The 72,089-nt window shown below is 38.3% G+C and overlaps 3 protein-coding genes and 2 pseudogenes across 5 annotated transcripts in view; 3 read left to right on the top strand and 2 right to left on the bottom strand.

Moving 5' to 3' along the window:
* Positions 1-751, top strand: part of LOC143549885 (protein GRAVITROPIC IN THE LIGHT 1-like) — a 4,681-nt gene extending 3,930 nt beyond the window's left edge. Inside the window, exon 3 of the mRNA XM_077040665.1 lies at positions 1-751. This exon is cut by the window's left edge and continues 652 nt beyond it. Coding sequence (XP_076896780.1) covers positions 1-717 — 717 coding nt within the window. The 3' untranslated portion in view covers positions 718-751.
* Positions 752-49,818: 49,067 nt separating this feature from the next.
* On the top strand, positions 49,819-51,279 carry LOC143549893 (proliferating cell nuclear antigen-like; annotated as a pseudogene). Its single transcript, XR_013138223.1, has 4 exons — positions 49,819-49,953; positions 50,502-50,654; positions 50,731-50,828; positions 50,909-51,279. The product of XR_013138223.1 is annotated as a proliferating cell nuclear antigen-like (transcript).
* Positions 51,280-52,396: 1,117 nt separating this feature from the next.
* LOC143549889 (cytosolic enolase 3-like) lies at positions 52,397-56,844 on the bottom strand. The gene is made up of 13 exons (XM_077040667.1): positions 56,632-56,844; positions 56,274-56,428; positions 55,998-56,172; positions 55,703-55,774; positions 55,456-55,572; positions 55,257-55,337; positions 53,853-53,929; positions 53,670-53,773; positions 53,461-53,559; positions 53,287-53,372; positions 53,116-53,202; positions 52,713-52,910; positions 52,397-52,518 (listed from the first exon to the last, which is right to left on the bottom strand). Exons 1-13 carry the CDS (start codon positions 56,734-56,736, stop codon positions 52,450-52,452), a joined length of 1,425 nt encoding a protein of 474 aa, XP_076896782.1. The 5' UTR covers positions 56,737-56,844; the 3' UTR covers positions 52,397-52,449.
* Positions 56,845-57,859: 1,015 nt separating this feature from the next.
* On the bottom strand, positions 57,860-63,128 carry LOC143549888 (neutral ceramidase 2-like; annotated as a pseudogene). The gene is made up of 10 exons (XR_013138222.1): positions 62,980-63,128; positions 61,701-62,090; positions 61,348-61,556; positions 60,942-61,268; positions 59,679-59,944; positions 59,338-59,608; positions 59,133-59,258; positions 58,969-59,032; positions 58,733-58,878; positions 57,860-58,641 (listed from the first exon to the last, which is right to left on the bottom strand). The product of XR_013138222.1 is annotated as a neutral ceramidase 2-like (transcript).
* Positions 63,129-71,165: 8,037 nt separating this feature from the next.
* LOC143549892 (uncharacterized) lies at positions 71,166-71,660 on the top strand. The gene has a single exon (XM_077040671.1). The coding sequence runs from the start codon at positions 71,166-71,168 to the stop codon at positions 71,658-71,660; it is 495 nt and encodes a 164-aa protein (XP_076896786.1).
* Positions 71,661-72,089: the final 429 nt, after the last annotated feature.

The raw sequence follows: 72,089 nt of genomic DNA, 5'->3' as shown, positions 1-72,089 counted from the left end.
TTGTTTGAAGCGTACATGAACTCCGTCAAAGAAGGATCTAAATCGTTTTCTTTACTACTTTTATCACTAATGAAAGCCGCACACTGGGACATTGCCGCCACCGTGAAGTCCATCATCTCCGCCAGCACCACCGTTGTCGGACCAACTCACGCCAAATACTCACTCGAGTCGTACGTCAACCGGAAGTTCTTCCACGGGTTCGATCACGAGACGTTCTACATGGACGGAAGCTTAACGTCGTTGCTAAACCCGGCCCAGTTCCGGTCGGAGTGTTTTACGCAGCACTCGGATATGAAGTCGATGGATCCGATGGAGCTGTTGGGGATCATGCCGACGTGTGAGTTTGGTAAGTTTTGTTTTAAGAAGTACCTGTCGATTGTGCATCCGAAGATGGAGGAGTCGTTGTTCGGAGACTTGGAGCAGCGGCGGCAGGTGTTGGCCGGGAAGCATCCGAGGAGTAGGTTTTATGCGGAATTTTTAGGGGTGGCGAAGGCGGTGTGGCTGTTGCATTTAGTGGCGTTTTCGATGGAGCCGTTGCCGAGTCATTTTGAAGGGAGTAGAGGGGCGGAGTTTCATCCGGAGTATATGGAGAGTGTGGTCAGGGTGAGAGCGGGTGGTGGGTATGTGGTTGGGTTTCCGGTGAGTCCGGGGTTTAAGCTTGGGAATGGGTATGTGGTAAAGGCTAGGGTGTATCTTGTACCTAAGACTGAAATGTAAGGGGGTGAAATGAATGATTTTGTTTGGATAATGTAGCTTGTAAATTGTAATATTCTAGCTCTATATCTAGAAAAATAATAATAAGACTTTTCAAGCTATCAAGTTAAATGTTTTGAGGTAAGGACATCCAAATATTTTTTGCTTGTAAGAAACATTTATCCCCTCTCATATTTATTATATAGTTATTTAAGTTAATAATTATCCACTTATTTTTAACTAGTAAAGATTTCTTAAGCATGAAATGAACGATTTTGATCATTAAAACACCAAGTCAATGATGATAGTTAAGAAGACGTCAAAATAATTATCTATTTTTAACAACAAAGCTACTCCAAAATACTCCTCTTATAAGCTAGTTATATCAATAAATTGCAACATTTCTACGTTCGACATCTAACATAGAGAGAGACACATTACCACCACACCATAATAAATGTGAGGTTAAAAATAAATAAAAGAGAGTTAATTGTCTAACTAGTGAGCAACGTTTCTAATTCTCAAAGTCTAAATGATTTATGTGATTACAACGTTAATCCATTAACTACATAAATGCAATCTAAAACTCGTCTATGCACATATATCGTAATTAAATAAATATGATTAAGGTAACCAAGGGTGGATCTACTTCATAATCAGGGGCATCATCCGCTACCCCTCAACTTTTCGTCATTAGGGTAACTTTTTTCATTTTTGGTTGATTTTCGTATTTCGCTGCCCCTGAAAAAATATCATGTTACCCCTATGTGTTTAAAAGTCCAACCAATTTAAAAGTTCAAATCAAATAAAGTCCAAACAAAGTTTATAGTCCAAAGGAAATAAAAACCGTTATTTTTTTCTTTCGTTTGAACGAGAAACATTAAACAGAAACAAACTCAAACAGAAACAAACTCAACAGAATCGTCATTTTTTAAAAGTTCAAATCAAATTAAGCCTAAAGCAAATAGAAACCATTAATCTTTTTTTTCTTTCGTTTAAACGAGAAACATCAAACAAAAATAGTCTGAACAGAATCATCATTTTGAGTTTAAAGTTTTTAATACGGTTTTGGATATGCAAATTCAAAAACTTGGAAATAAATTTAGTGAGGCCTTAACTAATTTGTTAAAAAATATGTCTGGTTTAAATCTATGAGATTCTTTTATTATATGCTGATCGTTTTTCTTGATCAGATAAGACCTACCAAAAAACAACACAAACAGGTTTATTTTTGGTTAATCAGTTGTAAGAGAAGGTAATTGGGCGTAAGCGGCTGAGACAAGCCATGCTTCCTTCCACTAGTTTCTGTTTGGAAGTCACACACACCTTGTTTTTTTTGTTTAGATTGTTTGTAGGTTTCATGTTTCTTTTAATACCCGAACAAATCCAATCCGTTACCCAAATAAGTGAAAACAGGTTTTTATTAGAGTCAGGTTACGGTTAAACTTTCTAATTACATAGTCTTCTTTTTAAGTATTCCGATATGAGTTTCATTTTAAACCAAGTAGGTTTCAAAATACATTATTTTATTGGTCGTTACATGGCTGAAGAGGTAGGTCCCCGCAAAGCCCAGTTGGACCGCAAGACACACCTTGAAGAGGTACGTCTGCGCAAAGACTAACTGGTCCCGCAGGACCCACCATGCTCAGAGAGATGAAGACCTTATACGCAGTATGCCAGCTGTTCCCGCAGGAAAGCCTCCCTTGGTACAGTACCCTGCCTGTTCCCGCAGCTATGGGTACAAGCCAAGAAGGAAGGCTACCCGCACTAACGGAAAGGCTACACGCATAAGGCACTAACTCATACTTCAGCAATGTCACCTGAAGAAGGAATGAGCAAGGCGGGAATATTCCCGCCCAAAAGAGCCAGTCCGTACGCTTCTGGAAGATCTTTTGTACTATACCTGCCAAGGTATGGACAAAATAGACAAGATCTGACCAAAGCAGCCCATGAACCAATCACAGGGTGACAGCTCATCGACAATAGTACGAGGAGGAGCACGCTCTAGTACAAAATGTCACTATCAGCCGCTGCCTACCCACCAACTCCCATCGTGGCACGTACATAGCCCGTAGTTGGTGGAAAAGGAATAGTATACAGCCGGCCATGTCACTATCAGCCGCTGCCTACCCACCAACTCCCATCGTGGCACGTACATAGCCCGTAGTTGGTGGAAAAGGAATATTATACAGCTGGCTGTACCTGCTTGGAAACCTACCTTCGGCTATAAATACTCCAACACCTTGGAACGGTATCATCATCTTATCTTATCTTCTCTCTAACTATTTCTCTCAATATACACTTATATTCAGAGCAATCTAGTCTGATTCTCACGCCGGAGGGTGGTCACAAGGAGGAACCCCCCCCTTCTCAGTGACGAGCTCACGGTGTCTGTTTTGCAGGTCAAGAAGAATAACCATCTTTGCCGGACCTAACCCTCGTGGGAAACATCTACTTAACCCTAAGATTATCCTTAATCTGCCGGGGTTATCTAGTGTTTCTTCATTGGCGCCATCCGTGCATAAAAGCTAGAACTAATTCTTTTTCTCAGTTTTTTCAAAACCTCTGGAAAGATGGTTAAGGTTACTCCGATGCCAAGGCCAGCGAGTGACCAAGAAACTCCGGTAACCACAACCCCAGCTACTGGGGGGAACACCAGCGAGTACACAATTTTTACGAACACTACCCCGGTTACCCAAGCCGGGGCAAGTGCAGTAAACAATCCCCCCCTGGGATTAATTGATACCCAGTTGGAGAAACAACAGACGAGGCTCCCCCGCCAAACACTTGATCAAGTTAAAGAGTAGGCAGAAGCACGTCAAAAAGAATTCCAAGCTGAGTTGGATGAACGTTTACGTTCACTCCAACAGGCTAATGACGAATTCGGAAGCACTCGACAACAGCTCAACATGAGCAATGATTGCGAGTACTTAGACGATGATTGGGAGGAGTCCGACAGCGACGCAAACCCTCGTCATAGGGCGAAAGGGAAGCGTAAAGAAACGGACTTCCAGCCGAGAAGAAATTTTGGAGAAACCTTTAAACCAAGGAACGCGGGGGGAAACCCCCGTGACTTCTCCAAAACTTTCAGGCCAACTGTTGCAAATGCGGGAACGTCCAAGTTTGCAAGGGACATTGCGGAAGCAATCGCCCCGAAGAGTGCCAAACAGATGTCCAACATCGGCACTTATGATGGCATATCCGACCCAGACGATCACTTGAACAGATTCATAGCGGGGGCAACCGTCAGCAACTGGACGGAACCCACGTGGTGTTATATGTTCCAGATGACGCTGGTCGGAGCGGTCAGGGCGTGGTTTGATCGTCTACCGGTCCACCACATCTACGATTGGGCGGACTTCCAGCACAAGTTCAGCCAACACTTCAGTCAACAGAGAAAATATACTGAAGAGCAGTGGACGATCCTCAACTGCGTTAGAGAGGAGGATGAATCTTTGCTAGACTTCATCACTCGCTTCAACTCAAAGAAGCTGAGTCTGGGCACCATAAGTGAAGATCTTGTTCGCGCCGCTTTCATCCAGGGCGCCGAATACCCAGAGCTTATCCGCACGCTGACGGGTAAAGACAGCATGCCATCCACATGGGATGCCATCATGACGGCAGCCAAGCGCTTTGCCGAAACGGAGAAGCAACTGGGTAGGAATCTTCCCCAGAGTACAAACCTCTACACGCAGAGGACCAGAGAAAACAACGTCCGTACCGCCCGGCAAAATAAAAAGAGGAAGCTTGGTATTTGGCAGTCAAGGGTAAAATTTGACACCTCATCCAGCTCTCGCCCTCTATTAGGCGGAAGGGATAACACGCACCCATCAAACCGGAACCCTAGATGGACGCCACTCACCAAAAGAGTCACAGAGATATTTGCCACCGAGAAACTCCCATGGCCAAAAGCTCCAATGATCCGACAGCGCCATAACGAGCAAATCCTGTGACTTCCACGGGACAAAGGGCCACACCACTAAGGAGTGTACATCTTTGAAGGATATTATCGAAACATTCGTCAAAGATGGAAAACTTACACACCTTGTGGCATCAATCGAGAATGGAGGGAGGAATGATAATCGGTACAAGGGCAACGGACGAAAGCCCGTCGACATCAGCATTCACATGGTTCATGGCAACGTCAGAGGAAGAAAACGACGAATGACAAAACCATGTGCGTGGAAAGAAGCTGAAGTTCGCTTCCCGCGAGTGCCAGGAGGGCCCAACAAAGAAGGCCCTATTGTCATCAAAAGCCAGCTGGGGCACTACATCACTTCCCGCACTCTTGCTGATAACGGCGCTTCGTCAACGGTCATGTACAGGCAGTTCTTCGACAAGCTAGACGACGAAGACAAATAACGTCTGGAAACGGTCTACGCCTCGATGGAAGGGTTCGATGGCAGCACAAACACCCCCTGGGTATCCTATCTTTCCCTGTCACTCTCACAGACGGGAAACACTCCCCCACAGAAGACGTGGACTTCGTCGTAATGAGGAAGCCACACCACACATACGACATTCTCTTCGGGAGAGATGGGATGGCAAGATTCAATACCGTGGTGTCTTCAGTCCACGGCATGATGGGGTGGCCAACAGCTGAGGGTGTAGCGATGATCACCGGTATTCCCCAGGTATGCATCGCATCTGTCTTATCTAAACCCAAATCAAAGATGGCTAAACCAACCATTACCGAACCAGAAGAATGGGCCTTCAATGGCAAATACCCTGACCAGGCTGTTACCATTGGTCCAACAATCACCGATCCCACACGCACCTTACTCACGCTTACTGCAGAAAAACGCTGACATCTTCGCGTGGACACCAGCTGACATGACTGGTGTACCTCGAAGTAAGGCAGAGCATAAGCTCAAGTGTGACCCGGCTTTTACGCCGGTCATACAAAAGCGTCGAGTAATGGGAGCGGAACAGGCTAACGCGTGTAGAACCCAAGTCAAGGAACTCCTTGACGCAGGCATCGTACGCGTTAGTAAATATCAAACATGGGTTGCAAATCCCGTTATGGTACCGAAATCTAACAAACAATGGCGCATGTGCATAGATTTCAAAGACCTAAACAAAGCATGCCCCAAAGATTGTTACCCGTTACCCGAAATTGACCTTAAGGTAGATTCGTTAGCACCGTTTCACCTTAAATGCTTCCTTGATGCGTATAAGGGATACCATCAAATCCACATGGCCGTTGACGATCAGGACAAAACCGCATTTCGGACGCCCGATGGCACGTTTTGTTATCAAATGATGCCATTCGGACTTAAGAATGCCGGGTCCACATACCAACGCCTGATGGACAAAGAGTTTCATGCCCAAATTGGGAGGAACTTGGAAGTTTACATTGATGACCTAGTCATCAAAAGCCTTGAGCCAGAAGCGATGTTGAAATACATCGAGGAAACTTTCAACACGCTCAGAAAGATAAACATGAAGCTCAACCCGAGCAAGTGTTCTTTTGGAATGGAAGAAGGGAAGTTCTTAGGAGTCATCGTTACCAAAGATGGCTTCAGAGCGAAGCCATTATCAAAATGGAATTACCTACTACCATCAAACAAGCTCAGACACTGAATGGACGACTAGTCGCACTTAACCGCTTTTTGGCGAATCATGCGGATAGGTCGTTCCCATTCGTGTCAACATTGAGAAATTGTTTAAAGAAAACGCACTTCCGCTGGACACCAGAAGCGGAAGCAGCTTTTCAAGAGATCCGGTCACGCTTGATCGAACTCCCAACGCTCACAGCACCAGAAGCGGGGGAGGAGTTAATCATATACCTCTCCGCCACAGATAGAGCAACCGGGGCAGTCCTGCTAGTAGAACGAAAAGGCATCCAGATGCCCATATACTATGTTAGCCGCGTCTTAACAGACGTAGAAACCCGGTACTCTACTTTGGAAAAATTAGTCTTAGCGCTCGTACAGGCTTCACGCAGGCTAAGACGGTATTTCCAAGGTCACCCAATCACCATTCTCACCAACTTCAAACTTGCAAACGTTCTAGGCAAACCCGAGTTGTCAGGACGCCTAGCCAAATGGGCAATAGAATTGGGAGAATATGCGATAAAGTACAAGCCAAGACCAGCCATAAAAGGCCAGGTCTTGGCCGACTTTATTGCAGAAGTCCCCGCTTCGCGGGAAAAAGAGTGCCAGGAAGAGGCTCAACCCTCTCCAGCACAAGACATTGATGATGTCTGGCGACTCTACACTGATGGAGCAGCCAACAACGAGGGTTCAGGCGCAGGGTTGAAACTAACTAACCCAGCAGGCCAAGAGTACACTTACGCTATTCGGCTGGATTTTCCAAGTACGAATAACGAAGCGGAGTACGAAGCATTCCTGGCCGGTTTGAGAATTGCGCGGAAGATGGGGGTGAAAAACCTGGAAGCCCACGTGGATTCCATGTTAGTAGCCAACCAGATAAACGGGACGTACACGGCCGTTAACGACACAATGGCCCTGTACCTCGCACAAGCAAAAACCCTTATGCGCGATTTCAACGATTGCAAAGTCATGCACATCAAACGAAGCGAAAACAAATCTGCGGACGCGTTAAGCAAGCCTGCATCGTTAGCCTTCACCCACTTGGGAAAGGACATCCGCGTTGAACTCCTTAGAGCACCGTCAGTCCCGCACAAGGAAATTTGTGTCATCCAAACCGGTACGGAAACATGGATGACACCAATCATAAATTACCTTGCGGCGAGTATACTACCAGAGTCAAAAGCACAGGCAAGAAAGATACGCTGTAAAGCACTGAACTATCAACTCGTTGATGACATACTTTACAGGCGTAATTTTCTTGGCCCACTCCTAAGATGCGTAGACGACCAAGATGCTGATTACCTCCTAAGGGAAGTACACGAAGGCATCTGCGGAGTACACGCAGGCCCACGCGCTGTTGTAGCTAAGCTAAACAACGCGGGATACTTTTGGCCGGGGATGCATACGGATGCGCTGGCATACATCAGAAAATGTATGTCCTGTCAGCTCTACGCACCCAACACGCATCGCCCGAAAAATGAACTCGTTCCAGTCACTTCTTCATGGCCATTTCAGAAGTGGGCCATTGATGTGACGGGCCCATTTCCCACAGCAGCAGGGAACGTTCAGTTCCTAGTGGTAGCTATCGATTACTTTACCAAGTGGATAGAAGCAAAACCCTTAGCCCAAACAACCGCAAAACATATCAAAAAATTTATTTGGGAATTTATTATTTGTCGTTTTGGACTTCCACAGAATTTGGTGAGTGATAACGACACCAACTTTGCTGACAAGAAGCTACAAAAGTGGCTGGAAGAACTTCAAATCACCCACACCTTTACCTCAGTGGCACACCCGCAGGGTAATGGTGAGGTGGAAAGAGCAAATAAGAGCATCGTCGACGGCATAAAGAAAAGACTCTTGGAACATAGATCCGGCTGGGTGGACGAAGTTTCACACGTCATTTGGGCAAACAGAACGCTAAAAAAGGCAAGTACGGGAGAAACCCCGTTCAGCCTCACCTACGGCACTGAAGCCATGGTCCCGGTCGAAATTGGTCTACCCTCACCAAGGGTCTTGACTCAACCAGAAGACAATGATGCGGAAAGACGGTTAGACCTTATGCTAACCGAAGAACGCAGAGACTTAGCCGCAGCGCGTGAAGAGAACTACAAGCGACAAATGCAAAAGTACTACAACACGCGGGTAAAACTCTGCAACTTCAATGTCGGAGACTACATACTGCGTAACAACGAGGCTTCGAACCAAGAACGCCCAGGAAAGCTGGCCCCGGTCTGGGAAGGGCCATATATTATCAAAGAAGTTTTGGGAAAGGGCGCATACCGGCTCGAAAGGCTCGATGGCACCCCCATCCCAAGAACATGGAATGGAGCTCAATTACGCAAATGTTACATGTAGATCAATTCCAAACTTGTAAAGAAAAGGCCTAGAGCCACTTCTAATGGAAATGATTATCCTTTCACATTGTGTTGATAGCCTTACCTTCATACTTATGAACTTTCCAGACTGATATGCCGGTATTCACCGCATAAATAAGTGTGGAAAGAAGTAAGTCGTTGCGGTGGAAGGCGGCAAAACCCGCATAAACATAAAAACGGTAAAAATTTCTAAGGAAAAGATGAGGAAAACCTTCACGCAGGTCAGATGTAACACCCCGACCAAAGGCGGATTATACATCGGGGCGCCACATATTGTTTCATTACTCGTGACACTATTGGGTGTCAATATTTAATAAATACATTCATTCGCGCACGCGCAAAGTAGACATAAGATAACATAAATCATCATAAATCAATATATTATAAATCATAATAATCGAACAGCAATAACTTGTCTTGATACATTTTAATCTAGGTCCAAAATAAAGAAAACTTCCTACGTGTCCACAAGCTTCAAAACAGCTACTGCAAACCTGAACATGTGTTAAAATAAAACGTCAAACACTTGCGTGTTGGTGAGAAATCAAGTTTAATACAATACATAGATAACAATAAATCTGCGCGCAACATGTGTATGTCTGGTTTTCAACAAGGGTGTAATCCGATCGGGACCAACTCTAAGATTCATAGACTGCCAGTGCTCACAATTGAGCTCACAAACAAGAAAGACTGTGCAAGTGTAAACAAAAGAGAAAATCATAAACGATTGTTCTCCCGTGTTCATCTAATGGTACCATGAGAACTGCGGAATAGACCGACAAGACGGTTAATGATCCACACATACAAATAAACAGCCAAGTCTACGTCCTCAACACATGGATACTGCGCGACTAAAGTTCATAAACAGTTTAAGACTCTAAGTTTGTATGAACACATGAACATCCCAAAACATTAAAAGCAAAAAGGGATTAGGTACGAGATTACTCACTTGATAAACGATGCGGTGAAAGATAAAGCAAGAACCAACTTTAAACAAGCACAAGTTAACCTATAATTAAAGATTATTGTTTTAATGATTTGATTTAAGTCTTGATTATAAGTTAGCATAATTAATAAGTAAATTATTATATATAATATATATTACCGGAAAAGCAGGGCAGAACAGGGAGGAAGACGGAGGCAGAGAGGAAGACGGCAGAGAGAGCAAGGAGGAGGTTAAAATAAGTGTTTGTGTGTGTAGTGTTAGAAAAAAATAAGATTATTATTTATAGAGAAACCCTAGGGAACACAATCCCTAGAAAAGGGGAAAAAATCTCAAAAAGCAAAAGATATCAAAAGATATGGCAGCTGCAGGGGACAAGGGAAAAGCTGACAGGTAACAGTAAAAGCATGGGCGGGTCAGATAAAGGTACTGGTCAAGCATGGAAAAGCAGATCTCAAAAGATAATGTCAGTCACTTTTTCTGCCAACCAATGGGGTTGGCGCGCATGCTGCGCCAAAAGTGGCTTTTCAGATATAAGACAGGTCAGGTCAACAGCACAGAAGAATAGACAACACAAAAGCAAACGGCTAGATTAAACAGAAGGAAACTCAAAGGGTTTAGCGCGAGAAGGCTCGAGCGCACGCGCGAGGGCGAAGGCTGACAGAACAAACCTTAGCGCGCTGCGGGAAGAACTATTATCCTTAGCGCGCCGCGGGAAGAATTACAATTCTTAGCGCGTCGCGGGAAGAACTACCGTTCTTAGCGCGCTGCGAGAAGAACTACAATTCTTAGCGCGTCGCGGGAAGAACTACCGTTCTTAGCGCGCTGCGAGAAGAACTACAATTCTTAGCGCGCTGCGAGAACAGTTCGCCTCGCGTATCGCAGGAACAACTGGTCTTCGCGCAGGCTTCCTTGTAAGGAGTCTGGCGCGTGGAGCTGCACAGACAACCTTAGGCGGGAAGAAACAAATGACACAAAAATAAGAGAAGGGGTTCAAGGCTTAAGGGCGGGACGGCGACAAGAGAGAGAAAGAGGCGGGACGGCAACAAGAGGGAAAAGAAGGCGGAGAGAAGAAGAGGGACGGGACGGAGGAAAGGAAAAGAGAGGAAGAGGCGGGAAGGAAAATATTATTATTAAAAATAAAGTATAAGTACAAATAAATATTAAATCATAAAAGAAAGAGATCGGATCGGAGAAACGGGTACCTGGGTCGGGTCGGATCGGGTCAGATGTCACAGTCTCCCCTACTTTAAGAAATTTCGTCCCGAAATTTATCTCGGAGTAGGTTGCGCAGAGAACAGGTGCGGGTACTTGATCTTCATTTGATCTTCCCTTTCCCATGTAAACTCGGCTCCGCGCTTGGACTCCCAGCGAACTTTCACGATAGGGATGCGACTGCGCTTGGTTTGCTTAACCTCTCGATCCATAATCTCAACAGGCTTCTCAACGAAATGCATAGATTCATCAACTTGAACTTCATCAAGTGGAATGTGAAGGTTCTCGTCAGCTAAACACTTCTTGAGATTGGATACATGGAACGTTGGATGCACATTGCTGAGCGCGGGCGGCAGGTCTAGTCTGTAGGCAACTTTTCCTACACGCGCGAGAATCTTAAATGGACCAACATATCGAGGAGCAAGCTTACCTTTCTTCCCAAAGAGGACAACACCTTTCCAAGGCGACACTTTGAGGAGAACAAGATCACCAACTTGAAATTCGAGAGGCTTTCGCCTGCGATCTGCGTAACTCTTCTGTCGGCTTCTGGCAGTCAGCAGATGATCACGGATCTTGGCAATTTTATCGGTTGTCTCTTGAACAAGTTCGGGTCCTGTGATTTGAGTTTCACCCACTTCGCTCCAACAAATCGGGGAGCGGCACTTACGACCGTAAAGTGCTTCAAATGGGGCCATACCAATACTGGAATGATAGCTGTTATTATAAGAGAACTCGATCAAAGGCAGGTGCGAATCCCAATTACCTCCAAAATCAAGAACACAAGATCGGAGCATATCCTCAAGAGTTTGAATAGTTCGCTCAGACTGACCGTCAGTCTGAGGATGATATGCCGTACTCATGTCCAAGCGAGTTCCTAGCGCAGATTGGAGAGATTTCCAAAAGCGAGATATAAAACGGCCATCGCGATCGGATATGATGCTCAAAGGAGTACCATGGCGGCAGACAATTTCCTTGACATAAAGCTGCGCGAGTTGCTCAACACGGTAGTTTTCACGAATGGGCAGAAAGTGGGCAGACTTAGTCAAACGATCCACTATTACCCAAATGCTATCATGTTTGCTTGCTGTCAAAGGTAACTTGGTAATAAAGTCCATCGCTATACCTTCCCATTTCCACGTAGGAATTTCTGGTTGTTCGAGCAAACCAGATGGGCGTTGGTGTTCAGCTTTTACCTTAGAACAAGTCAGGCATTTAGCTACGAACACAGCAATATCCTTTTTCATACCGGGCCACCAATAAGTAATGCGCAAATCCTTGTACATCTTATCAGCGCCGGGATGAATAGAATACCGAGATTTATGCGCCTCACCCAGGATATCAGCGCGAAGATTCTCATCAAAGGGAATCCAGATGCGATTGAGATAGCAGAGAATTCCACTCAGATTAGGGACAAAGTGCGCTTCCGCGCCACACGCTAACTCGGTGCGAAGGTTACCATTACTGATGGATGCGCGCTGTGCGTCACGAATGCGTGATTCAAGATTGCTCTGAATCGGCGCAAAGTGAAGCTGCGTGCGCGGCAAGATACAGTTAAGCTGGCAGGGTTTTCGGCTGAGCGCATCGGCTACCACATTAGCCTTACCAGGATGATACCGGATCTCACAATCGTAATCGCTGATGAGTTCGTTCCATCGGCGTTGCCTCATGTTGAGTTCCTTTTGATCAAAGATATGTTGAAGGCTTTTATGGTCAGTGTAGAGGATACACTTAGTACCATAAAGGTAGTGTCTCCAGATCTTCAAGGCAAAAACAATTGCGCCTAGTTCGAGGTCGTGAGTTGTATAATTCTTTTCATGAACCTTGAGTTGCCTTGATGCGTAAGCGATAACCTTGCCTCGTTGCATAAGAACACAACCGAGACCTTGGTTGGATGCATCGCAATACACGACAAAATCTTCATTACCCTCAGGTAGCGCAAGGACAGGAGCTTCACACAACAAACGCTTGAGCGTCAAAAAGGCTTCTTCTTGCTTCGAGCCCCAAATATACGGTTTACCTTTGTGCGTTAGAGCTGTTAAAGGCAAAGCGATCTTCGAGAAGTTCGAAATGAATCGCCGGTAGTAACCAGCTAAGCCCAAGAAGGAACGGATTTCGGTAGGAGTGGATGGCGTAATCCAGTTCTTGATTGCTTCAATTTTGGATGGGTCGACATGAATACCCATCTTGTTCACAACATGGCCAAGAAACTGTACTTCATCCGACCAAAATTCACACTTGGAGAGCTTAGCATAGAGCTGCTCGGCTCTAAGCTTTTGCAACACCAACCGGAGATGTTGCTCATGCTCGGCCTTGGTCTTAAAATAAATCAGAACGTCATCGATAAACACAATCACGAATTTATCCAAGAAAGGCCTACACACCCGATTCATTAGATCCATGAAAACGGCGGGTGCGTTGGTTAAACCGAAGGACATGACCAAGAATTCAAAATGGCCATAACGAGTTCGAAAAGCAGTCTTCGGAACATCTTCATCGCGGATACGCAACTGGTGATAGCCAGAGCGGAGATCAATCTTGGAAAAACAAGAGGCACCTTGGAGTTGATCGAAGAGGTCGTCAATACGCGGTAAGGGATACCGGTTCTTAATGGTGAGTTTGTTCAACTCGCGGTAATCAATACACATGCGAAACGAACCATCTTTCTTTTTAACGAACAACACCGGAGCACCCCAGGGCGAAGAGCTAGGGCGAATGAATCCTTTAGCAGTCAACTCTTGAAGTTGGCTTGCCAATTCTTGCATTTCAGCGGGTGCAAGACGATAAGGAGATTTAGCTACGGGGGAAGCACCAGGGACAAGATCAATACGGAACTCGACTTCACGAGCGGGAGGGATACCAGGAAGATCATCAGGAAAAACTCCAGGGAAATCACGCACAACAGGGATATCACGAAGCTTCTTCTTTTCTTCAGCAGGTTTAACCACATGGGCTAAGAATGCAATACACTTCTTCCGCATGAGCCTTCGGGCTTCGGCGCAAGTTATAAGTTTAAGACCGCGGGAGGGTTTCTCGCCGTAGATATGAAGATCACCATTATCTCGAGGTATGCGAATCATCTTCTTGGCGCAAATAACTTCGGCGCGATTATTCGAGAGCCAGTCCATACCAATAATAACATCGAAACTTCCAAGAGGCATGGGGATGAGGTCGATTAGAAAATCGTTTTCGTTAAGGTTAAGCGTGCAATCCTTAATCACGGAGTTAATTAAAACAGTTTCACCATTAGCCAATTCAACTGAAAAATTTTCTTTTAAATCGCTGCGCGGTCGAGCAAGCTTCTGCTCAAACGCGCGAGAAATAAAACTTCGATCGGCGCCAGTATCAAAAAGTACAGAAGCATAAAATCCGTTAAGCAAGAATGTACCATTAACTACGTCATTATTCGCTTGCGCTTGGTGCGCGGTTATGTTAAAAGCTCGTCCGCGCGTCACTTGGTTCGAAATCTGGTTCACCGGATTCGCTTGCGTAATCTGAACTTGTAGTCTCGGGCACGCGTTCCGGAAATGACTGGGATCACCGCAGTTAAAGCACGATCTGGGTCGTGGGTTTTGGTAGGTTGGTTGTGGGTTCTGCGGGTAGACTGGTGGCGTTGGCGCAATTGGATTGGCGGGAAAAACTCTACAGTTTTCCGCCATGTGACCAGCGCGGCCACATCGGTGACAAAGTCGACACGGGGTTTGGGTTGGGTGGTGAAATCTACAGGTTGGGCAAAAGGGTTGGTTTCCTGTGTAAGGTTTCTTAGTTGGCGGGGCAGGGAGTACGGGATTGGTTAGGGCATAGTTGTGGGCTATAGGGGGAGTTGGGTAAGCTGACAGTGGGTTAGGAGCGTAAACTGGAGGTTGGTAAATGGGTTGCTGGACAATGGGCGGGTTGGTAAGCGCATAGGCTTTGCGCCTGCGCTTGAGGTTGTTACGGTTAGAGGGTTCAGGTTTGGTTTCTGTTGGTTCTGGGACAGTCTTGGTGGGTTTAGTCTTCTCAGCTCCCCGCAGGAACAGGGTTCCTGCTCTGACATGGTTGTCGCTGAGCACAGCGGCCAACTCGATGGCGTCAGAGAGGGTTGCTGGGTTTCTGGCCCATACAGAATCTTGAATTTCCATGGGGAGACCCCCAAGGAATTTCTCGATGGCTCGGCGGGAAGGGGTAACAAGGTGAGGGACAAGCAGGCTTAGTTCATGGAAACGCGTCGCGTACTCGCGCGCTTCGCCACTGTACTGCTTAAGATTCCAAAATTCTTCTTCCAGGCGCTTAACTTCGTTGGGAGGGCAGAATTCTCGCGTCAGAATTTCTTTAAATTCCTCCCAGGGCATGCTAGAAGCAGCTTCTGCGCCACGCGCATGAGCTATTCCATTCCACCATGTAAGCGCTCTAGATTCCAGGACACTGGAAGCATATAAGGTTCGTCTGTCTGAGGGGCATTGGGTGTGGAGGAAAGTGTTTTCAATCTTCTCGAGCCATTGGAGCATCACGGTGGCTCCTTCAAGACCTGTGAACTTTGGAGGGTTACCCGCGTTAAAGTACTTAATGTTATAACTGGAGGTATTGTTTTGGCTCAAGGCTTGGGCTATCGCGGCGGCCATTTCCTGGGAACGTTGCTGTCTACGCATGCGCGAGGCTTCTCTTCTATGAAATCGGCGAGATAGCGGAGGCATTCTATAAAAGTTTTAATTTTTGTTAATATCTTGGTTTTAGCGCAAAGTATAACCTCGAAAAGCTTGGTTTCGCGGAGTCAGTTACTGTCAAAAGTTAAAGTAAAATAAATGACCCTAAATGCAGACTTAATAAAGGTAACAAATTCGAATCAAGAATCGACAATTCATGTATCACCATGACTTTCCGAATTCCCAATTTAAAATATACGAGCAAACGAGTATTGGGGATTGACGATTCATGCATCACCATGACTTTTCAAGTCTCCAACCTCAGAACATAATCGTAATTGGAAATTGAAAATCAACTATTCATGCATCACCAACAAACGAATATGCAAGAAAAATCAATAAAAATCGAAATTCAGCAAAAATCGAAATATCGCGAAATAAATCATAAAATCATATACTGCGCAAGCGCGAGCATATTTATAAACGAGTAATTAACAATAAGCGCGCAAACATGAGATTTCTCTCATGCGCGAGAAGGGACTCTTAGGTATTCTAGGCCGTTACGTCTAACCACCTATCCTAAAGTCAACGAGCTCTGATACCAATCTGTAACATCCCGACCAAAGGCGGATTATACATCGGGGCGCCACATATTGTTTCATTACTCGTGACACTATTGGGTGTCAATATTTAATAAATACATTCATTCGCGCACGCGCAAAGTAGACATAAGATAACATAAATCATCATAAATCAATATATTATAAATCATAATAATCGAACAGCAATAACTTGTCTTGATACATTTTAATCTAGGTCCAAAATAAAGAAAACTTCCTACGTGTCCACAAGCTTCAAAACAGCTACTGCAAACCTGAACATGTGTTAAAATAAAACGTCAAACACTTGCGTGTTGGTGAGAAATCAAGTTTAATACAATACATAGATAACAATAAATCTGCGCGCAACATGTGTATGTCTGGTTTTCAACAAGGGTGTAATCCGATCGGGACCAACTCTAAGATTCATAGACTGCCAGTGCTCACAATTGAGCTCACAAACAAGAAAGACTGTGCAAGTGTAAACAAAAGAGAAAATCATAAACGATTGTTCTCCCGTGTTCATCTAATGGTACCATGAGAACTGCGGAATAGACCGACAAGACGGTTAATGATCCACACATACAAATAAACAGCCAAGTCTACGTCCTCAACACATGGATACTGCGCGACTAAAGTTCATAAACAGTTTAAGACTCTAAGTTTGTATGAACACATGAACATCCCAAAACATTAAAAGCAAAAAGGGATTAGGTACGAGATTACTCACTTGATAAACGATGCGGTGAAAGATAAAGCAAGAACCAACTTTAAACAAGCACAAGTTAACCTATAATTAAAGATTATTGTTTTAATGATTTGATTTAAGTCTTGATTATAAGTTAGCATAATTAATAAGTAAATTATTATATATAATATATATTACCTGAAAAGCAGGGCAGAACAGGGAGGAAGACGGAGGCAGAGAGGAAGACGGCAGAGAGAGCAAGGAGGAGGTTAAAATAAGTGTTTGTGTGTGTAGTGTTAGAAAAAAATAAGATTATTATTTATAGAGAAACCCTAGGGAACACAATCCCTAGAAAAGGGGAAAAAATCTCAAAAAGCAAAAGATATCAAAAGATATGGCAGCTGCAAGGGACAAGGGAAAAGCTGACAGGTAACAGTAAAAGCATGGGCGGGTCAGATAAAGGTACTGGTCAAGCATGGAAAAGCAGATCTCAAAAGATAATGTCAGTCACTTTTTCTGCCAACCAATGGGGTTGGCGCGCATGCTGCGCCAAAAGTGGCTTTTCAGACATAAGACAGGTCAGGTCAACAGCACAGAAGAATAGACAACACAAAAGCAAACGGCTAGATTAAACAGAAGGAAACTCAAAGGGTTTAGCGCGAGAAGGCTCGAGCGCTACGCGCGAGGGCGAAGGCTGACAGAACAAACCTTAGCGCGCCGCGGGAAGAACTATTATCCTTAGCGCGCCGCGGGAAGAATTACAATTCTTAGCGCGTCGCGGGAAGAACTACCGTTCTTAGCGCGCTGCGAGAAGAACTACAATTCTTAGCGCGTCGCGGGAAGAACTACCGTTCTTAGCGCGCTGCGAGAAGAACTACAATTCTTAGCGCGCTGCGAGAACAGTTCGCCTCGCGTATCGCAGGAACAACTGGTCTTCGCGCAGGCTTCCTTGTAAGGAGTCTGGCGCGTGGAGCTGCACAGACAACCTTAGGCGGGAAGAAACAAAGGACACAAAAATAAGAGAAGGGGTTCAAGGCTTAAGGGCGGGACGGCGACAAGAGAGAGAAAGAGGCGGGACGGCAACAAGAGGGAAAAGAAGGCGGAGAGAAGAACAGGGACGGGACGGAGGAAAGGAAAAGAGAGGAAGAGGCGGGAAGGAAAATATTATTATTAAAAATAAAGTATAAGTACAAATAAATATTAAATCATAAAAGAAAGAGATCGGATCGGAGAAACGGGTACCTGGGTCGGGTCGGATCGGGTCAGATGTCACATCAGATATAGGTAAAGTTTGGCCATCCTACTAAGTGAAAGTGACGGTTTTACCCGCACAATCATGATATAGGAAGCAAAACTTGAACTTATTATCTACCACGTTGACAGGTTAACTTATCCTAAACACTTAGAAAATTGCTAAGTTAAACTAAAATATGTATAAGCACAACATATAAGGTTTACAAGGCAAGGCATTAACAAAACATTTATATTCCATAAAAATTCAAACATTACAAGAATGGCTGGGTATCTACCTGCCTACAAATATATAAGTCTATCCTAATGGTGGGAAGGGATCTCAAGGTTCAAACTTCAGGACCACTCCCTCCAAACCTACTTTAACCCGCACCATCAGTTGGCTGTGGCGGTTCAAGGAAAGCCTTAAGAATAGTTAGCCCATCATCAGCAGCAGCAATCTCGTTCACCTTCTCCACCACCGGATGCGGGAAGGCAGCATACTGGTTCACTTCTTGGTCGTAAGCAGCTTCAGTGTCCACGTCATATAGAGGAAAGTTGGAAGGCGGGATGCCGTTCTCAACAAACCCCAGACCAAGCAGGAAACCAGCCTTTTCCCCATCCTCATGAGAAGCGTTGAGGGCTGTGCTCATGGCATCGTCATAAGATGTGTTCGTGAAGATCCGATGCACAACCTACAAAAAATAAAAATATATGTATCAAAAACTTTTCTAAGTATAAAGAAAAGCGTAAAGAAATTACGGAACTACGCATACCTGCGACAACGCTTCTCGTAGAAGCCATTCCTTGGTGACCAGAGCTTCCTGGAGGGCAGCTTGAGCTTGATCACGGGCGCGTTCGGCTTCATTTTTGTTAAGGTTGGCAAGCAACACATCCTTAGCAGCAGCCTCTTCAACGCCCTTCAGCTTATGCTCAGTGCGGTCAAGCATACCCTTCTGGTCCAGGAGCTCTTGGAGTTTCTTGGCATCTTCTAAGGCCAAAGCATCATGAGCCTGCTGAAGCCTCTCTAGTTTAGCTTTAAGCTCCTCATTCTCGGCGTGCAGAGGCTCAGCAATGGCTTCAGCTTTGGTGGCCCTCTCAGTCGCGTTCCGCGCAGTTTCCTTGGCCAACCTAAGTTGTTCGTTAACAGCTTGGGTAGCCTTGGAACAGGCCTCATGCCTGGCCTGGACCTCGACCTCAAGGTCCTTGAAGGCCTTCTCCTTCTCCGCAGCAATCGTGGCAAGCCTTTTGTTCTCCTCCAGCAATGCACGCGCCTGAGCCACTTCCAGGCTACGCGCCGTCTTTAACTTGTCGTTTTCACGACAAAGCAACTCGACGCGCGGCTGCATTCGAGCAAGGAGAATTCTAAGCTCATTGGTTAGCCTACCCTCCTGGTAGCTAGCCATTGCCTCCCCCAACGCACCGCTTGGGGCGGCGTGGCGCGCCCATTCGACATAGTCCACAGCCGTTCGAAGGGTTGTTCCCCGGCGGATGTTCCACCGTGGAACATACACCTCATTGGAATCTGAAACTGCAAAAACAAAAAACAGTTAGGAAAAAATGATAAAAAAATGCCAAAATAACCCCGCGCACCCGTAGGGTCGACAACAGGCCGGTAGCCGCCAAACCCATCACTCGAACCTAAGGGATATCCATCCAAGAGGTCAGGGAGATGGGAAGGAGGCAAATATTGGCTAGAAGCCCCAACCCTGAACATACCTGATGAACCGGCCATGGACGAGGTAGTCGCCGGTGCCGGAGGAGGCATGGTTGAAGCCGCCGCGGTAGAGACCATCGGAGGTGAACTCACTGGAGGTGAACTCACAACCGTAGCCGCCGCTGCGGAAGAGCCCGCAGAAAAAATCAGCGCCGGCTCAGTAAAGGATGCGGTGAAGATGGCACTGACAGCCGGCGGAGATGACGTCACAATTGGAACAGTTGCCTCAACGGGATGAGCAACTGAACCAACACTGCAAACAGGCGCAGCTGCCTGGGTCATCGCCTCGGGTAGGTTGACCAAACCTACCGTCGTGGGTCCAGAACTGCTCCTTCCCGCACCACTTTGGAATGCGGTTGCATCCACGCCTGCATGAAGATAACAATATTAAAAACAATGGCGGAAAGAAATGCGGGAAAGATAAATAAAAAGTATACTTACGGGTTTTCTTAATCTTGAAGGTTCTGACGGGTGGGGATGAACCCGATGGAACTGGCCTCTTCACGCCAGTCACCGTCGTAGAACTTGGTTGCTCGGAGGTGACAGCTGTCTCAACCTCCGAGACAATTGTCTCACCACCACCAGGGTTCCCCGCCGCCTCCTCGCTTTCAGTCTCGGAGTCAGACTGATTTCCTAGGTCGACGGCGGAGGTAACCTTCGCCTTGCCCTTCATGGCGGCAGCTTTCTTCTTCCTCACGAAGAAAGGCCCATCTGCAGATTACTCATCAGAAGATGACAAAATTAGAGGAACTCCAGCAGAAGTCTGAGCATGCAGAGAGTGAGGATTAAAGAATCCCTTACCTGGCCGCGCGGCGCTCAAAATCTCGTGGCCCAGCGGATAGACCTCCACGAATCTGTCCGCCGTTTGCTCCAAAATGGGCAACTCGTTCTCGTCGAGATCACAAGTACCCAGTCGAGCGGGACCACCAGTCTCCCGCGGTTGCAGAAGCGATTGCAAGTTGTTCCCCTCTGAAAATAAAAAGAAACAGTTAGAAGAAAAACCCTAAATCAGCAAACAAGACGGAGCATACCGTAGGGAGTAGAATTCAAACCGTATTCAAGGATGATAGGTACTTGCGGCGTCCCAGAACCGGCATCCTTCCATACCCGGCTCATCCCGAGCATCACCATCCCAGACTCCGCAAAGCGGTAAACCGGAGTCTGGATCTGGGAGATCTTGGTAAACCATTCCGTCTCCTGGTAGTTGGAGGCGTGAAGGTTGGGGAGTGCTCTCCCGTTCTTGAATGTCATCGCAATGGGGACGACACGGGCAGAGATGTAGAAGAACTCCCGTTTCCAAGACCGAAGACTGCTCTCGGTAGCGCAGATCTTCAAACCCTTGATCCGAGTGACCAAGGTATACCAGCCTTGGATGCACCTCCAGGAGTAGAAGGTCATCAGGCGGTCGACACGGGGCTCGATGCCCAGAATGTGGCACACCCATTCAAAATGGCGGACCTTAGCAATCGCCATTGGGTGTACCTCCGTCAAGTGTACATCGTGTTTCTCCAAAACACGGTATACAAACTTCGTTAATGGGAATCTGAGATTCCCATACATGAAGAATGAGGCATAAACCCCTATCTTGCCCTTGGGGGCATCATATACCGTCTGGTGGGGCTCCGGAAACTCAGGCTCATAAGGATCGAGCATGAACTTCTTGACGATATAGTTGTATAGATCGACAGAAAGAGCACACTGGCACTCGCCAGCAGTACTCTTGTCGTCCTTGTCAGATGCGGACATCGGGTTCTCAGGGTATACATCGGACTCTTCAACAGTAACCTCACGATCATGAATGGAAGACATGTTTTGGGTTTGAAGAACGATTTCAGGAAAATGCTCGACAGAAAAGTTAGAGTATTCGCCGGAAATCACTTAGAAGAAGAAGAAGGAGGTGAAGGTGTGAGTTGAGATGCACCCTCTTCCCCCTTTATATACTCAACGCAATAAATGCGATGAATTCAATGCGGAGGAGAGAGAGAAGCGCAGGTGCAATGAAACGGCGACACGTGGAAAGCGCAAGCTGGCAACAGCCGTCGACAGGACGCGTGCCGTAAAATTCGCGCCCACGCGCCCGAAAACTCGTGCCCACGCGCCTGAAAAAGCGTCTGGAATGACCATATACTGTCACGTCGCCATAACTTCTTGCATGTCCTGAAACTGTCAGAAGAAACCGTTAGGAGACGCTAACGTCACTTCAACCGTTTGGGCTGTTCTTATCCTTTCACCAACTCTTCAAATTTCAAAAAGATTTAAAAAGATTCAAGAATAAGAGAGAATATACCCCCTTACCTTGGGAAGCAAAAAACCATAAGACAAGTGCGAGTACAGTGTCAAGGCGAAACCCTTCACATACTTAGCACTTGCAGGGAATTGAAGCCAAGAAGGATCTTATGGGCCATGCTTGCGGAAAGGGAAATAACACCTCCGCATGGCGGGAACGTTGAGAACTAGATTGTTTGAAACTTCAAGGTGGAATTGGTAATTTAACATAACTGATCACTATGTCCAAAACTACCAAAACCTCGTGAAGTCTATACAAGTGAAATGCAACGCTCCCGACTTGCGAAGAGGTTAAACACCTACCCGCATCATAACCAAAGATCAGGCAGAAAAGTCGGGAATTTCTGCAAGTGACATTAGGAATACCGCGGGAAGAATCCCCACGGAAAACCTTAAAAAACAAAAACCTCTTTAAAACCCCTTGTTTAAAGTCCAAAAGTTCACCTCACTCATTAACAATTCATGAGAAGAACAATGGACTGGGGGACTTGAAGAGGTAGGTCCCCGCAAAGCCCAGTTGGACCCGCAAGACACACATTGAAGAGGTACGTCTGCGCAAAGACTAACTGGTCCCGCAGGACCCACCATGCTCAGAGAGATGAAGACCTTATACGCAGTAAGCCAGCTGTTCCCGCAGGAAAGCCTCCCTTGGTACAGTACCCTGCCTGTTCCCGCAGCTATGGGTACAAGCCAAGAAGGAAGGCTACCCGCACTAACGGAAAGGCTACACGCATAAGGCACTAACTCATACTTCAGCAATGTCACCTGAAGAAGGAATGAGCAAGGCGGGAATATTCCCGCCCAAAAGAGCCAGTCCGTACGCTTCTGGAAGATCTTTTGTACTATACCTGCCAAAGTATGGACAAAATAGACAAGATCTGACCAATGCAGCCCATGAACCAATCACAGGGTGACAGCTCACCGACAATAGTACGAGGAGGAGCACGCTCTAGTACAAAATGTCACTATCAGCCGCTGCCTACCCACCAACTCCCAGCGTGGCACGTACATAGCCCGTAGTTGGTGGAAAAGGAATAGCATACAGCCGGCCATGTCACTATCAGCCGCTGTCTACCCACCAACTCCCATCGTGGCACGTACATAGCCCGTAGTTGGTGGAAAAGGAATATTATACAGCTGGCTGTACCTGTTTGGAAACCTACTTTCGGCTATAAATACTCCAACACCTTGGAACGGTATCATCATCTTATCTTATCTTCTCTCTAGCTATTTCTCTCAATATACACTTATATTCAGAGCAATCTAGTCTGATTCTCACGCCGGAGGGTGGTCACAAGGAGGAACCCCCCCCCCCCCCCTTCTTAGTGACGAGCTCACGATGTCTGTTTTGCAGGTCAAGAAGAATAACCATCTTTGCCGGACCTAACCCTAGTGGGAAACATCTACTTAACCCTAAGATTATCCTTAATCTGCCGGTGTCATTTAGTGTTTCTTCAATGGCTTTAACATGTACTTTTATCGTTAACTTTGATTTTACGTGCTTAGACTATCCGACACCAATGAGGATTAATATATTTTTATGTTCTGTAATTTACGTTTGCATTATTTTTTTGTATTTTATTTTTAGAGTTTGTGTTTTTTAATTATTGTGCAATGTTTTTATCTATTAGCGTAAAAAATGACATAGGCAGTTTCCACGCGTGTGGAAAGTGGAACAACACTTCATATGTGGTTGTCTCTTTGGAAAATGTATGCAATCTAACATGGCAGCTTCCATGAGTAAGGAACGACTCAATAACACACTCCACCAATGCTTATTACATAGAATCTATGTTTTCAGACCCGGCCCGGACATCGACCCGGACGTCTTACCGGGTCAAAGGTCGGACCTGCCCGGGAGGTCGGACCGAACATTAACCCGGATGACGTCATAAATATATAAATAAATATATATGCATATATACCCTATTTATATATTAAAAAAAATAATAATAGCCAACTTTCAACTAACTTTCATTTTCATTTATAATGATTTTGTCAATATATAAGATATTTACGATATCCAGCTCACGTAAATATGTGTTGGTTGGGTTGCTAGTGGGGGAATTGGATAGTCATTTAAGTTTGGTGTTCACGAGGGTTCGAATCTATGCTATAGCAAGTGTTTTTTATTTAATAAAATAGGCTTTACCGGTTAGACCGGCGGTTCACCGGTTCCGGTTGGACCGTGAACCGTCAAACCCGGCTGGGCTAATAGAAAACGGATATAACAAGCGAACCGGACCGGATTTTCCAGCAGGTCCCGGTCGAACCGGTCCGACCGGCCGGTCCGGTCCGGGTTTCAAAACACTTGATAGAATTATAGAAATATGATACAAATATAAGAAAGTTAAATAAACACTACTTATAAGAAATATGATACAAATATAAGAAAGTTAAATAAACACTACTTATAAGAAATATTTGGGTTCTCATTTCTTACCACATTAACAAACACGCTTTTGTATATACTCAAAATTGAAAAGAAGAAAAAACATTGATATATGATATAAGCAATATTGGTGTCATTTAAGGGCCATTTCATGACACTTTCATTATGTTATATTTTTCACTGTGTGTCTATTGGAACTTGTAACTTAATTCTAGTTGAGTCTTGCGTCCATTGAAACTTGTTACTAATGTGGTGCTCAATGACGATCCAATTTTAGTTTTCACGTATAATAATAAAATGATGTTCCGATGTTTAATTTAAGTTTTCGTAAACTATTGGAGGCTATTTCACAATTAATATACATTTATTGTCTTTTCTCCTTATTTCGTTTTTTTATTTGTTTGTTATGCGGGTTAGTCCATCATTACTACTAAATGGAAAAGAAATACATGAGATATTCTCTTCGTGTATTGACCGCATGTGAATACACAAACACATCAACACACCGGTACAAAATCTTGCTATTGTTAAAAACTCGCTATGATGAAAAGTATAATTACTATAATCATTTATAACACAGAGAAAAGTTTAAGGTGAATATAACAAAACCAAATTCAATTAGAAAACTAAGAAACTCGTAAACGATTATACACGTATATACAGTTACATAACAGCCACAGTTAAAACTTATTATATTTTGCCTGTTTTGAAACTTTCTAAAAGTTCATAACTGAAAGTTACACAAAACCAAAACCACTAATTAATTAAGGTTTTCTTTCAATGATACCGGAAAATGTACCAAACCATAATAGGCGAACTAAAACTCTAAAAGTCTAAAACGTATAAATCTCAAACTGTCCGATTTGCTATGGTTTGGTCAGCTTCAATAGTTTGCAAATGAATTGTGTGTCAATGACCATCAAACCATACCAAAGAACTAGAATTTAAAAGGATATTTATGAAACTGGTGATACATATAGCAAACTACATAACATGATAATGCAAAGTGACCTATTGAACTTTGAATAAACATTCAGTTAACACTTGAATAGTTCTTTATGTTCTTCATACCCACATATTACATGGCAACTGAGAATTCTAGTATAAACTTGTTTATTACAAAAGATAGGCTAAAACTAGCTGCTAGAGGTGCCAACGAGTCGAGCTGCTGGAGATGGGCTCGTTCAAATCTCGAATCGAGCCGAGCCTGAGGTTCACATATCAAGCTTTTACTATGACAGAAATATACTTATCAAGTGTTGATACATACATACATATTTATCAAGTGAATATTTTGTTAAAAAGTACTACATATAGAGATAGAAGAGAGGAACTGACAAAATGCAATTAAGAATTTTCCAAGCGAGATCGTATGACTCCTATGAATGCTTCTCCTGCAATGCAATATCATATTATTATCATTATTATCAAGATTGATTTAGTAGTATTATCCAATGAGGAGCATAATGACAAGATAATGAATGAATTACTTAGGAAAAATAGCCGACCATCACAGAGCACATAATGTGTTAGGTATTAAACAGAGTCGGTACGCAGCGGAAAACACCAACACACGCACAAACGAAAGCAATAAATAAGAGACACGAGATTTTACGTGGTTCGGTCAAGGCGACCTACGTCCACGGGCTGCAACTAGGGTATTTTTATTAAGCACGGTACAAAATATTACAATACATGACTAGGGATATATATAGATAACAATTAGGTTTAGTAGAGTATGGACCAAGAAAACTCCAAATGGGCCATCCACCATAATTGAACGGGCCACCCCTTTTATCTTCTAATTGTCAACCAACGAACTCGACCCAAAGGCCTTCACTAATCCTAACAATCTCCCACTTGAAGGCCTTGCGATAAACTCTAGCCCACCATTCAAGTACAAAGCAACCCAGTCATCAGTAATATCAGTAATCTTTATAAACAAGCCTTTCAAGCTTCCAGTTCCCATAAACAAGCTAAGACTTACCACCTAGTTGCAGCAACCCCCTTCAACATCAAGTACCAGAAGGGCCAGTTGAAGCTCCTCCGAGCTCCAAATCGTCAGTAAAAACTGACCCGTCCTCTATCTCAACTGATACGCACGATCCATCAGTTCCAGAGATAACCCGAGAACCACTACCACTCTCCTCTTTCAGCAAGAGTTCCCCAGGAGAGATTTTATCAATCGGAATAATGGTCTTCAAAACCCAACGTTGTTTTGTAACTGTTCCCAGAACACAACCCGCGCTCCCACTGTCACCAAACCCCTGACTTGTTTTAGACCTCCGACCCCGCTCAGCTTGAATCACCTTGGCACCAGGCTCCACTCTTGCAAATTGAACCTTATTTTGCCCCCTTCGACTCAGCGAACCCGACTTTGTTTTGAGGGACGGTCATACTTCCCTCAGTAGGCACCTGCACCATGTATAATGAACCATACATGTTTCCACGAGCAATAACCAGATTACCTTTAGTTATCTTCCATTTACCTCCACCAAACTTTACTTCCATGCCTAGTTCATCCAGTTGACTAACAGAGATAAGTCTTCTCTTCAACGCTGGAATAACCCTAACATTCTTCAAGTTCCAAACGGTTCCCAATGGAGTTACCAAATTAACATCCCCTATACCCGTAACATTAAGAACATCACCATTAGCAATACGTACCTTCCCAAAGTTACCAACCTTTAGATTCACCATCGTCTCCCCGCTGTGCGTAGCGTGAAACGAAGAACCGGAATCTATGACCAAAGAGTCCACCATGCCATCCACACTGCAAAATAATGCCTCGTCATCACTGACGCCTTCATTAACCTGTTCAGCAGTGTTCACCTTAGCAGCCTTTCCTTGTAATTTGTTTGGACAATCACTCTTAACATGTCCAACTTCATTACACCTCCATCACTTCACATTCTTCCGAGTTCTAGACGAACTCCTCCCTCGACTCCCACTGCTTCTGCTATTTTCCCTTCCCCTGCCAGCATAAAACATACCAGAAGATGATCCGCCACTCGTGCTTTTCCGGCGAACGTCTTCACCCAACACAATATCTCGGACCCCCTCAAATGTCAAACCATCGGCCCCCGCAGAACTAGTAATGGCCGTTACAATTCCAGACCAACTCTCAGGCAAAGAAGATGACAATATAATAACTTGAGTCTTATTATCCAACTTCATGCCCACAGAAGTTAACCTGGACATAATTGAGTTGAAATCATTAATGTGACCAGCGACTGAACTTCCCTCGTGCATCCTTGTCATAAACAATTCCCTCATCAAGAACACCTTATTGGCTACAGACTGTTTTTCATACATATTTGACAGAGCTGTCATCATACCACGAGCCGTGGTTTCTTTCATAATATTAAATGCAACGCTCCTCGTCAAAGCCAATGTAATTTTACCTCTAGCCTTCTTGTCCTTTGAGTTCCAAATTGCTTCTTCGGCTTTATCCATTTTATCCGGCTTTTCCTCCAATACCATATCCAAATCATGTTCACCTAACAACGCCTCTATTTTCATTTTCCACCATGCAAAATCAGTCCTGTCAAACTTTTCGATTCGAACCTTCCCGTCTTCAGACATCGCAAACGAAAAAACAGAGAAAAAACCAACAAACAAAACTCTGACCCAAAACCGAAACCTTTCTTGCACCCCGAAACTCTTGTCAACAAATACCCGAACCACACAATCAAAGTAAACCCGAATAACAATACCCGAACAATATCCCGATACTTAAATCACCCAAACCAAAACAAACAAAACCTCACGAACAGTACTTTAATTAGAAAACAAGAATGAATACACCTGTCTCTTGTCTCTCCTAATATTGGCTGAAAAAAGGTTGTTGTTGAGAAGATTCACGGTGATGAACAAGCGTCGATATTCGAACAAATGAAATCACCTTGACGACGGTGGCATAATTCCGCGACAGATTCAAACGGCAAATCCAAGGTTTGTCAAAAACCCTAAAAGCAAAAGAAAAAAAAAAGCAAACGTCTTCTGCTTCTTTCTTTCTTTGCGTGACACAGCCCCACTCCAAAAACAAAGAAAACCTATTTGTTTGATAGGTTGTTGCCTTTTTATTTTTTTCTTGCAGAACACGAAAAAAAAACAAAACAAAAAAGAAAGGTGGACCTCCTTTTTCACCAAGTGAATTATTTCCAAATCCACTCCTTGATTATTGTGCCAAATCAAGAAAAAACTCACCAAGGGTTTTACGAAAACAATTTATGAACTAGAGAAAGGTCATCGTCTCAGTGCAGGCATGTGTTTAACGAACTTCGGCTCTGATGTCATTTGTTAGGTATTAAACAGAGTCGGTACGCAGCGGAAAACACCAACACACACGCACAAACGAAAGCAATAAATAAGAGACACGAGATTTTACGTGGTTCGGTCAAGGCGACCTATGTCCACGGGCTGCAACTAGGGTATTTTTATTAAGCACGGTACAAAAGATTACAATACATGACTAGGTATATATATAGATAACAATTAGGTTTAGTAGAGTAGGGACAAAGAAAACTCTAAATGAGCCATCCACCATAATTGAACGGGCCACCCCTTTTATCTTCTAATTGTCAACCAACGAACCCGACCCAAAGACCTTCACTAATCCTAACATAATGTAGAAACAAGTCGACATCATAGTAGAGGGTCTTGTGATCAAGAAACAATTTTGCCAAATAACAAAGATTTTGCCCGTACACCTTGTTCTTTAACCTGCCAACCAAAAACACAATTAATATGCAATTTTTCCAACACAAAATTTAAGCATCATCATATCCTAGAACTTTACTTTTGCGTACAAATTTTAATTAGATGAAAATCTGACACATTTAAATTGTTTAAAGAGAGCCTCACAATTTACACGTACGTGCAAGTACTTTAGATGATTGACAAACAAGTGAAGTAATGTTGTATATAAACTAAGTACTAAGTAACATAGTCTTAAAAAACTACATACCTCAAACATTCACAAGGTACCTCTCATCACCAGGGGGATGCTTGAGGTCACATTTTTTCTTCAACAACATAAACAAACAATCGTTGCTATTTAATGCACACATGGACGACCAATGAAAAGAAGAGAAGAAAATGTAGTCACCATATCTCTGAAGTTGTTTTCCTTTCGGACAAAACTCGCAAAATTAGAGATTGAGGCAGTCATTGTATTCTGGTGAACTCCTAGTATGTATACAACTTTAAACTTCAGTTATTGTATCGTCGCAATATTTTTAACATTCGTGAACTCTTTATGTTCACGTAAGCTCGCAGCATCAAGCTCTTCATGCCCCTATATATAAAACCATCTTTTCTAATTTACCAAATTCTTTTCAATTTATTTGACATATTTTCCCTTTCTATATTCTTTTACTTTGACCAATTTGAGAAAAAAAAACTTAATCGACCCGTTTTCTAATCGACCCGCTTGATACGAGCCCAGCTTGCTGTAAGTTAAACAAGCCGGGCTTGAGCCTAGTCGAGCTATGGCTTGGCTCGTTTACACCCCTTAACAATAAGAAGTGGGAAAATAAATATACCTTGTTTGAAAATGCTTATCGGTCTTCTCATTTCCTGTCTCGGATTTCTTCTTCGCGTCTTCGCTTCGCATCATCTTGAGAAAGAGAAAAAAACAATATATCAGGTGATTTTTAACCTGTTTTGACATAATTTCCCTTTCTATATTCTTTAATTTGACCAATTGAGAAAGAGAAAAAAACAAAGAAATGAAAAAAATAAAACTGAATCAACCCGTTTATAGAGTTATAAATAAACTCATTTAAGACTATCATTACCTTTGGAACTGCATCAACACCAGTAGCCAACATCTTGCCTTTCGGCCAACTTGAGCAGATGAAGCTGAGATGTAACAAGAAAAGTTTACCCTTTCCCCAAGGCCATTTCTAGTAACAGGAAAAAACATTTGTAAGCAAAATAAGAGTGTTGAGAATCTCCAGTAGACAGCAAATGACTACAGTTTACGCGTTGACTATTAGGGTATCTGTAATTGACAACAATCCATGCATGTTTCCTTCCACATTCCGTCCCACTTAAGATAAATGTGGCTGGTTTCGTCCTGCCATGGACTCATCAGGAGAGCGGCAATAGCTCCCGACCAGTGGTGCTTTAGACGTGTAAACACGTCTAGGCACCTACACTCTACAAATCACTGCGACCGATGCGACCGACGCGACCGACCATCCCCGATGAAATCCGTACTAGCCAAGATTTCAAGCACAAACAAGCATCAGAGTGTTCTGGTGTACATCATTGTTTGTTTATTTATTATTATTATTATTATTGTTAAGGGGAAGGATCATGAGATAGCCCCCCACCCCCCCCCCCCCCCCTTCGTGAGAGAACTCGCGAGAACTCTATCTAACCATTACTAAACCCTAAAAGCTAAACCCGAAACCCTAAACCCTAAACCTTAAAAACTAAACTAGACCCTTAACTCTAAAACTAAACCCTAAACCCTAGAAAAAGATCTACGCTTAAACCAATGGTTAGATAGAGTTCTCTCACGAAGGAGGAATTCTCTCATGATGCTTCCCCTAATACTTAGTGTGTTATTTATTTAAAATAAAACCAACAAAACACCGGTATACTATGCTGTTTGGCTATCAAACAGACTCGTAACGGTTTCTGGGTAGGTATAGATCATACAGTGTTAGCCCCAAAAAGGGAACATGTAGAGATCTGGCCCACCTGCAAAAAAAAAAACAAAGTAAAATTGTAATTTGACCAAGTTACGAAAAAAGAAAAGACTTAGAAAACGGGTATCAGAAATCCCACTCCCTTTTTAGCTAATTTACTAGATGCTGGATAGCCATTGACGGGTACTTGTTACACCTGCAAATAAACATCTTGTAGTTTGTTATTCATATGGTTAAATAATATCAATTAAAGTAATACTAAAAAGAAAAAACTAAAACCACAACGCATGCTCACTATTGTCGTATCATAAAGACTAACTGGTTCGATGCACAGTCATGGGAGCTAACTTTCCAAGCTGCTTTAAGTTGTGTCCAACTGCAAGAAGAGCATACGATTAACATGAGTATATAAATCTTAAAAACTGGTTACTGCCCAAATCTACCAATGCAACAGTGAAGACATATGCGCTATCCTGAGTTCATTAGTGCTACTATTTATAAGAACAAAAGTATAAAATGCATTTTTTTTGTTCAATTTATTTATTTGGTACCACCTTATGACATACTGTTCTGAAGTTTATGCCTAAACATTATAATCACAAAGAAAAAAAGGCATTTCTAAACTTTTAAAAGATAGATATTGTTAAGTAAATGCAAAACTCACAGCTTAATTTTCATAGTGATGTGTGCATTCAAGTTATACTTCTCGATTATTCTCGTAGCGTCTTCTTTGTTATTCCCTTAACCCGACCACTGTCAACATGGATCCCACAAAACAAACAACCATCACCCTGATACAAATAAGCTTTATTTAAGCAAACAGCTCACAACTTAAAAGAATGAACCAAGTTATGTGAAAATAATGTAATGAAACTTACTTTTTCATGCCAACCCAGATGGCTTTTAAACTCCCACTCGGGCAGGTTCAAACGTCTTTCCATAATACTGCTCTAAAACAGACCTAAACTTTTCAATCCCCCACGAATCTATCAAATACTTCATTCTGCTGTACCTGCGTTCATCTCGTCTACCATTTTCTCGTTGTGTGACAACAATAGCCTTTACTGCATACAAAATATCCTCTTTAGGCACATAACCTATCGGCTCCGCCAAACGAGGAAAAGTGTTTTCCATCCTATGTGTCATTCCCATCCCACCAGCAACCTGAAAAACATAAATAAATACTCAAATATACAACAAACCGACAATATTAAATGAGTATAATGCTTAATAGAAGTGACATACGTATATATTGAAACCCTGTGGTTCTCCATTTTCATCAAAACAACCACCACACCAATGTCGTTTGTGAAAAGCTCAACCGAGTTATCGGTAACTGCAATCTTAAACTTTCTTGGCAAGAACTGAGCAAAAATTAATGTCATATGTATATGTATATATCATGTATTGAGATGCCCATACATATGTGAGCAAAAACCTAACGCTAAGAACATGTATAGTTTTTTAGTGTTTCTATAGGTTATGAAGCATACCTTTGTCTCTGCACACTTCTTCCTCACCCTCTTACTTTTCCCATCTACATATCCAAAACAAAATACATAAATGAACTTTTTTATGAAGATATTACAACAGCTAACATACAAAACATGCCTCGTTACTTAACTTTTTAGGAGTATTTTCAAGCATAACACTTGATGTCAGCGAGCTTCAGCATTTTCTCCAATAATCACAAGAACCTACATTTTGTACGCTACACAAAAACAAAGAACACAATGATTCAATACAAATGTTGAAAAGTGTAAGAATACCTGAGAATAATCCTCCAGACACCCATAAGCAGGTAATGTGACAGAATATATGAAACATCAAAACTTCCACCGAGAAGCAGGCGCTTTAAGTTTAGCAACCTAAAAGAGAGAATATAAATTAACAAGCAAGAGATTATACAAACAACAGGAAGAAGCTAACTATTAACGAGAATTCTTACAAAATCATTTTTTGGTTTAGTTTCGGTTTTCACAAGGATTTGTTTCGGTTGCTTTGTCACATATGCACAGTGGCGGATCTAGACTCGAAACCGATCTGTAGCGCTATAATTCCCCCCCCCCCCCTATATTTAATACAATGTTAACGAAACAAATATAAACAACACGACAACAAATAAATTTAAACTGACTGGGTTAATGAACCAACAGTGGCGGATCTAGGTTGGGCTGTAAATATCTCCTCTTCGGTTTTTGATAGCTTGAAACCGAGCCATTACATCTTCTTCATTTACTTTATCAAACGTTTCTCTTTTGACCGCACAAACTAAAGCATTGTTCAAATACTCATTACCCATTTGATTGTGCAAATCCGTCTTGATAAGTTTCATTTTAGAGAAACATCTTTCAACGGTTGCAATTGCAACCGGTAAAACCAATGCTAGCTTCAATATTCGATAAACCAAAGGAAAAGTTGTGTGTTCTTCGGTTTCCACCATTACACGAGCAAGATCACCCATTCCACCCGGTTTTACAAATTTAGCATCTTCCTTTAAAGTGTAATAAAAAGTCGTAAGATCACCCGGAATACACCCTCTTTCTTCGTTAGTAAAATCCTGATACATCTGTGAAATGCCACTATCTTAGATATGTCAAGCTTGGAAAACGAATCACAAGGATTTAAACCCGACATATTTCTAACAAACTAGTTGAGACCTCACAAAATCTATTTCCAAGTTCTTGAATTTGCATATCCAAAACCGTGTTAAAAACTTCAACCTCAAAATGATGTCGATTAGTAATGACATACTTCCGGTTTCTTTGATTACCATAACTTTCCTCCATATCTAACATCTTAATCTTGTTTTTTTCACAAAAAGATGTAACTTTTGCTAACATCTTGTCAAATCCGGTTTGTCTTAGATTATTCAATGCTCGATTTGTCCCGTTTATCAACTTAGACGCTTCCAGCAAATCTTGACTCTCTTTTTTTTAAGATGTTTTGATAAAGCATTTGTGAGGCCTAAAATTTCGTCCAACAAGTGTATATAAAACACAAATTCAAGAGTCTTAAAATATGATAGAATATCTTTCGCATTGTATTTTTGTTGTACACTATCACCATCTAATTTAATAAATTGAAGTACCTCGACCAACTTCCGGGAATAATTTTAACAAACTTGTGATTGTTCTATGATGAGAACCCCATCGCTTATGTCCGGCTCGTGCAAGGGAAACCTCTTGATTTAATCATTTTCCTGTTTTAATCTTACCAAGAAGAATTTTATTTTTCACCCTCTCTCTTTTTAACTCCAACATCATATCTTTTGTTTTGCAAGAAGCACCAACCGTATTAACAACCATGCCAAGAGATTCATAAAATTCTTTTAACACTGGTATGTTTTTTTTGCAACAACCACAATCACTAACTGAAGTTGATGAGCAAAGCAATGTATGTAATGTGCTGATGGATTATCTCTTAAATCAAAGCTTTTAATCCATTAAACTTTCCTCGCATGTTGCTTGCACAATCATAACATTGACCCCTGACCTATGTGAACAATTATAAACTATAAGTATAAGATACATATATAATATATTTTATTAAAGTTTATGTAACAAAAGTATGATACGTATTGTCGTATTACTTACTTGATCAATCCTCAACTGGTTATTTGATAATAAAGAAACGATGGTTTCTTTAAGAGTTGCAGAAGATGTATTATTTACGTGAGCAACTCCAATTAAACTTTCTTTAACAACTCCGCGTTTATCAACATATCTCACAACTATGGCCATTTGTTCTTTTTGAGACACGTCACTAGACTCATGGGCTAACAACCCAAACACGTCATCTTTAAATTCTACACAAAGCCTTTTGGTTACTTCTTTCGCAAAACAATCGATAATCTCTTTCTGTATTGATGGAGCTGTTAACTTATTATTCTTTTTTGCATTCCCTAAACAATACTTACCAATATCCGAGTTGTTCTCACAAATCAACTTTAAAATCGCAAGAAAGAGCCCTTTAGAAAAAGAGTCTTCAGATTCATTATGACCACGGAATGATAACTATTTTCTAACAAGAATCTCGAACTATGAACAGAACCCAATAATCGATACCAATTTGCAATCTTTTCTTTATTACTATGCTTAGTGACATTCGCCTCATAGGATTGCTTTTGTTTCAAAATATCACATTTTTGCACCGAATTATTATAAGCACTATTAACTTCCCCAACTTGTCCTTTAAGGCACCGTTGTTTGCGACAGACCGATTGAGACAGATCTAGAGATAGAGCTGCAAGGAAACACCGGTTTACTCCAATTACAAAAGCCTCCACTAACAAAAATGATGTATATAAAATTATACATCTTTTAAGTATCAAATAATCTCTAAAATCTGCAACTTCTATCAAATAATAGACGTGGTCGTGCTTAATGAAACACGGGGCCGTGCTTTTCCTTCCAAACAGTCTATAAATAGTGGCTCTTGTGGCATTTAAGAGGTGTGCTTGAAAAAGAATTCTAAACGTTTTCACTTATAAAACACCCACATTACACTCATATTGAAGATCTTGTGAGGAGCTTAAAGGCTTGGAGGTCATCATCATCAACACCATCATAATACATCATTAAGAGAGGAGACTCATCCACATTTGGTTAGAATGTTCTAAGTTTAATCATGTGTTTATTATCATCACCTCTTATGTTCATAACAATGCTCATTATGAGCTAAACTCCTATTACCATCTATAATCTATGAAGAAGCTTTGTTCTACTTAATGATTACATAAAACATGTGGTTTAGTTTGGTATAGTATATGGTTATTTTGCAATTATCCATTGGTGAAGAAATATTTTATCACTTTAATTCAATACATCAAGGTTGATGATTTATAATCATTCATGGTAATTCATGTTCTTGGAAACTAGAAATGGTAAAAAGAATACTTTGATACTTTATTCAAGATAAAATATGGATCCTTATGTTGTACTTAGAAATGATGAGATATAAGCTATGGTCTATTTCTCTAGTTTTGATAATTCTAAAAATAACACTGTTAACACGATTGCTTAGGTTATCATGTTAGTTAAAGAAATCATGTCAATGGAATGTGTAATTATAATCTAATCTAATCAACCAAGGGGAGGTTGTGTGAGTTAACTACAATCACTCGAAGTTGTTAGGATTGGTATTTGAGAAATCAAAGTCAATTATAATCGTTCTACGATACCAAACTGCTTGTCTACTTAAATTGACATTCTCGTGGTAACATAACATTAGGAAATGATGGACTTTAAAATGCGCATGTTACTTTCTTATGTCATAGAATATGTTCACTTAGAAAATGAGGGACTATTCTATCATATATTATTAGGACAAGTTTACCACATGTTTAATTATTAATCATAAAGGAATAATGGAGTGGATTCTTGATAATAGATGGTAAACCTTCATATAATTGAATTACTCATTTAGAATTTCTATTCTTGTCACCTATATATTATATATTTCTATTTTATAAAAGTTTAAAAATCAACCTCAAAATAATTAAAACTCTCCGATTAAACTAAAACAAAGATTTATTATTAGAAACATTTGTGTCCACGGATCGATACTTGGTTCTTACCAATACTATTCTACATATACGATAGGTACACTTGTCTATTTTGTGTGTGTTTAGTCTTAGTAGAAATCACTTTTATAAATTTAAAACACGATCTTGTGCAAAAGCTAAAATATCCAATCTCTTATATCTTTCAAGCTACACGCATCACATCAAGAAAACCTCTCTTCCACCTTGATTACCAACACTTCCATTAAACAAGTAACAACATTAGCAATACGCTTTTTCTTGTTTAGTGCTATACTCCAACCAATCATATTTATCAAACCATTTGACATTAAAACGTCTCCGGCCACTAGAATAGTTAAACCATTTAAAGTTATGACCTCGTGGTTGAAAAGTTTTTTTTAACAAGATTTGCTCTTCTTACGTCATCTATTTGATTAGGATGATAACTAGTAATAGGTGGTCTATCGGTAGGATCCGAAGGAAGATCATCCAAATTGATTTTTGAACGTACTGAAGGACTTGAAGTCAAAGGAATATTTGAACTTGGACCGATATCTTCATTTTCTTGCAAATCATCAATCATATTTGAACATAAAGTTGGAATATTTAAACTTGGTGAAGATAAACCAATGTCATCGTTTTCTTTTCTTTGACGTTTAAAAATGTTGCTAATAAGAGCTTGTTTACTCATCTTCAAAGATTCAAAGTTCCTAAACAAAATTTGAAACAAAAACCTAATATCAATAATCAATAACCAATATTCAATTTCAATTTGGCAATTTGCACATAAAACTAAAAGGTAATCAACTCCAATTTAAACATAAACCTTAAATACCTATTCAATTCCAATTTAAACCTAAACCCTAAATCCTAAATTAATTTTAATTTAAATAAGAAATTGAAAAATCTTACCTGTGGGCGGTGGTGTGGAGGTTCGTCGGTGGTGACGTGGTGTGGAGGTTCGTTGGCGTCGGCGGTGGTGGTGGTGTGGACTGGAGTCGGCGGTGGTGTTGATTGGAGGTGTGGAGGTTCGTGTGCGCTGCTGCCTGCTACTGTATTATTATTTTTTGTTTGGGTTAATGGTTGGGTTGGGTTTAAGTGGTGAAAGGTGGTTTGGCTGGGTTGGGTTGGGTTAATGGATTTTTTTGTTTGGGCTTTGGCTTTTGATTGGGTTTAAAACATAGATTGGCTGGGCTTAAAATCTTAGCGATAACGTTTTTTTCAGCGGTAACGAAACACGCAAATCAGCCAAATTTTTTTTGTTTTACACTCCCGGAAAAAAGTTGAGTCATAGCGGAGGCTACCCCTTGTATGTATGTATGTCCGCCACAGTAGATGCAGCAGGACCAGATCTTTTCACACCTTTTGTGGAATTCTTCGTATTATCATCGATTTTCTTTCGAGTTTGGTATGATCCAGTGACCACCAATGAAGGCTGTATGGCATAACGAAACCACATCAATATGTAATTAGATATCAGATATATAACTTGAGAAAAAAAACATTTATGAAAAAATATGAATAAAGTCATCACCTTTCGAGCAGTATCCAGCAGCTTTACATCTTTTCTTTTATCACATTGAAGTGTAACAACCTAAAAGAGAACTTAACAAACAAGAGATTAAACAAACAACAACATGATGATGCTAATTATTATACCACATAACAAAACATTATTAATAACTAGCAAAAGTGTTTGCGCGTTGCTGCGGGTTTGAGTAAGGTATCGCCTCGTATTGGTTTGTAGTGTTTAGTGTGGTGTGTAATGGGATATGTGAGTTGATTGTGCACATGCACAATGGTGGATGCATATATATTGGATCGATGGTGCTATAAACCAAGTGCTACTTAGCTTGCAAAAACCATTTTTTTTTGGGTGTTACAAACTGACAAGTAGGAATCTGATGGGATTTAAGAAAACGATACGACAATGACAGACTTAAATAGCGGGAGAGACATTACGACGATGAAGCACTGAATTTGTTTTTAATTTCGTAATAACGATTGGCCTTACATGATGTATGCGCTAAGTGGGGTGTACATAAATTTAGGCCACCTGTAGTGATGGCGTTTCCCTGGCGTTATGGCCTAAAACGTCGGGGGCACCCCCCGGCGTTATTGGGTGTTTATGTTGGTTGGCGTTTTGTGTGAAACGCTATGTAGCTCGGATTTAAAAAAAACCTTTTTAATGCCTAGCGATCATATAACCCAACTGGAACGATCAACAACGTCTTTACAAAGCCCATGCAAGGGTGCATGGTTTACCCGACATGATAGGGAGTGTAGATTGTATGCATTGGGAATGGGCTAATTGTCCAACTGCATGGCGAGGTCAATACACACGAGGTGACCAAAAGGGACCAACGGTCAGCCTTCAAGCGATGGCTTCATACGACCTTTGGATTGGGTCGGCATTCTTTGGTGTTCCCGGTTCCAACAATGACATCACCGTCTTAGAACAGTCGCCTGTGATAGAGAGTTACATATCTGGGACCGTTCTCGTCGCTTCGTTTTGGGCTAACGATAACTTCTACCATTATGGTGACTATCTGGGTGATGGAATATATCCAGAGTATGCGATTATCGTGAAAACATTTAGAGACCTGTTGTATGAAAAAAGACAGTATTTTAAGAAAGTACAAGAGTCTGCGAGAAAGGATATAAAGAGGTGTTATAATGGGATTTATACTGGATTTGCAAGGATGGGGCATAATGACTACACATGGTCTTATAATGGGATTTATACTGGATTTCTAATGCAAAAGATGTATTGAATTCGATCATTTATTTTTTTATACATGAAGCATTAGATTGATGTGTCAGTGAGGCGGAACATTTTTTTAGCAATTGATCATGTGATGATTATATATTTTTAGTTCCTTGTAGGTCGTATATAATTAAAGATCTTAATGCATTGGAATCGTATAAGTAGTGGTAAATGACGTGTTAGGTATATTTATTTGTTCAGATCAACTGTAAACATAAAAAAAATACATTGTATCCTTTGTTAAACCAAATATAACATAATAAACAAAAAAAAAATGAAAAAAAAAGGATAATTTGAGAACACAAAATTCAAATTTTGCATGATTAAAATAAAAGGGACGATAATAAAGCTATAAAGCCAACGTTTGTAAGGTAATAAAATCTTTATTTTGGGGTTGCTAGAGTATCGGTATAAACAATGGCATGTTGTCCTGGATAGTACAACAAATGATAGTAGGATTTGTCGCCATTCTTACTTGTGTCTATCTCATTAGTAAATCCATCATCTGATACGACCATAAACTTGCCGCTGATGTTTGTTATGGTAAACCCTAATAGTATAGGCCTTATTGGGGGAATACTCATACTTTTGTCCATGTGTGACCTATCGTCTTCCATAAATATACGGTCAAATATGTGAGGTCGTTGTGAATGACAACCAAATATCCATCCAAGGTTTTGTTGGCAGTCTTGGGCAGAATCTGTTACTGAATTTCTTCGTGTAAGTATCAAAAGCCAAAAACAAAACTTGTCGCCTTAAATATGTGGATTTCACAAAAAAGTACATAACTCCGTTATTGAACGTTCCGCTTTTACATTTATGGTTGTTTGTTACTGGTGTATATCCGTTTAAGTCTTCAACTATTTTCCAAACCCATGGTTCTGATGAGTAGTTGTATAATTTTGTTTTCTCATGATTGTGTTTTACATGTAGGAGGGTATATTCATTTGAATGTTGTGAGTACAATCCAACAGTGTCAGATCGTGTGTTGGAAATGCCTTTAGTGGTTGTGGTAGGTAGAATTGTATATGTGCTTGTTAGGTTCCAGGTGTTCAAGTTTCCAGTATTTTGACTACATAAATATACGAGGCCATTAAGAGTTGTAACAAATGTTGCCTTCTCGAGGATTTGCCTCGAATGGTAGTGGAACGACAATATTTGTCATAGGATTTGGGTATGCTGAAGTAATGGGATAGCTTGTGGTGTGCTATGGTCAAAGCACTATGACTTTTTGTTGTAAATTCTTTGTAAGTAGCGACAATGTGTTATCGTAATTTTTTTTGTTGAAAGTAATGAGAGTCATTGTTTGTATATGGTTTTACATCAGCCTACACACCTAGGCTGGAGCCTTACTAATATGTCAGACAACAGTATATCCATATGGGCATCTTGAATCGAAGTCGTAAGAAGTTCGTACGTAGCTTCGGGACATGTTTTTGCCCTTTTAGGCATGCCATCCACGGAGATTTGTATCTACATCACAAGGTGTTATACATGAGCCATTTAGACGAAAAATAATTTTTAAAAAGCATGGTGAAACATCATTTAATAGATATGTGTGCGATGTTGTTATATTATGAGTTAGTTACTTACAAAGTATGATAGAAGTGGCGGGTGTTTGGAAGGGTGATAGGGTGATACACAAAAATAAACGATAGACTTAATGGCAGTTTAAGTCGCGTGAAGGCAAACAAAAAAGGTAATAAGAAAATTAGACTTTAATTTTTAGATAAAATAAATAAAATAAATCAAATAGACATCATAAGTTTGGATGAGTTGTTTTTGGGAAAAACAACTACACTAGTTTTATTGTGTTCGGAATAACACGGAACCGACACCGGGTAACGATCGTCAATAATTTATTAACGGAAATTATAAGCTAGCGAGATAATTTTAAGTCGAGATTGAAATAAATATTTTCACAAAATATATTTAGAAGGAAAATATAACGTCACTTGAAGTAGCAGGTTCGTTGGAGCGAGAGACCGAAACACGATCGCAAAATGCGTTTAAAATCGCACTATATAAGTGGGCATACCCCCACTTTACATTTATTTTAACATATATATCTGCATTTTAGAGAGAGAAAGTTAGAGAGAGGTTAGAGGATTCCAGCAAGGTGGCTAACGGCGGTCCGGCGGTCGTGGCCAGTGGTGGTCCGGCGCGGTGGTCCGGTGGCGGCCGAAACTCGTCTTCTACCCATAACCATTTTTAGACGTCCCGATCGCGATGGTAAGCTCCGATCGTCCTAGTTTTAAGCTTAAGTTCGTTAAAAACATGTTTAAAAATCTGGACATATTGTATTAGTTTTGCATGTCTGCAAAGATCGGTCTATAACAGAAGATCTAACGGTCCGATTATCTTGATTTTTGTACAGAGGGTTCATAACCCATAGATAATGATTTGGAAAGGTGGATATGAGGATTGAAGTTGCTTAAGTTGGGTTTCTATACCCGTTTTTGTGTTCAGTTCGCTGGTCGAGTTTTGAAAACACAGCTATAATGAAATGCAGATTTCCGGAGATCTACCCATCGAATCGAGCTGAAAGTTTCGGTGAACCTTACTAACATAAAGATATTTGATTTCACTTAATGAATCTTTGATCAGATGTCCGGATGGTGAGTTATAAGCTTCGTAAGTTACTGGTCAGATTTTAAATCAAAAATACTCTTAAAACAAGTTGCATGTAGGTTTTGAGGTGTCGTACGGACGATCCGAGACATAAGAAATGTCCGTGCCGCAAAAAAGAACGCGTTGTTATATCCGGATTGCATTGCATGCGGGTTCTGAGCAGATTTATAGACTCAAACCATAAGTGAGGAGGTATATCTTTTATTTAGAAAAGCGGTAGATAATATCGAGTGGTAAAAATGATACAATCGAGACTTGGACGATTTCGTGTGTTTGTGTATATAAATACATGATATTTGAATTGAAATAGTTTATCCTGATAGTGACCACCTATTAAAAATAAATATACTTTTAGAAAATATTAACTTTTATATAAAATATGAAAACAAAATTTTTATATCAAGTATATTAATATAACGTGTTTCGAGTAGTATCCAACAACTTTAAATCTTCTCTTTTATCACATTTAAGTTTAGCAACCTAAAAGAGAAAATAACAAACAAGAGATTAAACAAACAACATGATGATGCTAATTATTATAACACATAATATAACATTATTAATAATATTAACGAGAATTCTTACAAAATCATCTTTTGGTTTAGTTTTGGTTTTCACAAGGCTTTGTTTCGGTTGCTTTTCACACATTTTGAGGGATTCTTAGTATCATTGATCTTCTTTTGAGCTTGGGATGATCCAGTGACCACCGATGAAGGCTGTATGGCATAACAAAACCGCATCAGTATATAAACAAATACCATGCAGATATATAATTTGAGAAAAAAAACATTTATGAAAAATATGAATAAAGTCATCACCTTTCGAGCAGTATCCAACAGCTTTAAATCTTGCCTTTGATTAGCAATATAAGCAGTAAATGATGATGGTGTGGGGTTCAAATCAAGATAGCCCATTCCAGATTCTAATTCATCTTCAGTGACCACCTGTATGGCATAATAAAACATGTCAGTATATGATGATAATAACTAACTAACCTATGTACCTCTCAAAATTGAAAAGCACAAAGACAAAACATTAATGATAATTCTTACATCTGTGAAATGCGATCTTAATGCGGTAAATGCCGTCGCATCAAGCTCCTTTTGTAGAGCAGCTAGGCGGTGCATTGCGTCCTCACGAAAGTTTTGAAGTTGTTAATTACAAGCAACCTAAAAGAAGATGAGAAACAGGAAATGAAACAAGCATACTCCGTATTATTATTATTATTATTATTATTATTATTATTATTATTATTATTATTATTATACGATGATAATAAATCAAGATTTATAATAAAGTCAGGCGGTGAGTCATGTGCATCACAGACAATGCATAGATTGCTAAAAGCGGCGGTGAGTCATGTGCATCACAGACAATGCATAGATTGCTAAAAGCGGCATGTTAGCTACAAATTAGTATAAAGAATATATTAAAAAAACATATTATTTATAACATGTGCATACTTGTGCACCACTGATCTTTGGTTGTTTATGGTGATTCAACGTCCACATCAAATACACAATGACACTACGAACAACACACTACTATGATAGTCACGATTATTTGAGAAGTCTTTTGAAACCTCTATAAACAACCAAATATTTAATGTCCACGGTCCACCCAGAGCCAAAATTGATATTTTTTAAATCACCCGAATTTATTTTACATATAAATGTTTTAACATAAACCAAAACTAATTTTTTTAAAGACGATTCAAACTCATTTTGCTTATAACATGTTTTAACCATAACCAAAATTGACAATTTTTTAAATGACCTGAACTCATTTTACTTGTTATTCACTTTGACCTAACAAAATTTTAAACTTTTTTTATAATGATCTAAAGTCATTTGGCTTACATCTCTTTATAACTTGAACACGTTTTGACCCGTCAAATTCCTTGATTGTTGACTCGAAAAAATTTTGAAAATGATCAAATCTCATTTTGCTGGGCATTTTGACCTAAACCAAAATTGATATTTTTTTAAATGTCACGAAATCATTTTTCTTATAATACACACATCGATATTTAATAAATCAAACATCAAGACGTCAACAAAAATAAACACGTCGTGATTGTATGTTTGAAATTTATTAAAACGTATTATATTCAAAGATATAAAAAACGAAGTAAAAAGAAAATAGTTGAATATTTGGGTAAACTTAAGGGGATGAAAGAGTAATTATTAATTAAATTTACAAAAGTTGAGTATAGTTAAAGGTTAAATTTGTAATTATATTTTAGGTTCATAATTGCATATTTGAGTTGTACTCTTATGCTTAATTGACTTGTATATTGTAATAAACACCTCAAAATAAAATAAAATTTACATTGAAACGTCAACAAAAATAAGCACGTTGCAACGGTAAGTCCGGTTTTCTTAGACATAATATATAAAAGATATAGAAGAAACAAAAATTTTAAATGAATTTGTCAAATAAATGGGTAAAGATTAGGAGTTTATGTGTAACTACATTATAAATTAACAAAGTATTATTGAAGAAGAACTATATTTGTAACTATTTTATAAAACAAATATTCTTAACCCTCAACATGCCCAAAATACTATATTACCCTAAAATTTCAAATTTGTAGGCATTAGTAATTGTTTATTATGCAACAATGATAGTATCTTTTAAAATTAAAAAGAACCTTCACTCATACATTATATATATTAAAGATAAAAATTATTATATGCTTCATTACCTTTCGGCTATTATTTCTCTTTTACTTTTTTTTCTAAATTAAAATGATTTTATGGGTGGATTTTAGATTCCACTATGATGGTTCGGTTATTAGACGTATCCAAAATTAAGCAATAAGTTCGGTCTATTCGGCAATTCTCGGCTTCACTTATTTCCAATTAATATCCAAAATCTAACTTGGTGACCCGACCCATCCATCTAAATAATTAGTTCTATTACTATTATATATAAATAAACTTCTAAATAAGTAAGTTGGATTAATTTTATTCAAAAAATTAATTGCTTGGCTAAGGATTTGCGTGGTATACATTCACCTTTGGAAGGTAACACATTACAAAATGCACCTAGACCGGCAGTAACCTAGCTTTTGCATAGGTTGGTATTCTAAGAGATGGGGGATACATGATCAACGAAGAAGAAATCAATATCACCACGTCTGTTGTTCCTCAACATCGGTTGGAGAAGCACCGAACACGAACGATTAGACTATTCAATAATAACTAGTAATTTTTTTTATATAATTTTTATGGTCATCCGATATTAAAAAAATAAAAAGTCTTAAATAAATAGTCAAGTATGTATACTACAACAAAAATGGCTTTTTATTACGCACAAAAGCGCCATAAAATGCTATTTTATAGGACCTTTCCTCTAATAGGACCAACGAGAAAAACGTTTCATGTAAAAGGGTCGTAATAAGTCTCAGAACTCAAAAAGCGTCATGATATCCCAAATAAGATTATGAAACCAATTTTATGGTTGCGTAAAATATCCATTAACAACCCAAAAAGTGTCCCAATAAACATATTATGACACTTCTACAATGTTTTAACATGTGCTTACCTACCTTTAATCTATTGATACACATACAAGTGTCCTTAAAAATTAATTTATAAGACTCTTATGCTGTAATATTATAGGTACTTTAGTACCAAGAAAAAAGTCCGGATATCTCAAATACGATTATGAAACCAATTTTATGGTCGCATAATATATTCATTAACAACCCAAAAAGCGTCCCAATAAAAACATATTATGACACTTTTACAATGTTTTGACATGTGCTTACCTAATTACTAGTACAAAAAAGTGAGCAAATATGATGTTTTTCAATCAATATGGCGGCAAATCAACCACCTTAAAAGACAAATAAAAACATAGCTAGAACAGAAAAACTGAACAAATAAACAACATATCCAAACAATGAACCGTTATAAAAATAGCTAGAACAGCTAAAGCATCCATCTTGACCATTAGTCTAAATTATTCATTTTTTTAACATACATACTATTAAAGCATTGAGTTTAACACAAATAAAAACAATCATCCAAAAACCTCCATGACTTCGTGCAACCACCTTTATTAGCCGCAAACCTTCAATAGCACTGGCGTAAGCTAGAATTCTTTGCCACTGATCAGAACACAGAAAAATGTTTGTTAGTCACCATTAAAGATTAATATAAAGCAAGATCCCCTTGTTAAAATAAGGAAGAAATTGAAATAAATAAGTCATAATAGAGTCAACATTAATACAAAGCCCTCTAGTAAAAAAAAGTAGTTTCATTTATTTAAATAACCTGCATGAAAACAGTTGTTTGCTCAGTTAATTGATTAAACAAAAACAACTGTTTTGTTTGGTGATTATGAATTTACTAATAAATCCTCATAAATTACTTTATAAAAAAATTAAAATACTATTGAGTTGCAGGGGTATTTTTTGGAATCAAATAGTTTCGATTATCTAAATAATATGCAGCAAACATGTTACTCTTTCATCAAACTATGAATCAATTCACAACTTAAATGAATCAGAATTACATAACGTTATGAAGAAAAAATTATGAGGACAATAAACATTTGTAAGGAGTCTCATTATTAAAAAAACTGATAAATCTCGTAAATGACCCGAACTCAATTTGCATATATCTTGTTTTCACCCGCACCAAAACTGATACCTATTTTTAAAATGACCTGAACTCATTTTTCTTATAAACCGTTTTGACCCTGACCAAAAGCTTGTGAAAATATAAGAAAATGTAAATAATTAAATACCCCATGTTACAACAGGATTGGGTGCATGCTCATCAAATTTGGTACTATTTGCTATTTGCTCATTTCCAGCCTGATATCTAGATGAATTAGTTAAGTTAATAATATACAATATTATTAAAAGTAATATAGGTAAAGAAAAACTTACAGATCTAGACATCTCAATAACAGATATTTGCATGCTTAAACAAATTCCAAGATACAAGCCTACAAGTGCATATTTGGCAGCTATCATTCCCTTCACACCGCGATCTCCAAATCCACCGTTAGCAGCTAGATCATTTCCTTCACACTGAGATCTCCAAATCTCATCACACATGCTAAATTCTGGGCATGATAATAATAAGTTTCACAAAAGTAGCTACTTATTTTGAGAAAACATTATATGCATACCACAACACATAAACTCAAATATATCAAGTTACCCTTAGAGTTTCCCAAGCCCTTGCACAAGCTTTGGGTCTCTACAAAAGAATAATTAGCTGAGATGTTAACACTTGAATTACTATGCATTAAAATAATAGAAGTTCTATAACAATTGGGCACTTTCATCTTCAGGATCAGAGGCTGCAATCCATTCAGTTGATGGTTTATTGACAATGCAGTGCAGGCATGAAGAAGGGACCACATTTCAAAAGCATGAATTTCTATATATGTTAGTTGTGGCAATAAAATATTATGTGGTAAATGATTGATAGTGGCAAATAGGTAAACTTGCAGCTATGAGTCAATCACAATTAACATAACAGTAAACAAAACATCAAAGAAAATCCCTAGTTCACACAAACAACGAACTCTAAATTTGTTTTACCTTTTAAATTAAAATAAAATGCAGAGGACGGAGGGGTGGAATTACCATAACCGTCGCTCAAAGATGGCGCCCACTACGGGTGGCCTAAGAGAGAGAGAGAGTGAGGATAAGGCCACCCGTAGTGGGTGACCTCTTCCGGCGAAATTTGGGCGATAGGGGCGACAACAACGTACCGGCTAAACATCATGTAAATGTTTAAATTATAAGACCCAAGTGTCAAGTGTCATATTAAGTTATGTTATACTAAAGCTCTAGCGAATAAGCGTCCTATAAAACATATGTTTTATGACTACAATATCAAGTGCCCTATTACGGTGTATTATAATAACACCACAATGATTAAGCGTTCTATAAAGGTTGAAGTTATCAGACTCAAGTGTCAAGTGTCCTGTTAAGTTATGTTATAATAAAACTCTAGCGAATAAGCGTCCTATAAACCAAATGTTTTATAACTAAAATATCAAATGTCCTATTATGGTGTATTATAATAACACCAAAATGATTATGCATCTTATAAAGGTTAAAGTTACATGACCATAGTGTAAAATGTCCTATTAAGTATGTTCTTATATGACTTCGACTAGAAAGGGTCCTATAACACCGAACATTTATGACTTAACTACAAAGTGTCCTATTAAGTTATGCTATAATAAGACATCCGGTGATAAAGTGTCCTATTACATTACCACATGATGAGACACCAACAACTACATGTCTTATAAATTACTTTATTTAGATTTACATTTTAAGTGTCTTATTAATGTATATGATAATACGACCCCAAAGAATCATCCATCCTATTAAATAACTTTTTAGGACACCGGTTCTGTAGCGTATATTGTAAAAGGACCCCAAATGTTCATTTGTTCTATTAAATAGATTTTAGGACCCTATTTTACATGCGTCAAAGGTCCTAAAAAGCCCTTTTTGTTGTAATGATGCCATAAATAAATATACAACATTAAAATAATATGATGAACCAACTTTATATAATATAAGAGATAATACATGAACAATTTATAAAATAATAAAACTACTAGCAGTTTTAACATCCATTTAATATTAAAAGTCATGTTTTAAAAACCAGTTCAAACCAGCCGGTTGAACCGGTTAAACCGGATTTTGCATGGAATGCCGGTATTTTGAGTATGGTATTTTTGACCGGTTTGCTAAAACATCGTACCGACGGTTTTTGTCTAAAATACCGGTTTTTACCGGCAAACCGGTTTTAAGCTCAGGAATATTTTGATATTTGCGGCCCATAGTTTTTCAAAATTACTTTTAACCCAACAATGGCATTCAAACTTGTAAACTTTATAATTATTTTTTTTAAATTGAGTGCTTTTGCGTTATTTTTTTAATATGGATTACCTTTGAGATTATTTTTTTGTTATAGGAATCATTTAGTTTTTGGTTATTTTTTGAATGAAGTTACATTTATAGGAAATTACAAGGTAAACTATTCAACCGGTTGAACCTCCCGGTATAACCGGGTTCAACCGGTTGTACCATTTTTTTGCCTAATCCGATACAAGTAAAATACCGGTTTTTAAAACATTGATTAAAAGTTAAGTGGAATATTATATACTTCTATTAACTTTTGTCTTTTTCTTTAATATCCATTTAATACACATGTAAATCTGTAATCTAGTCCCCTCTCAACTCTGTTATATCTCAAACTCTCCAGCCATTTTAACATATGATTTTAAGAATCAAAACACCACTATGAGGAGCACTCGTAAATTTTTGGAGGATTCAAGCTCAAATCATCATCCTTTTCTTATACTAGTAAGTTTTTATGCATTGTTATGCTAAAATTCCCATGTTTAAAGCTACTTTATTTTACTTTATTATAAATTTTCGGCTTCACTTGTTTCCAATTAATATCCAAAAGTCATCGTTGGGCATATACCGTAATGAAATAAAGATTAGATAAACATGATTAAGGTAAAATCACAGTGCATATCAAAACTCTCAATTACCATAAATACATTGCGAAAATTTCGAATTGCATAGTTAAGAAAGAAAATATACCCATTTAAGATTTACTAATACAGAAAATGTTTTTTAAAGGAACTTGAGTAAAAATATGTTTATTTTTAGTTATCAAAATTTAAAGCTTTAAATATTAGCCCAGATCCCCAAAATACAGTACAATATCCGGCCCAAAAACTTGTATAATAATATTTTATTAGAATAAAATCATCCCAGTTCCCTCCTCCACCCCCAAATTGTGGCGGGAAGGGAATATAAAACAGTCAATTTGGAGCCCTAACCCTACCAGTGTGGAAATTGAAATTAAATAATTATATTGGAGCTAAGGCTAGTTCAGGGGAGTCTCCTGAAGAAGGTGATGGAGTCCCTCGTCACCGACCGCAACCTCTCCATGGGTATGAACCTCAATAACATGTCCAAGATGTTCAAGTCATCATTACCATTAAGGCCGATGATGGCATCGACACCGTCACTTTCATGTTTGAAAGCCCTAGTAAGTTCTTTAATTCTGCTTACTTGATGCCAATTTGATGCTTTCTGCCCCCATTTTAGTTATACTGATTTTTATTAATGAAATGCCTTTTATATATAACACAAACCGAGCTACATCTGGGTAAGCGAGCAACAAGCTGCGCCGCCATCCCCTTTTTGAATCGCAAAGCCTATTCTACTAAATACTGATTGTTTGTAATATGTTTGTTTTGAAGTTTTGCTTAAAATTAAATTTAACGTACAAATTAAATTAACATATGTAATTACATCGTAGTGTAATTACACTATGATGTAATTACCCTATACTATAATTACTCTATGTTGTATATATAATTACACTTCTTAATTCTCACTTAGCATGTTAATTAAATTTGTATTTGATCCAAGCCTTAGAAGTTATTTTGTCAATCAATCTGTATTTAGTTTTGTAAACTTTCAATAATTTAGAGCTTGATGGAGTCTGCAATTTTTTTGGACTTTCAGTATTTGATAATAAAATTTATATAGTTGATAGTCATTGTTTGTAATTATTGAGCCTGTTTTCTTTAGCTCAAGATAAGATTGCTGATTTTGAGATGAAGCTCATGGACATTGATAGTGAGCACCTTGGAATCCCTGAAGCTGAGTACCATGCCATTGTTAGGATGCCTTCATCTGAGTTTGCCAGGATCTGTAAAGATCTTAGCAGCATTGGTGATACAGGTAAGAGTTTTCGTTTGATTTGCCTTTTTATTAGAACAATAATTAGAAAAATGTAACATTTTTGGGTTGGTTGCAGTTGTGATTTCCGTGACCAAGGAGGGTGTTAAGTTCTTGACACGAGGTGATATCGGAACTGCGAATGTTGTCTGTAGGCAGAACACTACAGTAGACAAGGTATGCATACTATCAGTCTGGGATATTGTCGAATATCATGATGGGAGATTTTAATTGTGGGTTTGTGAATATATTTGCAGCCAGAGGAAGCAACAGTCATAGAGATGAATGAACCGGTGTCTTTGACATTTGCCTTAAGATACATGAACTCGTTTACAAAGGCAACTCCGTTATCAAATACGGTCACAATAAGTTTGTCTTCAGAGCTTCCGGTAGTGGTGGAGTACAAGATCGCTGAGATGGGTTGTATTAGGTTCTATTTGGCTCCAAAGATTGAAGAAGATGAAGAGGACAACAAAGCTTGAATTAAAGTTATATGCTGCGTTGTTAGTTGTTTGTTAAAGATCAATCATGTACCATTTCTCAAGAAATGAGTGAAATATCTCCAACTGAACTGAAGTAATGTGTTAGTTGTACCCACAAGAATTTGGCCAGATTGTTTTATTTTATTTTATTGTGTTAGTTGTACTCACAAGAATTTGGCCAGATTGTTTTCTTTTATTTTATTAGAATTTTTCTTGTTATCTTTTAACTTCAGAGTTCAGACTGATTGATTAGAGTTATCAACCATGAACCATTTTTCAAGAAATGAGTGAAATTTTGGTATACATTTCATTATTTGAAAACCCAATGTAGGGTAATGTAAATGTGGGTAATGGTAATTTTTATCATTATTTCTGCATAGATTGCCAAATTGATTCGATTATTTGCAGCAAGTCTTGAACCAATAGACGCAACAGAATAGGGATGCAACAACCAGTATATGTACTCTTTATGGTATTTCAATCGATTTAAACACTTGTCGATATCCATAAACACATACCATGGCTTTATTTGCTTGTTTCTTTCAATTGATATATCGGGTGCTGGCACCATAACAGAGCAGACTAATATTGGCCAAATTCCCATGACACTCCCACTGCAATGGGCATGCTCAATCTTGCCAGTTTATACTTACGTATATGGGCTTATTTAGTTCAACACAAGTCATCAGTTTTAAGTTTATTGATATACAACAGGTTAAAACAAACATTATTTAGAAAATTTGCTAACTGTTTGTTGCCATCATTAATTCATCATTGCTTTGGCCGTTGCTGCCAGAACTGTCGCATTAGCACCACCATTAACATCACTACCAGTTCCATTCCCCATAAAAACATGGCCGGGGAACTCATTTCAATACTTCTTTTTTCTAAAATGACTTTCATAAACCAAACACATTTTTATCCTAACAAAATTGACACTTCTTTAAAAGACCCATTATTATCTAAACCAATTTTGCACTTAACCCGTCTTAACATGAAGACATTTTAGCATGTTACACAACTTGACCCAACCTGCCCTTCCTGACAAGCTTATGCTTGATCATTGTAGGTTGATGGTAACATGTAATTATAATTCACAAGGAAAACACAAACATTACAACCACTTAAAACATCCCAACTCAATAAGATCTACCAAACAAATCAACAATCTTATCTTGATTTATCTGTTTTATGTCATATATGAAAAAAGAAAACTTGACAAATTACACTCAAATAAGTGACATTTCACTGACCAGGCTGAATGGCTGATGCATCCGGTTGCTATGGATCAAAAACACAACTTTTTAAGAAAATGGTCAAGAATGCCTCCAGCCCTCGCCAACATAACTGGCTTGTTCGCCAATCTCTTCTTCAATTCTAATTAACTGCATAATAGTTTAAAATTTAAACACAGTAAATGAGCTTATTTATTTTTCTATCAGAGGGAGCACCAAATTGCCAACAGTTTAGGGATCCCTCAGCAGTTTACTTTATTATATGCATATACTGATTAAAAAAGTTGGGGTAATGATAATGACAGAAACTATGTTGATTTGAGAAAACAAAAAATAAAACACACCTGATTGTACTTGGCTAACCGCTCTCCTCGGCAAGGAGCACCTGCTTTTATCTGACCTGTGGCAAGACCAACCGACAGATCAGCTAGAAAAGAATCATCAGTCTCCCCACTTCTTTGTGATATCACCACCCCCCATTTAGAATCCTTTGCCATCTTCACTACTTCAATGGCTTCTGTCACCGTCCCAAGTTGATTCACCTGCATTTTAAATACCCTATTGTGTATCAAACCAAATATTGCGTTTATTTTCAGATAGATGGACCATAGAACGATCACATATTTAAAGACATGCTCAATAGTAGGCATGTTATGTTTCTAAAAGACCTTAAAACACTTGTCCTGAACAGCAATGTGTATCCTAAATAGGAAGTTTTAACAGAAAAATACATAAATCTGCATATACCTTGAGAACAAGTGCATCACAAGCATTTTCCTGAATGGCTCTTTCTATACGTTTTGGATTCGACATCAACAAGCCATCTCCAACAACCTGCATATACAAACAGTCATGTAAGGTCACAGAAAATAGCTTAAATCATATCTAAGTTTACTTATGAAGTTATGATAAACAAACCTGGCAAATTCCAAGCCCGGAAAAAAACTTGACTTGTTCCCAATCCTCCTTGTCAAATGGATCCTCAATTGACACAATCGGATATTCTAAAACTCAGAAAGAAGTATTGTTAGTTCGATATATAAAATACTTGCAGCATCCTTAGTAAAGATTTTTTTTTAGATGTTCATATACCTCTACATAGTTCTCTGTAGATCTCAATCATTTCTTCTCCTGACTTGAAGTTTTGTCCTGATTTTTTTGGAGATTTGAAATCCAAATCATACTTTGAACCTAAAATAGGAAGAAATAAAGATGTCAAGATTTTGCAAAGAAAAACATACATGCAGTAGTCAATGTACACATACTAAATAAATATTAAAATTATACATAATAGATATTACCTATGCAGAAATCAGTGGCAGCAACGTCAATTGCAATCTTCAGTTTAGGGGTATAGCCTGTTCTGCCAATTGCCTCCATTACAAGATCAAGCCCTTCTTTAAAGCTGCAAAAGTAGACCACTAAAATCACCAATTGAGTCATGGAGATTTCATAAGATCACACTTAGTTGATGGAAGACATGCCTGGTGATATCAGGAGCAAGGCCACCATCTTCAACAACAGTACATCCATGTGGACCATATTTCTCTGCAACAACAGCCTGCACATGTACACATAATGAATTTGCAAAATAAGGTGTAATTAACAGATCTTGAACAGATAAAGGATGTGCACCATCAAAGCTTTGCAGCAGGACAGTGTATTTGGAATTATTGCAGGGAAAAGTTGTGTACCATTTCTACTAGGGTTGATTTAACTGTAACCCTGCCAACTATGCTTCTGATATGTCCGTATGTGTACCCAATATTTTTCAAGTTACAATGAATTTAAGTGTGCAAAGAATAAACAGCATGAGATTGTGATGTTAATCTGTTATACATTCAATTTTGCATGAATAGATTTAAAATGAAACTTAATTATTAATAAGAATATGGCTCACTCAGATACAGAACAGAGTTAACATTCAGGGTGTCTTATTTTTTGGTCAACTTAAACCTGACAGCTGTGGTTATTCCCTAAAAACAAGAAAATCTTGAAGCATACAAACTTGTTGGCAGGACATTAAAGGCGTGATGAAAACAAACATACATGATACCAATGGCTTTTAGCAGTGGCCTACCCAGAAATGTTTTTCATGTGGGGGGGGGGGGGGGCAGAAATTTTTAGAGTTGTTTGTCTATTGCTATATATAATTTCTTTTGTTCAATTTGGGTTGTTTCAAATCGAATATAATGAAAAAACATATCAAATTTGAGTGACAAATAGAAACTAAAAGATAAATATTTTGGGTGAACAAGCATATACAAATATACAATGAGATAATATAATAAAAGTTAAATATGAAAAATACACAAGCATAGTAAAAAAGCAATCTGAGTCAGTTATTGGAACCCCACACCTTTTTTTATTAGCACTAGTAAAACCATTTACCATCCCATTGATGTATAAGTAATTCAATTCAATTGCATTTATTCTCAAACTATTCATCTTCTTCCTCATTTGTTCACCACTTCTACTCTACCTAAACAAATAACCCCTGACTATTGCCCTCCGCCACCTGGCGCTTCCTTCCGACGATTTTAAATAATTCTGGTGATGTCGACCAAGCCCTAAATATACTGAACTCCGAAGAACAGTGTTGCTTAGGGCAATCTGGGTGCTTAACCAAATCTTTAAGGGGGGAAATCAAGATTTTTGCTTAAGATCTACCCTATATATGATTTTTTCAAGGGGGGCAGCTGCCCACCTTAGTTATAACCTCGATCCACCCCTGGTTTTTGGTAAATGCATTTCTGAGTTGTAGAAGAAAACTATGGTACTTGAGCAAAATTTATGCAAGGAATATGGTTTAACCAACAGTCTTTAGTAATGGATATATGTAAGCACCTTAAAATAATATAAATAATCTAAAGTTGGTAAGAAGTCACCTTTAAATGATGATACGTCTCAGATCCCATTTGCATCGCCTCCTCAAATGTTTGTGCGCCGACTGGAAGAATCATTATCTCCTGATCATATTGATTTCACACATTCACAATAAACTCACATACGAGAGAAAACCATGAAAGTTTATCAAAAAACCGTATGTTACAGAAATGAACGATATGAAGTCAAACACCAGCTTACTCGTATAGGCAAATTGTTCCCAGCATGTTTTCCACCACTTATTAGTGTGAACGCAGGAACAGGAAGAACATGGTTTCCTCCACCAGAAAGATCAGCAATATGTTTGTAAAGTGGAACCTAAAACAATAGTTTCATGCATGTCACTTCAATTTGTTTTAAAACAAAGAAGATATAATGTTTAAACGAACTTGTATGATTCTTCTACAATAGTTAAATGAAAACAAGTAAAATATGTAAGCGCACATACATCCTTCTCCGCGGCTCCAGCTCTGCAAGCAGCAATTGAAACAGCTAGTATTGCATTTGCTCCAAGTTCACCCTAAATAAATGATAAACACGTTATTTATCCATAGCATACACTATTCCTAGAAGCAAACTAACATATATTTATCTAACACCACCAAAAAAACCACAGGGCATCGTTGGACAGTATAAATAGAAACATCTATTGCATATATTATCATTCAGTTACATAAGGCTTTGTAACAAGCACAATCCAAGTAGATGATACTGATAGATCAAATTCATAACGGGATGGGTACCTTTTTCTCCGTCTTGTCCAAGTCTATCATTGCCTGATCAATTTGATTCTGAAGAATCGGATCCATGCCAATTATAGCTTCCGCTATCTTCTCATTAATATTCTTAACAGCTTTGCTCACACCGTTTCCAAGATACTTCGCCTTATCTCCATCGCGTAACTCAATAGCACCATACCTGCGTCACGTAAAAATAGACGTACCTTAAATATTCCATCCCAGTCGAAAACAGTCATACCAGAAAAGGAAAAAATAAAAAGAAGTGCTAAGAGAGCTTACATTCCAGAAGGAGCACCGCTTGGAGCAGAAGCTCTAAACATTCCTTTATTAGTATACAAGTCAACTTCAACCGTCGGAATTCCCCTGCTATCAAGAATTTGCCTGGCTTTAACCTTGGTAATCGCAGACGGAACAGCTTTCCGCATATGATTAGACTGTATAGACATAAACAAGTAAGTAATTTAACTATTAAGCATGATAATCAACGTGTCTAAAGTAGAAAATAGCACATAGGAATTGCATAAACAAGTAAGTAATTGAGTGTTAAGCATGATAATCGACGAGTAATTAAGGAAATCTCTAATTAAAACCTAATCAGTATAGTTTTGAACTAAAACACCACAAACAAATTACTGACAATGAATAGAACTGGATCGGCAGTTTTAGCCCTAACGGCGGCATTAACGGCATCTTCGATCTTCCGAGAGAGCATGTGCTTATCCAGATAGTCTTGAACTGACATTTTCACCTAATTTTATTATGTAACTGCTACTGCTGCTCTGTTACTCCTGTTCGGGATCTCAAATCAGAAGATGTCACGGAATCTGCAGAGATCGGAGAGAATTCAATATTCCGGTTCCGGCGACGTTGTTCAAACTTCGAATCGTTGAGGAAGGAGTTTATAGATGATTTTTGGGAACAATTGATTTATTTTATTTGCACACAGAAAAACATCACGGCCACCACTTTCATTTCATTTCATTTCGTTTCATTTCATGTGTCATAAACTTCTAGTCTTTCAAATTTTTGGCCTTAATTTTATTATTATTTAACTAGTTGTTTTTTTAAATGATTCATTTGTAAATGGTAGTATCGGCTACACCAATGTCTAAGCTATGTGTCTTGCCGGATAGGGATAGGGATAGGGATAGGGATAGGGATGGGTTTTCTAATTAATGGATGCGCTCTCATATTTTAATATGTTCTTGTGATCACAACTGCTAGAAGTTGAGAGTGTTTGAGGGCACTTGAAACACGCCTCTAAACTTAGATAAAATCAACTATTATTTTTCTTTGATCTAAATTCAGTTAGTTTCTTAACAATTTTCTTACGTTTTATGATTAATTCCATTGTTCTTATTGAAGAACACAAACTACTTCGTTTAAGGGTTACCCTCATTTCACCACTAATGCTGCATGCAAATCTTCAAAGGGTTTCTTTGTCTTGCGAACCGAAGATTTCATTCGAATTAATAATTCATACTCCTTGATCTTCTTTTCTGATTCGTAGTTATTGCCATAATACTTTCTAGTTGTTGTGCTTAGTTTGCCATGGCATGTGGTAGTGAGCTTTTCCAAGGATGAAACTACTCCCATAGAATAGAAAAAGAATTCAAGAGACAAGGGTTCTTTCTATTCCATCAACGTTTATTACATGTTCCTTCTGTTATATGTAATTGAACTAACAAAAAATACCTAACAATTCAAAGGTAGTTGGAAAAGTTAGCACAATAGCACCATTACAACATTAGTCCCTTGACTATTATACAATGACATTTCTAGCTAAAGTATTCTTAATACATCACCTCTCGTCTATCTACCACCACCATCGAACAAGAAGCACAAAGATAGACACGCTGCACGCATCATATGCATTGCATGTACAAATGACAAATGCATACCCTGATTCACACAAATAAACTCTATATTTGTAAATGATTTACCTCAGAACAAACAAAAAAGACAAACCAGAAAAACAACATATTTTATATTTATCTTTTGTATAAACACATAAATTACATGATACAATAGCTAGTGTACAATTAATTTATGCAATACCAAGTTTTTGAATCCCAACCTAGTTCAAATATGCTAAAATTTATTTAACGACAAAAGCGTTTGACGAGCCAGTAAAATGACTAATCGACCCGAACAGGTTCTTGGATGCACCAAAATGGCTCACTCTATAAACCCTAGATGCAGCCGATTGTGGGATTCGCCATTCTATAGTAGCATGACTCTGAGCACTAAGTTTTGAAGGCCTAGACCACTTAAACCTAAGGCAAATATCATCATCATCGTAGACCGGGACCCACGTGTCTTGCCCTTTTAGTAACTCCACTAGAGCGAATGTACCTTCTGTCATCAGATCATTTCTAGGACATGCTGACCAGAAAACAACGGTCACCGTGTCACCCTTTTTGAAGGTAGAATTATCGGGGATGTCAGCCTTGACATCCCCAAACTTGATTCCCAGTGGGGTGGAGTCTACCACCACACCTGGTAGCAAGCCTATCTGCTTGTTAAGTAGATCTGGTGGTTGCGGGCCCGCTTCAACAGTTCCTCCCGTGACAATGGCTGTTGCAAGCCTTTTGAACTCTTGAATGTAGGCACTGAGAGTATGTGGACCGTATAGAGTCGAAGCTCCCTGATAAAAAAAGATATAGTTTAAACTTTAAAGTATGCATTAAATTGGAGAAGGTGTCTGGACCTTTAGGAAAAGGTAACAATTAACTTACTTCATATCTTTGCATTTCATACTCCTCAATGGTAGTAACATATTGAGAGTAAGTGTTAGTTAGACCAGCTATCACAACATGAACTTTTTCTTTAAAAACAGCACTAACAGCATCACGTAAACGCCTTCCAGCCATAGTTGTGAATTCTACAACATGAACCGTATTAAATTAATTACCAATATACATTTGAACTTTTTTTGGAAAAAAAATAGAGTTTAAGATTGTCATTTACATACCTCCAGGTACACTGAGAATAACCATCTGACCTATCTTTAGTATCTGAACCGGGAGAATCGATGGCTGTGAAGCAAAAAAATATATATGTTACAAGTTGATCATTGTTTATCAAGAATCTGCATGTTTTAAGTTTTAACGAAGTCAACTTTAAAAAGTCACTCACCGCCCAGTCATATGGTATCTTCATTTCCCCGGTATCAAGCAGGATAGGCTTTGGTTGTTGACAGTCCTTTTGCTCCTTACTTGGAGTTCTAAGCACATTCCGCACCAACTTCCAAAACGGATTCCCCTAATGATGAACAAAAATAAAATAAATTTCAAAAACATCACATTAATTGAAACAGGATTCTGTGTGATTTATTACTTACAGTGTTGTCTCCTTGAGTAAAGTCAAAAGCACCGGGTCCATCAGTTGTACCAGCTGCAAACGCAAATCCCATTGCAGCAGGACATGTTTTAACAGTTTCACTCCCACCTCCTTGTTTAGGAAGGGTCACCTCCAGCTGTGAGAAATCCAAATAAGCGTGGCGATAATCAATTTTTCCATTTAATTTCAAAGAAGCACTGGTAAAAAGTTCAGAAGCTTTTTTGAATTGTCTATCTCCAATTATTCGGGTGCTTTCAAATTCATCTGGGTACCTGTTCATTAATACACATGAATAAATAACTAGCCATATGTATGCATAATTAAGAAATGATGAATACAGACCCGGGTCCTCGGCCATAACACAACTCATTCTTTCCACCACAAGTACTATGATTAAAGTCACAGGGGTAGCCCGGTATCCGTGCAGAATGCCCCAAGCACATTTGGGCTTACATCCCCACAATTGGACTGGCAAAATGCAGATACAAAACTGGGCCTTTCTGCAGTCCTAAGAGAACTTCTAACACGTCTTGATATGCTCAAGTATTTGGTCACTGGTTTACCTGAAATAGGCTTGAAAGAAGCAGCAAGTTCCAGAAACTCATGGTCTGCATTAAAACACCACAAAAACCATTAGTAAATAATTCCTGTAGTTAGAGGTGGAAAGAGGAAACTTTAACCCATTTAGCAGAGCGAACACCCTTCCAAGAAAGATAGCTTATTTTTTAAGATACTAAGACGGGCAATGAAAAAGCCCAAAGGCCAACAAGAAAACCAAAAACAATGAGGTCTTCTTAAAACGATAAAAACTTTGGGTCAAATTTGTTCCGGGTCAACCCAACCTGTTCCGGACCGTTTTCGTATGTTACCCAACCTGTCCAACCCGCTCATTTGGCAACCCTTCGTGAATAGGCTTGGAGGGTTGGGCGGATTTGGGTCAGGAGTCAAGATGGGGTTCGGGTCAGAACAGGTTAGAGTTAATACGGGTTCTGAGCAAAACGAGTTTGGGTCAAAATGGGTCGTTTTAAAAAATAGCATCAATTGGATCGGTTCAAAATGGATTTTGGCCAAAATGAAAATGGGTTGAAATAATTCGTTTTACAGAAAGATAACATCAATTTGCTAGAGTGGAGGTGGAGGCGCCAGATGTGGTGGCACCGTTAGGGTGGCAACGGTGTCGATGGCGGAGGTGGCACGCAGTGGAGTGGCGGTTGCACAATGGTGCCAGCAATGAGTAGGTGGTGGAAACAAACAATAGTCATGGGTGGTGCTAACCCATTTGGACCCTTTTAAGTTAACAAGTTTTAGACTAGTTACCCGTTGACTAATTTAAGGAGACCCAAAATGACCCGTTGACTGATTTGAGATGACCCAAATGATTAAATGAACCCATATAGAATTTATTTTTCCCCAAATCAACCCATTCTTTGAAGAACGGGCCACGATTGTGACCTATATATGGAACCAATAGTGCAACAAACCATGTGAAACACTTTTCAGCCCAATTCAAAACACCGTTTCCGCATGGTCAATGCATTTATACTGATTTTTACTATAAATTCATCAACTCAGAAGAACTAGTTTTGGAGGTTATAATAAACTTACGGCTATCTTGAGCTCCCTGAACAATATTAGAGACTCGGCGTGGGTTTTCATTAACAGTTCTTGCATCCCTTTTCTGATTAAACCAATCTTCCATAAGGCGTGCAGCGGTTCCTTTATTGTCCCCACTGATCAACTCATTTGTACGACTCATTGAAGTTCCATGAGTAGCAAACCAGTTAAACGAGCCCACTGGGCCCCACTGATCATCTACAAACTTCAAAAGGGTCATTTCTTTATCCACATCATACTTATACTTTGCACGTTCCGCTGCAGGATTGTTAAGATAAGCGTTCGGACTGCGATTAACACCCGCGTCTAAGATCTCTCCTGCAAGTTTTATGCCCAATAATTACTAAAAGTTTTGAAAAATTATTTAAAATGTATCTGTAAAAAAACTATGGGTTACCTTTGTTCACGTATACTGATCCAGGATGAAGGTTTTCATGAGCACGTATAATGCTTTGTTCAATGCCATCAACTAATGCATCGAAAGACTGGTGCACGAATCCTAGAGATGTAACAATATACACCACGTACTGCAGATAGCCCCCGGGGCCCGCATGGGTATGTATACCACTAATGGCAACATTTTTTTCTGTATATAAATCCCCATACCTATACACAAATTATGATTTTGAGTGCTTAATAGACAGAATTGCCAAAAATACACTTTTATTGAAAAAAGAGACTTGTGCTAAATGAAATAAAAGGTTCTCAAGTTATGTTAAAAGAAGGGGTAAAAATGTAATTAACTGTTACCTTGCCTTTAACCTCTCAATGACTTTGATTGTTACAAGTTGTGAAGCCATGCAAGCATCAAGATTTACAAACACCACACGGTTTCCCTGTGGCTCCGCTACAATAAATGCACGAGATCGCAACCGAAAGTGAATACCAGAAGCAGTTTGACCCGAGTTGGCATATCCCATCATGTTGACATCAGCGGCAGGCCCTGTGATGTCATAGCTTCCAAGCCCAACCAAGTAATTGGAAAGCGAAACAGTTTTTCCCGTGCTGTATACAAAAACAAGTACTAACAACCAAAACCATGCAATTGCACGCGGTTGCTGAATGACAGCCCGAAAGAACTCCATCAAATTGCACCTGCTGTGCAGACTACAATCAACCACTTTCAAGGTATGTCCTTAACTGAAAGATTAAAAAAATATGAATATAACATTCTTTAGATACTTACTAGCACTAATTTGATTATCATAAAAGTTCAAACCAGTGTGGGCCCTACCTCTCCTTCACTTTGCATAATTAATACAGGCAATAATTCATTAATCACAGAATTAAAAAGTTCTTTTGATGATTAACATCAAACTAACACAAGACATTAATATTATGAACTGAATTCAAATCATTACTTCAGGTCCACATCCAAACACAATCTTATTAATCTTATCAATCAATCCATCTTAAAAATATCTTAACACACAAGTGACCTAGATCAAGTTTAACACAATTGTATCATAATCATCATCATCATCATCATCATCATCTTCCTCTACTTAATTCATTTAAAATTCAACCGCCAACGGCTCGTTCGAACCATGGCCGGCTTCAAGGGAGGGCAGGGTGGTCGACAGCCCCCGACCCGATCATCCTGCTAGGCCCGACTTTCTTTTATAAAAAAATTATATATATTTTTATGAAAAAAAATATATGTATTTTCAATGTTTAAACCCAATTACACAACTCATTTAAGCCTATTTTTATAAAAAAAAATATTTTGCACAACCCAAATCATAACCAAGTAATCCCATTTAAAAATTTAATTGTTTACACCAACAAAAAAACCCTTTACTTGGCCCAAAAAATTTTAACTATCCCCGGAGACGGCCCTGCGTAGAACAATTACAACTGAAAGTTTCTGCATCATGATCAGTAACAATAACCACTTAAAATTGTACAATCTACACATGACATACATAAGCGTTGAAAACGAAAATGCGAAATCAAAAACCTTCATAACTAGATCTAAAACTAAAACTGTAACCTGCATGTGAGAATTATAGATTTGGAAAACTGATACCTGAAATCTGAAGAGATTCAACTCTGTATAGTATTATTATTACTCCATTAATGCGTGTGACTGCAGGTATGAAGTGAACAAGAGTGGGGGAAGTAACGTTGTGTGGCATTAATATAGTAATAAGTAAGTGGGCTTCTGCCATGAAATAAAATTGGAGTCCACCACACACGTCACATGATGCGTATGAATTGGTTTTAACGCCTTCATATGTGATTACTGCTATAACCCAATTTTTTCTTTCCTTTTAATATAAATAAATATAGATTCAGGATATCTTTTGGTTTAAGTTAGTGTGTAATTATGTATGTGTCTGTTGGTGTGTGTGACAATCTTCTGCTAGCTTTTAAGTTTTGGTTTTTTCCTTTTGTAGTTCATAAGTGTTTCCTAAGGCTACTATTTTGTTTTGGTTGGATGGTATTTCTGGTTTCTTTATATCTTATTAACTAAATAGTGTGATTATTGAAAAAATAATTGATTACTCTATAAAAAATCTTTTGGTTTACTCATGAATTGTATTTATCCTCATGTATCTTGAAGTTCCTTTCATTTTCGTTATTTTTTTTTCTTACTCTCGTTTATGAATATCGCATTAATTTGCATGGTGATAAATTCGGTTTTATGATTAAAGAAGGTGGTTGGTAATGTATTTATCTTTAAGAAACCAGTTTTAACTTAAATATTTGAAATTTACACTGGTTGCCAAAATGTGTTTTGTGCAAAATATGTTGAAAGTGTAAATAGATTGAGGTTTTCATAGAATATGATGTCACAATGTAAACATATGCTCGAAATCACCGCATTCAAGTAGGTTATAAACATATGTCTATAACGATGCTCTGCCTACAATGATTGATGTTGGAATGGGTAAATTAAGATGACATGGTGCAATAAACAAAAAGTGAAATGATAAGTCTGACATTTTGTTTAGCGCTAGCTTATAGAAAGTTGATACGAATCTAGATGATCATCACTAGAGTTGTAGATCAAGTCCCATATTTGATATAAGTAAACACACACATTTTAGAGGAAACTCACTTTATTATAATATAGAAAATAACTCAAAAAGGAATTACAATAACTCTAATACATAACCATAGCTCTGTTTGACTAACAATAAATTGAATAAAAACCCCCTTAATCCATTAGTCATATTGCATTTGGGAAAATGGGCATCTTATGCGCAAAGGATTTGCGCCAAAATATACACCTCAAAGACAGGGAAATAAGAAGTTAAAACTTTTAAGTATAGAAAATCTAGCTTCAATCACTCGAGCTTACAAAAGGATTTACATAGTCTTGGGAATGTAGCTAGGCAAATGTACATAAACATAAGGTTTAATCGCATCCAAAGACAAAATTGTGCCTTTATAATTTATTTAGTGTTAGATCAGTTAATGAAAATGGTAAATTAACCAAATACAGTTTGTCTTACAACCATATCTTCACTGACTTTAATTGATACTCATTGCTTTTAGCAATTTATTAATGAACTCCATATATTAATAACACATTTATTTATAATTCAACCTAAACAAATCATTCAAAATTCATCTAATATAATAGCAATGTAACACCATCTTAACTTACATCTTCAAAACATCAATGGAAATGGTGTCTAGGATTATGAGACGACCTTGGTTTTCGAACAAGAATAGATTTAAGACACGTATGCAAATCATCATGATCGGTTGCGAGTTACAAGTTTTTGTTAATGCTTATAAGGAAGGAGAGAAAAATGAGAGAAGCTTTATTTATTAAAATAAAATTGAAAACAAAGAAGGAAATATTCAAAATATACATTTGACCAAGTTTATTCAATATGTCCCTTTGACCACCCCCCCCCCCCCCCCAACCCCCCAAAAGTCTTCTTCAACATGTGATGAGAGGCGTCACCGTCAATGTGTTAGACAAGTGACGTTAGTATTCTAAACCAAATACATTCTGCCACTTATCCCAACATGGGTGAAAATACTCGTATTAAGACGCTCATTCCATTGAATCCAATTGTGTTTGTGTCATTATTGTCACTAGCGGTCTTACATCTATGTCATCATCGACCGACAGTTTAGTTTTACTTTTTTCTTAAATATGGTCGGAAAAAAGAAAGAAATCTTGAAGAGAAAAGACAAAAAATATAACACATACGGGTATGACTATCTAAGTAATATATGGACACTTGATGTTGGCCAAACGTATTATTAAACAATTAGATTAAACAAATGAACACGAGACATGGGGTGACAACCCTTATCTCTTTTCATATAATCAAACGAACTTCACGAACATACCAACCATACAAGGAGAAGAGACTCTATGAACCAAAATAAATAGTAATCTAGACCCCTATTAATAGTCTTACTAAACTTGCTTTCCAAGCTAATTACTAAACTTCATCTCCAAGACGAAACCTTTCTAAACCTATACATAACAAAATAAACCCTAAATTTTATTACTAATTCAAGATTAACCTTCATTCACCCCCTTAATCTTGAATTGCTCATTTCTTTTGTACCGCCAAGGTCTTGAATTCCCAATAGCACTCTCAACTCTTCAATTTGAATCATTGGTTCATCTTTAACCTTTCTTTTCAGTTGTTTGTAACAAACTTGTTTAACAAGTTCTTCACGTTCATCGTTCAAACCTTTCACATTGAACTCAGATACAACTTCATTCTCTATGGTCTTATTTTTCACTTTTCTTATCTTGCTTTGCTCATCAAAACTTGCAAATGGGTTATTCTTTCTTTCTTTATAGGACCTTGTCATTTTTTCTTTCTAATTGTTCTTATGAACCTTTTATTCGGTTATGACTTTCCATCAACAAATGCTCGTTTGTTGACTTTTACACACGATTTCAAATCTGCAGGCTTGTTAGTTTCATCGTTCCTTCCGTTCAATACCATAACCTCTATCTCATTATCACGATCAGTTCAGATTTCTTGTTTCATTTCTGCTCACTTATCTTAACAGTTTTCTCATCTTTATGGTTGTTTGAGTCAGAAAAACATACCTGAAAGTTCACTATCTTATCTTCATCTTTTGAAGAAATTCTCTCCTTTTCTTTATTCAATCTTTCTTTTCCTTCACTTCTCAAAACAACTTGCAAAGCCTTTTCATTCTCTGCAGCTTCCTGGGCTTCCTTCTTACGTGCTTGTTCTTCTTGAACAATCGCATCCAGCGATCTCATCCAATTTTTCTTTCTCAGCGGCTTCTTGAGCTGTTTTTTCATCTTCTACCTTTCATACATAATCAATTTCAAGAAATCGAATCTTCAAAGCACACCATGCTTCCTTAGCATTCATGAGTATGCCAACTTGTACCAAGATGTCTTCAAGTAGGGTTTGACATATGTACCCCAATTCTGTGTACATCTTTCTTTCATATACAGCTACGCCAACAGTAGGTTCAATTGATGGGTTCCAGTGGTGATCGGTCAACGATTTAACGATTAAACCCAGTTATAATAAATGTTTCATAATTATTAATCTCATTAATTATTACCAACGCAACGGAATAAATATAAATGAGTAACCATCACTTTTATGTAACCCGATAGGATCCTGTTACAAACATTACGAGTACAAATCTAAACAACCAAATTAAATCTAAATCAAAATCGAAATTATTTAATTTTTACCTCGGTTAATAATTAACCGGTTGAGACATCGAGAGTTAAAAAAATCGCTAGGTGACTAAACTAGACGAGACCCGCCTATGGTGGTTCATAATGGCAGCAACAACAGACAACGGTGGCTAGACAACGGCGGCAGTAGCGGTGCAAAACAACTTCAACGGCGACGGCTGTTCTCCAAAGCCCAGTCCATAAATATTTCCATCACGTTATTATTAGTCAATACCGGCTAACAAACTTAAGCGGGTTTAATGTTCATTACCTTGTAATTCTTACGGTTCATAGCTCAGTCGGCCGCGTTGACTTAACTGAACTAGTCTATAATATCCAACAGTCTCCCACTTGGACGGTTTCTAGTTAAGTTCCTTAACACTGACAGTGGCGCTCTAGCTACACATGGCTGCCTCCAACTGTCACACCCCATCCTAACGGCGAAACATGCCGATGCACGACAATATTTGCATCATAGCTCAAAGACACTAAAATAAATATAGAGTGTTAATATCTAATTTATTTATTTCAATCATCTTACAAAAGAGTTTCACAAATCAAAATTATCCCAAAAACTATTACATTAACTAATTCATATAAATTGTTCTTTATTTTATTAAACCTAAGGTATAACTAATGTCTTGCATCTTCAATTACCTCATGTAGTTACTTGCGATATGCGTAAATATAATATTTTGTCAACAATAATGTTGAGCAAGTAATCACAAGTTTTGATATATATATATATATATATATATATATATATATATATATATATATATAATGATAAAAATGACAATTCCTTGCGATAATGTGTATTACATCAACTAGCAAATCATAAAATAAAAGTGTATTTTCAACATGCCACTAGATTCGGACATGGTACTCGGATGGCGTATGATCATACTATGAGGATGAGGATGAGGATGAGGATGAAATACCAACCAACCATAAAAACTGTAAACACATAGTCATATAATATTTAAAAACTAATCGAGCAATATCACAATATGCAAAGTGGAATTGTGTTTGAGTATATACTTGTATTGTAAATAAGTAATAAAGTTTTGTACGCATAAAGCCCCCAAAATGTAAAATAGAGAAAAAAGGGAGTGTGATTACTCACCTTGATTGGTGAATGAAAAGATCGGGTCTTTGGTTAAGTTTGGGTGAGTCATAACGAGTAATCCCTAAATCCAAGTAATTAATTTTTCTTTAGAATGTGTTGGATAAATAAAGGTCAAAGAAACATATATGCATTAAAATAACACAACTAGAAGTTGAAAAGGAAACAAGAAAAACGAAATCCATTTTGGACAGATTTCTGTCACCGATTGCATATATGTTTAAAAATATATAAGTAACCTCTAACAAATTATAAAAATCTCCATTCAACTAAAATAATGTGTAAGGAACAACTTTTCTTTAGAAAGTTTTCCCACATTCGGCCCGAGATAGACTAAAATAGTCGATCTTCACAGAGGGCACAAATCTGCGAAATAATTTTAAAATAACGATTGTGAAGCCATAGGAAAGAATAAAAATACAAATAAATAGTTGTTGGAACCGTAACTCAATAAAGTTAACTATAGGCTTTAGACTTGCATCGTTACAGTTTTTTATGACCAAGTTATTGCTCGACCTTTTTCGAACAATTCTGTTGTCAAATCTGGAACATTGTAAACAACAATGTTTTTTATGCTTTTGACAAAGAAAATTATGAACCACTTGTGGTATGATAAATACAATAAGTTTGGTCATGTATCATCAAAATCCTAATGGTTCTTGAATCAAAATAAACAAAACAAACCAAAACTTCAAAAATGTAAGAACTTGTTAGGGTGTGACCATTAAGGATCATCATACAACCTTATATTTTTGTCTCCTCCACCCTATACACCATAGTGTATAGATTAGGTGAGATCATAAACATAACTAGGTGATGGTCTTAAAACCATTATAACAATAAGAAAATAAGAAGAAACAAAGAACAAAGACCAGGAAACATGAACAAAACTTATATCTACCTTGTGATCTTGAGATGAACAAACACAAGAAACTATATATATAAACTTCATTGGAAGAATTATTATTGAAGAGAGAAGCAGAATGATCAAAATAAAACGATAAAAATGAGGGGTTATTTATAGTTTTGGTTAGAAGGAGATTACATAGGTAAGTCTTGGAGAGAAACTTGTATTTGAAATATGCTTTTATTTTAATAAAAGATGCCAAATGAAATACTTAGGATACAAATTAATTTAAGATGACCATAATTGTTATGTTACATGTTAAAATATTAATCTAGACAAACCCGGTTCAACGTGCCAAATTAACGATTACACATGTAAACAATAAAATGAACATAGATTCAAGTATTTTCACGTATGAGAATAATGTCACATAGCAAATGTTACACCAAAAAGTTATGACATTTTAAAGTCGTTAACCAAAACATCTTGGAATACACTATTGCAAGATAATGAGCTTATGGTAATTGATGTCAACTATCCTTTCTGTATAAGACATCAATTGAACAATGAGACGCGGATCAGATTCAATCTCATATGGAGTTCAATTATAATCGTTCTCGATATAGAATCAAAGTGGTCCAATCAAACACACCGTAAGCTTGGGTGAGGCCTCACACTTCACCATCTCTAATCAATGAGGGTGCCATGATACCTAACTATTACATATCATGTAAGAGTACAAAATCCCATCTTGATTACATACAAATCCCATCTTGGAATATTCCGAACCGATGCCTTTATTGCCGGTAGTTACGCGATAAAGAATAACCTTTAGTAAACAAAAGTTCTAATATGTATCCGAAGTCTAAGGATACTAAATGAGTATACCAATTTCAAATCAAAACATCTTAGGATTAAGATCCATGAAGATGATTTAATGCTAGTTACATCCAAAGCCATTTATTATGAGGATGTGAGTTTGGAAGTCAAATCCTTGAGTCCAAAGTCAGAATAGTCTTAGTTAAGAATCGTTCCCACGAGTTTGACCGACTTTGGATAATTTAGAATACAATATTCATGGATTAAACATACTAAATTTAAACACATTTATAATATTTAACATTTGCATTTAACCATTAAATCAAAAGTGAACTCAAAAGTATAATTGTTGAAATGTTCATACATCAAAATACTAAATCAGAACAAATGACTAACTAATCTAAGACCGATAGCATCCATGTGTTGATCATGCTTGTAATGAGTCATAGGCTTAGTGAATGGGTTTACTAGGTTTTAATCTATGTCTACTTTGCTTATTATGATGTCTCCTTGATGCTTGCTGCGTATGGTAGTAAAATATGATGGATGGAATGATTTGCTTTTGCACAAGATCGTGTTTTAAATTTATAAAAGTGATTTCTACAAAGACTAAACACACACAAAATAGGCAAGTGTACCTATCGTATATGTAGAATAATATTGGTAAGAACCAAGTATCGATCCGTGGACACATATATTTCTAATAACAAATCGTTGTTTTACTTTAATCGGAGGTTTTAATAATTTTGGAGTCAATTTTTGAACTTTTTATGAAATATAAAGGGAAAACTTCACAGAATAGTAACAAACTTTTCCTATTGTACCAATTTGGTTACCCTAACTTTCTTTATCTCAATTAAGTTACTCACAAACCTTTTGTGTATCAATTACGTTGCTAACTTTTTTGTCTCATTTAGATAGCTCAACTTTCACTTATATACTAATCAAAGTTCTTTTTACCATTTTGGTAGTTTATTATGCTGACGTGGCATCTTAATTTACATTATTATTGGTGACATGGAAATTATAATTAATGACATGGATATTATAATTAAACACTTAAAATAACATAAAATTTAGTTTCTATAACCGATCATCATTAGGGTTAGAAGACTAAGTATTTGTTAGACCGCAGTTCTTCTTACTTCCAAGTCTACAAGTCATCTTCACAACATCGTTCTTCCTTCCAAATCCATAGGTCAGTTTGCTTTGTATTGAATTTGGTGCGTTGGATGTCGTTAGTGAAATTAATACTCATTAGAAACTCTTACGTGAACCAAAGAAAGATTGCAGAACCTTTATTTCATTAATATTTTTTTTTTGTTCTCAATGATTGAACCTGCTTTTAACCTATATGATTATGTGATCAACCAACATTCAATTTATGTTTTTAACCTATATGATAATGTGATCAACCGACATTCAATTTATTGGGGTATGTGATATATGATAATGTAATAAAGCACATTCAATGTATTAGTTTTTTAATAGCGTTCAAGGAAAACGTAATGAAGTTTTCCCTTTAATTTAGTAGATCGGGTTATGTTTAGAACATTTGTGATGCAAAGAATTTTTTCAATGGAGAAAAAAGCAAACAATTTAGAACATGAAATATGCCCAAGAATCATGAAAAAACTAGCAGATAATAAAAAGTGTTAAAGGTAATATCATATTATAATTTTTTTATTAATTTTTATGAATATTTATAGACTTTTGAGTTGATTGTGTAGGCATTGGAAAGTCATTCCAAGTGCTAACATCATATTTGAAGTAATGGATGAGAAAGATGCATTTGCAGTGAACATCGAAGAACAAACTTGCACTTGCAGATCATGGCAATTGTCAGGCATACCTTGTGTTCATACAGTTGCAACATTAGCCTTCATTAACAAGGAGCTAGAAACTTATGTCAGTAATTCGTTTAAGAAGGACAAGTTCAAGGAAGCATATAAGCACTCTATCAAACCATTAAAAGGAAGTTTGTATTGGCCTAAAACAGATGATATCAAACCCTTACCTCCGAAAGAAAGACGAATGCCCGGTAGACTAACAGTGAAGTGGAAAAGAGATCCTTCAGAGAAAGTGAAGAAGAGCTCGAAAGTTGGCGTTAAAAGACATATGACTTGTCAAAATTGTCAAGAAATTGGGCACAATATTAGGTCTTGCACAAAGGAGAAGAGAAACCCACAACCAAAGAAGACGAGGCAAAAGGGTAGACATAAAATTATTGATTCAACAAGTGCGACCCGAAATAAAAATGCTGGTTAACAAGTCTTTTTTTAGTTTGCGTGAATGTTATTTAAAAACTCTTTTGGTTATGTTAACGAGAATGCTGGCTAGTCTTCTATTTTTTTTGTGTTTGATGATTATGATGAATTATGTTTTTTTTGGTATTATAATGAATTTTGTTTTTTTGGTATTACGATGAATTCTTTTTTTTTGTTTGATAAATTCTGAAACTTGCTTTTTTTTTTAATAAAAAATTTGATTGCTAATGCTTTTCGTAAAAATGAAACTAATTTTTTGGAAGTTATAATAATTAAAAAATGTAATTTTGAATTTTATTGTATTTATTTATTAACAAAATCCATGTCACTAATTATAATTTCATGTCATCAGTCCATGTCATCATTAACAATTTCTTAAAATGAAAATATTCCATGTCATCATAATAACCTACCAAAATGATAAAAAAAC

The sequence above is a fragment of the Bidens hawaiensis genome, unplaced genomic scaffold (genome assembly GCF_021521415.1).
Source record: "Bidens hawaiensis isolate Kalapana, Puna unplaced genomic scaffold, B.hawaiensis_p1.1 tig00015854_1, whole genome shotgun sequence".
Lineage (NCBI taxonomy): Eukaryota > Viridiplantae > Streptophyta > Magnoliopsida > Asterales > Asteraceae > Bidens > Bidens hawaiensis.
Note: the sequence above shows the minus strand (reverse complement) of the source record. Positions and strands in the feature narration are given on the sequence as shown.

What these genes read in the sequence shown, in the direction of transcription:
- LOC143549889 (XM_077040667.1), bottom strand. Translation starts at nt 56,736, where the DNA reads ATGTCAGTTCAAGACTATCTGGATAAGCACATGCTCTCTCGGAAGATC. An exon ending in CCGATCCAGTTCTATTCATT is followed by an intron (nt 56,429 to 56,631) that starts GTCAGTAATTTG and finishes ATGTCTATACAG; the next exon opens with TCTAATCATATGCGGAAAGC. An exon ending in GTGATGCACTTGTTCTCAAG is followed by an intron (nt 52,911 to 53,115) that starts GTATATGCAGAT and finishes TTTAAAATGCAG; the next exon opens with GTGAATCAACTTGGGACGGT.
- LOC143549892 (XM_077040671.1), top strand. Translation starts at nt 71,166, where the DNA reads ATGGATGAGAAAGATGCATTTGCAGTGAACATCGAAGAACAAACTTGC.